Source organism: Gossypium raimondii, chromosome 2, assembly GCF_025698545.1.
Source record: "Gossypium raimondii isolate GPD5lz chromosome 2, ASM2569854v1, whole genome shotgun sequence".
Classification (NCBI taxonomy): Eukaryota; Viridiplantae; Streptophyta; class Magnoliopsida; order Malvales; family Malvaceae; genus Gossypium; species Gossypium raimondii.
The window spans coordinates 6,073,862-6,145,950 of record NC_068566.1 but is presented as its reverse complement, the minus strand read 5'-3'; the positions used below and the strand labels follow the sequence as shown (position 1 = coordinate 6,145,950).

General features: G+C 32.4%; 5 protein-coding genes and 1 non-coding gene across 7 annotated transcripts; 4 read left to right on the top strand and 2 right to left on the bottom strand.

Moving 5' to 3' along the window:
- Positions 1-19,293: 19,293 nt before the first annotated feature.
- On the top strand, positions 19,294-23,129 carry LOC105787872 (uncharacterized). Of its 2 annotated transcripts, none has more exons than XM_012614462.2 (10): positions 19,294-19,626; positions 20,111-20,292; positions 20,385-20,459; positions 20,937-21,005; positions 21,405-21,481; positions 21,567-21,655; positions 21,740-21,869; positions 22,491-22,581; positions 22,674-22,739; positions 22,824-23,129. In XM_012614462.2, exons 2-10 carry the CDS (start codon positions 20,173-20,175, stop codon positions 22,941-22,943), a joined length of 837 nt encoding a protein of 278 aa, XP_012469916.1. In that variant the 5' UTR covers positions 19,294-19,626; positions 20,111-20,172; the 3' UTR covers positions 22,944-23,129. The 2 variants fall into 2 exon arrangements, with proteins under 2 accessions (XP_012469916.1, XP_012469915.1); XM_012614461.2 differs by having other exon boundaries at positions 19,296-19,626; positions 20,111-20,206.
- Positions 23,130-23,499: 370 nt separating this feature from the next.
- On the bottom strand, positions 23,500-34,789 carry LOC105787870 (4-alpha-glucanotransferase DPE1, chloroplastic/amyloplastic). The gene is made up of 16 exons (XM_012614460.2): positions 34,086-34,789; positions 33,925-33,975; positions 33,468-33,556; positions 33,315-33,375; positions 33,162-33,240; positions 32,086-32,222; positions 31,820-31,978; positions 31,652-31,728; positions 31,063-31,202; positions 30,941-30,972; positions 30,785-30,859; positions 25,186-25,258; positions 24,978-25,066; positions 24,376-24,420; positions 24,144-24,296; positions 23,500-23,842 (listed from the first exon to the last, which is right to left on the bottom strand). Exons 1-16 carry the CDS (start codon positions 34,428-34,430, stop codon positions 23,738-23,740), a joined length of 1,710 nt encoding a protein of 569 aa, XP_012469914.1. The 5' UTR covers positions 34,431-34,789; the 3' UTR covers positions 23,500-23,737.
- A 7,831-nt stretch (positions 34,790-42,620) lies between these two features.
- LOC105787869 (stress enhanced protein 2, chloroplastic) lies at positions 42,621-43,803 on the bottom strand. The gene is made up of 2 exons (XM_012614459.2): positions 43,283-43,803; positions 42,621-43,177 (listed from the first exon to the last, which is right to left on the bottom strand). Exons 1-2 carry the CDS (start codon positions 43,589-43,591, stop codon positions 42,905-42,907), a joined length of 582 nt encoding a protein of 193 aa, XP_012469913.1. The 5' UTR covers positions 43,592-43,803; the 3' UTR covers positions 42,621-42,904.
- Positions 43,804-51,090: 7,287 nt separating this feature from the next.
- On the top strand, positions 51,091-52,636 carry LOC105787868 (uncharacterized). The gene is made up of 2 exons (XM_012614457.2): positions 51,091-51,478; positions 52,132-52,636. Exons 1-2 carry the CDS (start codon positions 51,257-51,259, stop codon positions 52,366-52,368), a joined length of 459 nt encoding a protein of 152 aa, XP_012469911.1. The 5' UTR covers positions 51,091-51,256; the 3' UTR covers positions 52,369-52,636.
- A 1,014-nt stretch (positions 52,637-53,650) lies between these two features.
- Positions 53,651-58,895, top strand: LOC105789791 (calcium uptake protein, mitochondrial). The gene is made up of 4 exons (XM_012617146.2): positions 53,651-54,289; positions 54,388-54,455; positions 54,626-54,769; positions 58,794-58,895. The coding sequence occupies exons 1-4, from the start codon at positions 54,073-54,075 to the stop codon at positions 58,893-58,895; spliced, it is 531 nt and encodes a 176-aa protein (XP_012472600.2). The 5' UTR covers positions 53,651-54,072.
- A 4,635-nt stretch (positions 58,896-63,530) lies between these two features.
- Positions 63,531-63,637, top strand: LOC128039450 (small nucleolar RNA R71). Its single transcript, XR_008193954.1, has one exon. It is a non-coding gene; the product is annotated as a small nucleolar RNA R71 (small nucleolar RNA).
- Positions 63,638-72,089: the final 8,452 nt, after the last annotated feature.

Sequence of the window (72,089 nt, the reverse complement as noted above, 5' to 3'; positions counted from 1 at the left end):
GGGGTATTCGGCCAACACAAAGAGAATGGGAGAAAGATGATAGCTATTTCTTTTATTAATTTAACATTTATTTACCCAATTACCAAATTTCCCTTACCTAACTTTAAAATTTTCATAATTACCAAGCCATGCACATCCACTATAACCTTTAATGGTCTAATTACCATATAAGGCTATATTTTTGTTTCTTAATTCTTTAGTCTCTCGTGCCAAAATTTTGATCGGTTCCTCGTTATACAACATGTCGGGTTGAATCTCAACCTCTGTCAGATAAATTATATGCGAAAGTTCTGATCGATACTATCGTAACCTAGATACATGAATCACATTATAAATCTCTTCTAACTCCAACGGTAATTGAAGTTGAGATGCCACTGGCCCTATTCTCTTGATAATCTTGTACGGCCCGATAAATCGTGGACTCAGCTTTCCTTTACGACCAAACCAAAGAATCCTTTTCCAAGGCGATACTTTCAAAAACACTCTATCGCTGATCTAAAATTCAATTTCCCTACGTTTCAAATCCGCATACGATTTCTATCGACCTGAAGTTGCTTTCAAACTATCATGAATCACTTTCACTTTCTCTTCGATCTCTCTGATCAAATCAACCCCGTGAATCTTTTTCTCACTAAGCTCGGTCCAATACAACAGAGTTTGACATTTACGACCATATAAAGCTTCATATGGTGCCATCTTTATGCTCGACTGAAAACTACTGTTATACACGAAATCAGCCAGCGGTAAATATTTTTCGCAGTTGCCTTCAAACTCTACCACACGGCAACGAAGCATATCTTCAAGAATCCAAATCACTCTCTCAGACTGACCATCGGTTTGAGGATGAAAGGCAGTGCTAAAATGCAACCGCGTACCCAAAGCTTCTTGTAACTTTTTCCAAAATCGTGATGTAAACTGTGGATCTCTATCCGTAATAATAGAGACTGGCACTCCATGTAATATGACGATCTCAAAAATATACAACTCAGGTAACCTATCAAGTGAGAATTTTGTACGCACTAAAACGTACAGACTTCGTAAATCTATCCCATTTCTTTTTCGAATATCATCTTTCTTTTTCGAAGATAGGGGTAACCCCGATACGAAATCCATCGTAACTCTATCTCATTTCCACTCTGGTATCATCACTGGTTGTAAGAGTCCTAAAGGTACTTGATGTTCGGCTTTGACCTGTTTACAAATCAAACACCTGGACACAAATTCAGAAATGTCGCATTTCATACGCTACCACCAGTACATCTGTCTCAAATCACTATACATCTTATTACTCCCCGGACGAACAGACAAGCTACCACTGAGAGCTTCGTGCAAAATTTTTTGTATAAGCTCTAGATTCTTCGATACACAAACTCTACCTTGGAACAATAAACAATCATCAAGTCCGACCTGAAATTTAGAATAAAAATTCGACTCACACTGTACTCGTTTAGCTTGCAATTCATTATCACATTTTTGAGCTTCGCAGATTTGCTGTAAAAACATCGATTTAGCTTTTAACTCAGCTAAGACCGAACCATCACCATACAAGGTCAATCGAGTATTCATTGCTTGCAAAGCAAATAAAGATTTTTTACTCAAAGCATCCGCGACTACATTCGCTTTTCCCTTATGGTAATCAATGACTAACTCATAATCTTTTAACAGTTTGAGCCATCTACGCCATCTCAAATTCAGATCTTTCTTTGACATCAGATACTTCAAACTCTTGTGATCGGTAAATATGTGGCATTTTTCACCGAACAAATAGTGTCTCCAAATTTTCAATGCAAACACAATAGCAGCCAATTCCAATTCGTGTGTCGGATAATTCTTCTCGTGCGTTTTTAAATGTTTGGAAGCATAAGCTATCACTTTTCTTTCTTGCATTAAAACACATCCCAAACCGTTCAATGACGCATCACTGAAAATCACAAATTCTTTACCCGACTTAGGCTGAACCAAAACTGGTGCTTCGGATAGCAGTGCTTTCAACTGGTTAAAACTCTATTGGCATTTCTTAGACCACTCAAACTTTACATCTTTCTGTAATAACTGAGTCATCGGTGTAGCTATCATCGAGAACCCCTTTACAAATCGCCGATAATAGCCAGCTAATCCCAGAAAACTTCTGACTTCAGATATGTTTCTTGGTGGTTTCCAATCAACGACTACTGAAATCTTACTCGGATCAAGTCTGATGCCTTCTTCCAATACAATGTGTCCTAAAAATCCAACTTCTTGGAGCCAAAACTTGTACTTGCTAAATTTAGCAAATAGTCGTTTATCTCGTAGAGTCTGTAACACAATTCTCAAATGCTCGCATGCTCAGACTCGTCTCAGGAATATATCAGGATATCATCAATGAACACAACAACGAATCTGTCCAAATATGGTCTAAAGATTTGATTCATCTAATCTATGAATACTGCAGGAGCGTTAGTTAACCCAAATGGCATAACAAAAAATTCATAGTGCCCGTACCTGGTCCTGAATATAGTTTTTGGCACATCCAAATATTTAACCCGCAACTAAGAATAACCAGAACGTAAATAAATCTTTGAAAATATCGTTGCACCTTTCAGTTGATCAAACAAATCATCGATTCGCGGCAATGGATACTTATCCTTGATAGTAACTTTGTTGAGTTATCGATAATCGATACACAATCTCATTGAACCATCTTTCTTCTTAACGAACAAAATTGGTGCACCCTAGGGTGAGAAACTCGGTCGTGCAAAACCTCTATCTGTTAACTCTTGCAACTGAGCTTTCAACTCTTTCAACTCTACAGGAGCCATTTTGTACGGAGTTATCGATATCAGTGATGTTTCCTGTAATGACCCAAAATTCACAAGCACCGAAAAAATGAGTTATAGTACCTCGATTTTAGTAAACCGTATTCGTAAATAATTATTAGGAGTAATCATGAGTCTAGTTGAGTGTTTAATTTGGTTCAAATTGGGTGAATTTAGCTTAATTAATAGATATTAAGAAAAAAGACTGAATTGAATAAGGTGTGAAAGTCTAATTATAGATTAAAAGAAGATAAGGGGGACTAAATAGGCAATTAAGCCTATTCTAATGAATGAGACGCCAAAGCATAAAAATCTTTGATTTTTATGATTGTTTAATCATAAAATATATTATTATTTTTTATATTATAAATTAAACTGATTATATTATTATATTATATTATGAAATAAATTAAGAAAAAACAAGTGTAAGGTAAAAATAAAATACAAGTGTATTAATTTAAATAAGTACATTTGTATTATTTATATATATTTAGTAAAAAGATATTTTATTATTTATTATTAATTAGTAAAAGATTTTTATATGATAAATAAATTGAAATTATGACAAGTGGATGGTGATGATAAACTACAAATGTAAAATATATATGTGTACATTTTTAATATTTATAATTGTTGTTAAATAGCTATTTATCATTATAGTAATTATTATTATTTTTGTTATTATTATTTAATTGATATTATATTATTAGATTAATGAACAAATTAATAAGTTGACAAATGTATGGTGATAGTAAAAGCAGTGTAATAAATCATATGCATACAATTGTAAAATACATATTTATTTACTTAATATTTAAGAAATAATAATTATTATTAAGTTAATATAATAATATAATAAACTAAAGTAAAATGAACACATAAAAAGAAACAAAAGAAATAGAATAGAAGCGAAATAGGGAGAAAAAGAAAGAAAAGAAAAGGGAAAGAAATAATGGAGAAATAGGGTTTTTAAAGCTTGGAGTTTAATTTTGTAAGTCAATTTAGTCCCTTTTCTTATAATTTTGATGTTTTGGAGACCTAGAGTTGAATATTATTGAATTTAAGTTGAAAATTTGAACATTAGTAGATTTTTAGTAGGGTTCATGTTGAATAAATGATTGAATTAGGGTTTATTTGATAGAATTATAGATTATAATTGATTAAAGGATTAAATTGTAAACTAGGCTATAAGTTTTGTGTTGTAGGGACTAAATTGAAATAAATTCAAAATTATGAAATTATGATGAAAGTTTAATAGTTAAATTTAAGTTGATATGAAATTTGGATAGAAATAAGATATAAATTGTAATAGGAAAATAGATTAATTTAGTTAGGACTAAAATTGGAATTTAAGTGAAAGTTAAGTAGAAATTTAGTATTTAATGTAAATTAGTAATATATTAATGATTATAAATTATTTTAATTTTTGTAGCTAACAAAGAACCCGAGCATCGGCACCGAAAGGAAAGGAAAAAGCTATCGAGGAGTAATCGTGAAATTCGGGTTTGTGTTACTATAATTCAAGTTATTCATTATTAAATATTAATTTTAAATTTATTTAATTTATGGTAAGTAAATATTGAGGTAAGTAACTTTATTGAATTGAATTTAGAAAATTGAATTGAATGAGAAATATGTGTTAGTATTGAATTGAATTTTGATTAGTAAATGAAAAAGTGAATTTGATATTGAAAGTAAATTTTGAAATGAAAGTGAGTTTGAATGGAGAATTGGAAACCCTATGAACTAGTCGGGCTGAGTCAGATATAGTTGGCATGCCATAGAATTGGAAGAGTTCAAGGATACTTCGACCTCGAGTCGATGAGACACTGGGTGTCACTATTTTACTTCCGATAAATTCGATGAGATACTGGGTATCACTTTACTTTGGCTAGGTCGATGAGACACTGGGTGTCAACTTTGCTTCAAAATATCCGATGAGGCACTGGGTGCCAATCTGGTGTATCCGCCAAAGTATGAGTCTGTTAATAGGGGTAATTAATTGAAAAGTTAAATCAAACGAAATGAATCAGTTCAGCCATTGAAAAGAAACGTGATTGTGGAATATAATTTGAAAATGTGAATAGAAAGTATGAACTAAATGTTTATGAGATAAATAATGGCTCAATGTGATAGTGTATGATATTAACTATTGAAAGCTAAATTGAATTGTAGATATTAAGAAAAGAAAGTTAAATAAGAATTAGTTTGGTAAATTTTAAAGTTAAATGATTTAATTTACTTTGTTATTATATTATAATTTGAATTATAGAAATACCACTGAGTATGAAATACTCAATGTCTGATTGTTTTTCGTGTGAGTTAGTAGAAATTAAGGTTCACCTTTCAAAGCATCCAGAGCGATCTCGACTCTAGTACAAAATTTGGTGATGTAATCTTTCTTTTGGTAAAGTGGCATGTACTTCGGTGTTATATTGGTTACTTGAAAGTGTCTTATGCTTTTGGTTGAAAATGATACTAAAATGATATTTTGGTACTTAGTGTAATGAAATGGAAATAGAATTATCATAACATATTTGGTATATTTGATAACAAGTTGAAATAGAAAGAATGAAGTTTATTAATTTAAACAATATATGCGAATATTTATTTAGTAAATTACTAAGTTGATGTTTAAGATATGTTTAGGTATTCTTGAATACGAAATTGTATGGATTATGATATTGGTTTTGAATTGGATGCAGGCTGGAATTGCAGGGAAGGTTAAATATTTATAAAGAGGTTATATTGAGTTTTTATTTTATTTTATTTTTTAAAAATTAAAGTCAATTAGTAATAAAAAAATATTTATATGAAATTATGATTATATTATAATATGTTTGTTATTTGTTTAAGATTTTTTTTTGTAGATTGTCTGATATGTCCAGTAATACCTCGTAACCCTGTTTCGGCGACGGTTTAGGTTTAGGGGTGTTACATTTCCGATACTAACTCAATAGAAAACTCAACCTCTCTGATCGGTGGCAACCCATGTAACTTTTCTGAAAACACATTTGAATATTCACAAACCACTTGCACTGATTCAATCTTCGATTCAGACACTTTAGTATCCAGCACATATGTAAGGTAAGCATTGCAACCCTTTCTCACATATTTCTGCGCTAGCATAGCCGATATCACAATAGGCAACCCACTCGAATTATCTGAATCAATACGAAGAGTCTCACTGTTCTGACATTTTTACACAATAATCTTTCATCTACAGTTTACAACAGCATCATGCAGAGTCAGCCAATCCATACCTAAAATCACATCAAATTCATCAAACAGTAAAAGCATCAAATCGGCCAAAAAACTGTAACCCCGAGTCATCAAAGGATAATTCTTGCAAACTTTATCAATTAAAACATACTGACCTAAGGGGTTCGATACCTTAACCACGAATTCAGTGGACTCGATAGGTAAACTCTTACTAGACATTAAATTCATACATACATAAGAATAGATTGATCCGGGATCAATCAAAGCAGTTACATCAGTGTTATAGAGAGAAAAAGTACTGGTGATAATGTCTGGCGCCGATATATCTTCGCCAGTGCGAATAGAGTAAGCTCTGGCTGCTGCCCGTGCCTCGGATCTCACAGCAGAATCCTTTGTTGCACCTCTACTACCACTCATATTTCTAGTATTTCAGGGTGGTTTCTCTCCTGCAGCTGTATTGCTGACCGAGTAGTCAAAAGTTTATCTTTCTCAAGTAACTTCAGACAATCCCGAATGAAATGCTCTTGTGAGCCACATCTGACACAGGCTCTGTCATTCATCCAACATTCTCCAAAATGTCATCTACCACACCGTTTACACTGAGGTCTATTGGTCTTAACACTACCAACGCTCGCTACTAAAGTGGCTTGAGCTATTGAACTTGCGTGTTGCTTTCCACGACCTCTATTAGAATACCTCACTGAAACGGTCGAGCGATTATGGAAATCTTTCGATTTCTTTGACGATGAATGATATGATTTACTCATTGACCTCTTTCTTTAATCTCTAGCCTCAGAATCGGCTCTTTTTTTTCTTTACTAAGCTCCTCAGCTTTGTGTGCTCTATCAACTAATACAACAAATTTTTTCAGTTCAAGTATTCTGACTAAAAGCTTAATGTCTTCATTCAACCCGTCTTCAAACCTTTTACACATAGCCACTTCAGTTGGAATTCACTCTCAGGTATACTTGTTTAATCTGACAAACTCTCTTTCATAATTGGCTATGGTCATATGACCCTATTTCAGCTCTAGAAATTCCTTGCGCTTTACATCAAGAAATCGTTGACTTATATACTTCTTTCTGAACTCTGTCTAAAAGAATTCCCATGTGACCCAGTCTCACAGTACTAAAGAAATTAACATGCTCCACCACTAGTATGCGGCATCTTTCAAAAGGGATACAACACATTTAACACATTCTATTGGCGTACAAAACAATTCATCAAAGTCTTTGATCGTATTCTCTAGCCAAAACTCGGCTCTCTCAGGGTCATCATCAACTGTAGCCCTAAACTCTGCGACTCCATATTTTTGAATTTTATCTACAGGCTATTTGCTCATGCGTATAGGTTCCAACACTTGAGGACCTATGGGAATCGGTTGGGGAAAAGGTAGGGGTGGAGGTTGCTGAGCAGCCAGATTAGTTCGGACAAACTCAGTGAACCGCTCGTTCATTATTTAGAAGAAGGCTTCCTTAGCCTCTCCTACACCACCCTCAGATACGGGTCTCAATCCAGACGACACTGCTCCGCGAATAAAGGCTGGCACATTACTTTTTACATCATTGGAGTCTACTCGATTGGAATCTATTACTATATGAAAACATGAACTAAACTGTCAGGAGACATCACACTATCATAGGTTATAAAATGGCATGTATAGCTAGACTCACAAACGCTACTGTAACAGCCCAATTTTTAGTAGTGTCAGAACAGTGATTTGAGATCACTAAATTCGATGAAAAAGTTAGAAAATTTTATTAATTAATAATTATAAGTTAAGCGTGATTTTAAAAATATTTTTGAATTAGTAAATTTTGTGATTTAAAAGAAATTATTAGGTAAATTGGGTCGAAAACGAGGTATCGAGACCTCGATATTATAAACTAAGTCGCAAATAATTTTATAAATATTTATGGAGTGTCATTAGAATAGTATTAAAGTTTTGTTAAGAAATTTTAGTGTCCCGATGGTTAATTGATTAAAAGGACTAAATTGAAGTAAGGGTGAAAGTTGAATAATAGATTAAAGAAAAGTTAAAGGGACTAAATAGGTAAATATGCCAAGTCCCATAGATGAGGCGACATAAGTATGATAAAATCTTAGATTTTTATGTTTTAAATATATTATATTATATTATATTATATTATATTATATTATATTATATTATATTATATTATATTATATTATATTATATTATATTATATTATATTATATTATTATGTAAAAATAATAATAAACCAAAATTATGACAAGTGTGTGGTAGAAATAAATCCAAGTGTATAAATAAAATACACATATTTGTGATTATTATGTATTTACTTATTATTTAAGTAAAACTATTATATTATTATATTATATTATTAGAAAAAGCAAATGAAATAGAAAGAAACAAAAACAAAAAGAAACAGAGGGCAAAACGAAACAGAGAAGGAAGGAAGGAAAGAAGAAAAGAAAGAAAGAAAAGGGAAAATTGAGGTTTTAAGGTTTTAAAGCTTTAAAGCTAATATCGAGCCTAAAGCATCGGCCCAAAAAGGAAAAGAAAAGATCGTTGAGGATTAAATCCGAAGAGAATTCCGGTTTGTATTACTATAATTCAAATCTACTTATTATTAATTGTTATATTTAAATTATGTGTATGGTAAGTAAATAATAAGGTAAGTGAAATATAAGATAAGTATTATTATTAAGTTGAAAGAAATTCAACTGAATAATGGATATATGAATAGAATTGAAATGATTATTGACTTGAAAATGGAAAAATAAATTTTGAAATGAATTATGATTGGGAATTGAATTTGTAAAATTGAATTGAATGAGTGAAGTATGTGTTGGTATTGAATTGTGTTTTAATTAGTGAATGGAAAAAGTATAATTGATATTGAAAATGAATTTTTGAAATAAAAGTGAAAATTAGATTGAGAAATATATATACCCTATTAACTAGTCGGGCTGAGTCGGATATAATTGGCATGCCATAGGATTTGGAAGAGTGCGGGATTTATCGGCTTTACCGATTAGGCACTTTATGTGTCATACATCAAGCACTTTATGTGTCGTATCAGGCACCTCGTGTGTCGTTTCAGGCACTTATGTGTCGTTTACTGATCAGGTACTATGTACCGTTTTAGGCACAATGTGCCGTACTGGTGTGTTTGGGTTGGAATCCGTGTATCCATCAAAGTTTAGGTTGTTAATAGGGTGAATAATTGAAATGAGAAAATCAAATGAATTTGATCGATTATCGTATTGAATATGAGAAAATTTAAAATTGTGACATGTGATTGAGATTGAAGAATAGCTAAAAATTGTATTGTTATTGTCAAGTAATGAAAATTTATGAATTAATTGATATTTAAGAAATTGGATAGTTACATACTTGGTAACTATAATTCTTTATTTCTATTATAATTTGAATTATGGTAATACCACTGAGTATACACATACTCAGCGTACGGTTCTTTCCGTGTGCAGGTTAGTAAAAAGTTGGTGTCCGATCCAGCATCCAGAGTAATCCCGACCTCAGATAAATTTTAGTGATGTGCCTTTCTTTTGATATTGTGGCATGTATCTAATATCTAGGTAATCTATTGATTAAAGTATGCTAAGTATGTTATTTATTTGTGAATTAGTGATAAGTTATCCGATATATCCGGTAATGCTCCGTAACCTGGTTCCGGCGACGGATACGGGTTGAGGGTGTTACAGCTATGTTATTCCGAGAATTGACTAAATCGTAGCTCTGATGCCAATAAATATAACACTCCTAACCTGTACCCGATGTCAGAACAGGATTACGGAGCATTATCGGACTTATAACTCAATCAGGTAAACATTACATGTACATTTCTCATTCAAATCAAAAATCATTCATAAACAATCATATGGTCCCTAATACGAGCCCTCAAGGCCCCAAAATAAACATTAAAAATGGTTCGAGACTAAACCGAGTACTCAATAAATTTTTAGAAAAACATTAAAAAATTTCAAAGTGCAGGAGACACACGCCCGTGTGGCCAAGCCGGGTGGGCATTCGAAATGGGGACACACGGCCGTGTGCCAGCCCGTGTTCGTACTCGTGTAACTCACTGAATTAGGGCACACGGCCAAACCACACACCTGTGTGCTGGGCCGTGTGCTAGGCCATGTGAAAACTGGAGGATATACTAACTTTTGTCACACGGCCAAGCCACACGCCCGTGTGCTAGGCCGTGTGAAGCTATTGACTTGACTTCTATAGAAATATCAGGGGACACATGGCCGTGTCACCTCGTGTCTCTGCCCGTGTGGACAACAATAGGTCATTTTTCAAGCCATATTTCTCACCCAAATTGGTACCAACTTAAACACAACAATTTACATATAACCATGTCATATTTAGACATTCAAAACCCATCGATATCAAGCTTATAACATGTAATATCCATACGTTCAACATGATGTCCCTAAGCCTCTCAATTGACCACTTTAAAACATGCCAATTATGCCTCCAAAATCTACCTAAATATTCAAACATATATATGCATCATTGTGCCTAAAACTTAACATACGTGCCACTTATCAATCTCAACTATTTGGTACCCAAAATACCAATTCAAAACAAGGCATTCACATGGTAACTATACACTACATACAATAAGGCTATTTACATATTTACATAACAAAATATACCAAATTCAAGCCAAATTAAATGGCTAAATAGATGACCAAAACATATAGGCTACCGTTAGCCAAAATGACCTATACATGCCATTTAACCAAAATATATAGTTAAAAGTACCAAAATAGTGTTTGATAGTGTGATGAGATCTCCGACAACTTCCAATCCGAACGAGTTTCTGAAACACTATAAAACACGGAAAAATAAATAGAGTAAGCAATTAAACTTAGTAAGTTCATATAATTAAAAATTCAACTTACCATTCAACCACAATTTAGGTAAGTAAAATTAAGACAGAAAACAACTGCATTTGGCCCAAAAGCCTAACACATAATCCACAATCATGTTAGCCATGAATTCATATGTCAAATGTATATCACTTCCCGTATTTCACAAATATACTTGTACCAGTTCGTATCAAACTCATATAATCCTCGTAACCATACTGTGCCCATTGAACCACTTGGAATAATATCAGATACGCAGGTATCTCGCACACTAAGTACCAATACGTGGTCAAAAGCACCACTATCTCATATTAATGCTCAAACTCAAGCCATAACTAGGTCTGCTCACACAAGCTGTCAGTCAAGATGTAGCTACACGATACTGCTCACGCAAGCTGTAAAGTAACCGCAACACATGTTGGACACTCAGCCACTGGTAAGGCATACGAGACCAGCACCCAAAACACGATAACCCCTAATGGCATGCCATTTGTATCCTATCTATTCCTAAGGTTCAACAGGGATCGAAAAGTCGCCGAAACTTCGTCAAATATTTCTGTGGAGTTGTATCATTAAGAATGAAATAATAAAGCATTTAAAACATATATAATTTAATGCTTATTAAACATACGAACTTACCTCGAATTCGTATGAAGAATAATAATCGATTACTCCAACACTTTATTTTCTCCCCGATTTAATTTCGTAAGTTGCTTTTCTTGATCTATATAATCAAATTTAACTAATTTAATTCTCATTCTATTAAAATCAATCCAAAAATCCTGTTATGGCTAAATTACTATTTTGCCCCTTTACTTTTGACTCATTTACAATTTAGTCCCTAGGCTCGTAAAATGAAATTAATGTAATTTCACCCCTAAACAAGCCTAGCCAAATTTAATATACGTTCATATCAGCTCATACATTTCACAATTTCACACATTTAACACAATTTTTGCATTTCTCAATTTAACCCCTAATTAACTATTTCAATAAAAAGCACTTAACAAAAGTTGTTTAACTTCAAACAAGGATTCATTTTCTTCCATTAAACCTCAATACCCTATCATATTTGTTAATGGAAAATCTCAATCTATTCAATAGTTTTGCAAATTAGTCCCCTATCTAGCTAGATTATGCTATAACGATCCCGAAAACATAAAAACCATAAAAAAACAGGACAAGATTTCACTTACATGAAAGGGAGAGCTTGAACAAAATTTTTCTCCTCTCCACTGGGGGTATTCGACCAAGACAAAGGGAATGGGAGAAAGATGATAGCTATTTCTTTTATTAATTTAACCTTTATTTACCTAATTACCAAATTACCCTTACCTAACTTTAAAATTTTCATAATTACCAAGCCATGCATATCCACTATCACCTTTAATGGTATAGTTACCATATAACAACCTCCACTTTAAATTTCTATAGCTATTTAATACCTGTAGCTATTAGCACATAACTTTCACACTTACGCGATTTAGTCCTTTTTCACAAATTGAACACATAAACGATAAAATTTCTTAATGAAATTTTTATATTATAATACTATCATGTTGTAGATCACAAAATAATACTAAAATAAATTTTTCTACATCAGATTTGTGGTCCTGATACCACTGCTCTGATTTCACTGAAAACGGGTTGTTACACCTACAATCACTAATCAACTTTCACATTCACATATCAAAATTTTTTCTCATATCACAACCACTTAATTCACATATTTTATTTAACACTTAATTCATATGTTCAATTTTATCTTTATTTTCAAATATTAGTACACATACACTTTTACTTTCACATAGCACTTTTGCAGTCTTTAGTGAGTCTCAGTGGAGTTCAATAATTTTGATACATTGCACAAATCCAAGGCAAACAGGAACTCCTGACCTATAACGGAACTCCGATAACTAGAACTCCAAAAAATATATGGGAACTCATGTAAACACATCACATAACCCAATACTCATCTCCTAATCCCCTTTGAATCCTCGTATCACCAGATCGGCTCCCTTCTGAACCCCTTGTAACACCCCTAACCTGTATCCATCATTGGATTAGGGTTACAAAGTATTAACGATCAACCAAAAACCATGCAACTTTATATCATTCAATAACCTAAATATATCATTAATCATTCAATCACATACATTTTGTCCCTAAATCGAGCCATTGAGGCCCTAAAAATAGCTTGGGAGAAATTCAGGACTAATTTGAAACAAATCAGGAAGTTTAGGAAAAACATACAAAAATTGAAAATAGGGGTCACACAGCCGTGTGGAACCTCCCAGGCCATCTAAATTTCAAATAAGGGACACATGGTCGTGTCCCAGCCCGTGTCCTCACCCGTGTAACTCTCTGAGTAGGGTCACATGATCATGTCACATGCCCGTGTTCCAAGCCATGTGTTAGGCCATGTAACTCACTGACTTACATACAAAAGAACTCTCAGATGACACACGGCCATGTCGCCAGGCCATGTACCTCACACGACTGAGTTACATGCCCGTGTGGACTCAAAATTCACCTAGAATCAAATCATTTCAATACCATATCATGCTTAACTTCTCAAACCATTCATGCACATATTAAAGGGGCCTAAACATCACCTAAACACACATCAAAATGCCATTTCAAGATCCTATTTCAACCAACCAATATGTCATTCAAAGGCACCACAATATACCAAAACATAACATGCCAAAACAAGTCAACTTTATCATATTTCAATCATCATAACCTAGTTCAATGTCTTACCAAAACATACCACATATTGACCATTTCCAAACCAACATCTGATACCCAATATACCATATACTTCAATCATCAAAAAGTGACCAAAAGAACTTACCTAAACAAGCATTATAATTCCTTCAACCATACATTAAAAATGGATACAGTTCATACGAACTTACCTCGACAGTTAGGGGCGTAGGAACAAAGTCGAACTAATCCAAAGCTTTTGCTTTACCTCGATATAGGTCCAAACATGGTTTATCTTGATCCATAGTTCAATAAATAAAGTACCCCTAATATTCAATTTAATCGATAGTTCACATTTATGCAAAATTACCAATTTACCCCTAACATTTTAATTTTTCACAATTTAGTCCTTAAGTTCATATCTTGCAATTTAACCATTTTAACTTAAATCCATGTTAACCATAGATAAAAGGGACCTTGAAATAACCCATATTTACTATCATTTTACAAAAAATCCTAGAATTTACACCTTTAACAATTTAATCCCTAACTATAAAATTCATCAAAAATCAATTAACAAAACTTGTTTATTTTTCAACAAAGATTCATAATCTATCATTTAACATAAAAACCTACTCAAAAACATCAATGGCATAACCCTCAACCTTTAAAAATTTTGCAGATTAACCCCCGGGATAGCTAGATAAAGCAAAAACGATCTCAAAAACATAAAAATCATTAAAAACGAGGCTCGAGATCACTTACATGCACACACCTAAGCTGACCGGGCCTTCAAGCCCTAGAAATGGCTATTCTTCCTTCAAATTTCGGTGGAGAAGATGAATAATGAAGATGAAGCAAATTTTGTTTTGTTTAATTTAGGTTTTATTTGTTCAATTATCATTTTAACCTTTAAAAACTATCATAATTACAATAAAACCTTGCCATATACATCCACTACCTCATTTAAATGGTTTATTTACTATTCAATCCCATTAAATTTCATTTTCAAAGTCATTTAACCCCTTTAGAAAATAGAACTCTACTTTTTTTACTTTTTTATGATTTAGTCCTTTTCACTTAATTAACTATTTAAACATCAAAATTTCTTAACGAAATTTTAATACGACCTTAATAATATCCCGTAAACCTATAATAAATAATAAAATAATAATTTAGTCACCGAAATTGTGGTCCCAAAATCACTGTTTCCTACAACACTGAAAATGGACTATTACACTCTTAGCCCCTCACAACTCCAAAGTCTTTTCATTATCATATATATTTCCTCTAAGTTCATTAAGGCATTTATGCTCATATCACTTTCATATAACATACTTGATATATCACACATATACCACTTTGTATCATATTACTTATTCTCTTTGAATCACATAAACACATTCACTATATTTTTAATTCACATATTCACTTTATTCACAATTCATAAAAATACAAACATAACATATATTCACAACACCTAGCACTTTATATTTCAATTCACTATCATTAAGCACTTTACTTTCTTATAACACTTCACTTAAATATTTTATGCACACATAATAACTTTTGAACATTTTACAATTTAGTCCTTAAATTTATGAAAATCTAATAATTATTATTATATCACTTTACACTTCATTACTATCACATAATACTTCATTTAAGTCTTTAATCACAAAATTGGTTCCACATAACACTTTTTATATACTTTACAATTTAGTCCTCTCTATAGTAATTTCACTATACTACATCTATTCACTTATCAATTTATGATAAATAAATAAATTTTAACTCTTTATAATTTAATCCTTAGTTTCATGAAATTCACTAATCACTAAATTATCACTTTATCATTTCTTACATTACTAACATACATTTATTTATATATTCACTAATATATTCAATATTCATAATCATATCTTTTTCTTCTTTTTTCATATTAAAATTTTAAATACTCAAACATTCAAAATAAAATAAACAAGCTTGAATTTAGTTAAGTACTTACTTTCTTTTTTCCACTTGAACTCAACCTTTTCTTCACTTTTCTATATTTTCTTTTATTTTCTCCTTCAACTAATTGATTTCAATGTTACAAAATGACTTCATAACACTTTAAAATATGAAATTTAAGGAAAAACTCAAGAAAAATGAATGAGAAATTTTTTCTTCCTTTTCTCTCTCTTTTTTCTTCGTTTTCTTTCTTTCTTCTCTTTTCTCATTCTGTCAGTCCCTCTTGTGAAAATCTTTCTTTCATTTTCTAATTTTTATTATATAACTTTTAAGCGCCAATCATGTAATAACATATTTCCACCTTTAATCATTATGCTTCTAGATATTAATTAAAATCATAAAATTATAATTTGGTCCCTCTCCCATAAAATGGAGAAATTGCATTTTAGTCTATGTACTTTTTAATTTATTCAATTTAGTCACTAACTCAATTTTCCATATATGTGAATACATATCCATGCCACATCCTAAAAATCATATTTATTAAAATTTCCGTCCCTTATAACAATGGTAAATTTACACTTTTAGCTCTCTAACTTTTAAAAATATTCAATTTAGTCTTTACTAAATTTCATTGTTCATACTTTCTTCCAAATTCTTAATTTACCTTGAAAATACTTTTCTTAAAACCAAATTTTTAGGTATTACAAATGATATTCTTACAATTCAAAAGTTTCACCAAACTTATGGTTAGATATATTATAGATATATAAATCTATGATTAAAAAATTCATTTTAATCTAAAGGCTGGAATTATTTTGATTCTCCTAATTTTCATTATAAAAAATTCATTTTAGTTGTTAACTGCTTTTATATGTTTTAACTTCTTTTTTTTGTCAAAACCAAAGTATCCACTGCTAGTAAAAATGATTAATTCCCTTGTCGTGAGTACTTTTCAAAGAGGTAAACGGTTGACCATGAAATGTGCTCTATTTTTATGGGTGGGTATAGAACCCCCAACCTCACGGTTAAGGGATGAGGTGATTTTAATAAAAATAGAAATACATTTATGGTATTAACATTTAATCATTTAACCTCCATATCACATATAACTAATCTTTGTGACAGTTGGATATATCACCTTGAATTTATCATTAAAAACAAATATAAGTTTACTAGATTATGGCATACTAACAATGTGGGTAAAAATAGAAGTATGTAATAAATATATTTATAAAAATTGATATAAATAACAAATAAAGCTTGATTGAATGAAAACTTTAAGCGTTTGAATTTAAATTATATTATTTGTATTTATATTTCTATTTTCTATATAAAAGATATAACATGGAATAATATATATTACTTTATAAATAAGGATATTTTTATTATTCAATTGAGTTAATGTTTGATTGAATTATTACATCAAACTCAGATTAATATTGGTAAAATATATAATAAAGAAATTTTGATATAACTAAATTGAACTACTTTGTTAGAAAAGCCATTTTCCATTTGATTGTCAAATCAAAATTTTAATTTTATATAAAATAATATTTGGAATACTTTTATTATTTATACTAATTATAATATATTTGATTCAGTTTAGTGATACAAATTAAGTGAGAATAATTCAATTCATGAAATTACAAATAAAAACAAATAAAATTATAATATTTAAAATGAAATAGAGATACTTGTATATGTTAATTTTTCATTTTCTTTAAAATAACCCACCATCTTTTTAAGTAAAAACTTTTAATTTATTTTTGGTAAATTACATCATTAATCACTAAATTATGAGTAAATTTTTATTTTGGTCATTTAATTAAAAAGTTGTAATTTGGTCACTAATGTTTTCGAAATTATTTTTTTGGTCACCCGATTCTTGCGTGACACTATTTTAGTTGGTATAGTAACAATTTTAGTTCTTAATTTTTATGCTTCCTATTAATTTGACCTCAGTTATATATAAAATGATAAAATAAAATTGAAACTCTTTTAAAATTTTAAAAATTCTAAAATTAAAAATAAAATAAAAGTAGATAAATTTTCAAAAATAGATAAAGTGAGAGAACATGAGGAAAATTATTTCTAGACCCTCCAAAATTTCTCTCCGTTTTGTCTCAGTATAGAAATATTCAATATCCATTCTTTAAAAACATAGAAAATAATGAAAACATTAAGCAAAATTATTCATTCTTTGTTTTTTTATCTCTTATGTTTCTTGACATAGCTTTTTCGTTATAAGAAAAAATATAATTTATTTTTAAATTTAGGTTTTGAAAAATAATTTAAATGAATTGAAATTTTGAATTGAGTAAAAAAGAATTTTTTGATATTTTTGTATTTTTGGAAAATAAATAGCATGAAAGTCGATTGCATACGCCTCTGTAATATCATTTCTAGATATTCTTCAAAGGTATGGAACTCAACTAGAAGATATTCTTGATTTGATTTTGAGAAACATTGAGAAAGCTTGTAATGATCTAACCTTTTTTTTTGTTTTGCTTTGTTTTTAATTTGTTATTGAATTCTATAGAATGATAATGTTCTTTATTTCCCATACATATTAGTTCTTCAACCAAAATATTTTAGATTTTATTTTCTAGAATTTTTATATAGTATTTTTATTTTTAAATAATTTTGATTTTTTATCATTTTATATAGAATTAGGGTCAAATTGAAAGAGAATATAAAAGTTGAGGACTAAAATTGTTATTATACCAACTAAAAAGTGTTACTTTAAGGTTGAGTGAAAACATTAGTAACCAAAATGAAAATTTACCCATAGTAATGGTGTAATTTATCCTTTATTTTCTATAACAAACCAAAATTCATTCATTATTTAAATTGTACTATTTTTACTATTTTTTAAATTAATCTACAAAAGTTATATGTAATGAAAAGACATATTACACTTTTAAGGAAAACTCAAATTTAACCTTTGAAAACGAAATTGTTTGGAGGGATAGCAACGAAAAAAACTTGAATAACTATTTTTCTATAAATAGCTACCACTTTGTTTTTTAAATTTCATTTTTTTGGTAGAATCAATGTATCATTCATGTTTGTTTTACAATTCATGAAAGATTAACCTTTTAGGAGTTTATAGTTGTCCCTCCTAACAATGTCGTATTTTGTGGTGTGTCATGGTTAACTAGTAGGTGGTTAAAAGAAATGTCAGTGGATTTTTTTTCTCTAAGGATTTAGATTGAGTTTGAATCCTTGGATCATCATTATTTTGAAAAGGTTTTACCTAAATATCATTCTGACTCAAACAAAATTAGTTCTAGACCATAAAATAGATCTCAATACCCATAGTTATATAAAAATAGGTAAAAATATGTAGTTAGTACTTCTATAAAATTTGAGATTTAATTTATATACTTTTAAAATTAAAAATCCAATCCTACAACTTAGTCAATTGAAAAGTCTTAGTCCAATCATCATGGTCATTGATATTTTATGTCAAAATTTTCAACTTAACATGTTTATTAAACAAAAGAATGAGCCAAGTAGAAAAATTTTAACAAAAATACTAATATATTTATTTTCTGCCATTCATATGTCTTATGAACTAGATCTCAAATTTGGTCAAACTACGTGATAATGATAATACCATATTTTAACCTAAAAATATTTTATGGCCTTTGATAAAAATGTTGAAACGAATATGAAAAAAAAAAAAAAAAAGGCCATTAAGCTTAGCCAACGTGGTGCAAAAATAACGTTTCCTTGCGCTAAAACCCAGCGAACCTTATCCACTCTTTGTAAGTCACTGCAGCATTTTTTTCTTTTCTGTTTTTTCATTTCTGGAAAAAGGAAGAATATAGAAAAGACAACAACAAAGACAATGTTGAATGTGAATAGCATGGCTTCTCTATCAAACTCAAAGCTTCCATTTCAATATTTCCATTATTATAATAAGCATTCCAGCAAGTGTTTTAAGGTATTAACACCCAGGAAATCAGAGCTGCAACTGCAAATTATAAGGGCTTCTTCTTCAGCTGCTGCTCCTGATGTTGATCTCAACACCCTCGAATCTGCCATTTCCAAGGTTTATTATTCTTTTCTTTTCTTTTTCAATTTCCTTGCCCTGGCTTGAAACTATTTGAAACTGGGTGTTTAACTTCGGGTTTAGTTTTTTTTTTTTCTTTTTAAATGAATTAACCTGCATGTCATGATCATTTGATGGTTGATGAACTATTTGAGATTGCATATCATTTACAAATCATATCTATATATATATATATATATATATATATATATATTCACCATGGAAGAGGATACCCACTAAGCATCTATAGATTGGTTAAAGCGCTCAACTTATAATTGAAATGAATTCGTAGCTTTAATTCCTACTAGATGCACATCAATGGGACCATTCAATAAGTCTATTAGAATTGACTCGAATTTATATATATATGAGATTGGAATTATATACAGTGGTTTTCTCTTTTTTCAAATTAGGATATGTGTATGTTTGAACTTGTAAATCCTTTATAAGGTAGTTTGATATGTATGTATATGTTTTGGTTCAGAAAGACAGTGAAGCAGTGAAAGAAGCACTTAATCAGCTGAGTGAAGTTGGGTGGGCAAAGAAATGGAGTTCACAGCCGTATGTGTCACGTCGTACGGTCAGTCTCCGATATCAAGTCTGAAGTTATGGGAAAAAGTGATCACTCAAATGTTAGCCTGCATGCTCATATGCATACCTGTACATGTATACCATACATCTTATCTGTTCATTGCTATATATATAAATATTTAACCGAGCAAATTAAAGGGGCTTGACTTTGAGATTGTTTGCATCAGACATCTCTTAGGGAGCTGACCAGCCTTGGTATTAAAAATGCAGAAAACCTTGCAATTCCAAGTGTTCGAAATGATGTAAGTATCACAATGCTCATCTTCTAGTTGCGATAATATCATTCTACTCACCTTCCTCATATTTTAGAGTCAATAGGCTGAGAAGCTCTCACAATGCAGCCTTCACCTAATCGAGTTTTATTTTTGAACTTGGAACTCAAGTTGAGATAAAAACAAATTAAGTTCATTTTCTTAGTAAAAACTGAATCTGATTCCAAAACTAAATGTCAACTCGATTATTTGAGTTTGAGAGATTTTTGAATATTAAGTAAAAATGATTTTAAAAGAAAAGCTGCAAGCTACTCAAATCAAGTATTAAGATGCTCAAACTTTTGGAGCAGGAGCTTTTCAAATTGAACCCGAAAGACGTGTGAATACACAATGTCTCATTTACACCTTAGTCTAACCGGAATTTCATCACATAAAGCAATCTTCACATGGTTAAAACATTAATTTCAAATTGCAGTTCATGTATTTGATATGTTTCAGTTGTAACAGGCAGCATTTCTTTTCACAGTTGTTGGGACAACAGGGTTTTTGGGAGTTCTTGCTGGCCAGCTTCCTGGGGTAATTCCAGCTATATATATATATATATATATATATATGTTCTCTATTATCTTTGTTTTTCATTTTCTTTTCTTTTGCCCATATTTTTTTAAATAATGCTTTTAAAATATGACCCCCATTATTATGCCTTGAACACATAATTCTTACACTTAAAAGAAGTGCACTTATGCATGGAATAGCCTTACACTTTTTATCCCAAAAACTTAAACTAGTAAGAAATAATTCAACTATTATATTTAAGTTTTGAATAGCATTATTTACTTATATTTGTATTGGCATTGTTTTCTTTGATGGAGCTGTAAGATTCCAAGGTGGTAATATGTATGAAAAAATAAAAAGTGAGAAAAGTAGAGAAGTTCTTGCTTTTAACTGGTTTTCTGGTTCACACTTTGCCTACAGGATTGGGGTTTCTTTACACCATATTTAATTGGGAGCATTTCTTTGGTAGTTTTGGCAGTGGGGAGCATTTCACCAGGGTAATTAAGTCTAATGCAATTTTTCCTATCCCATGGTTCCAACAATTTTGGTTTACAAGTGACGGTCATTCATTTGCTCCTACAGACTTCTTCAAGCTGCCATTGGAGGCTTTTCATCATTTTTCCCTGATTACCAAGAAAGGATTGCTAGACATGAAGCAGCTCATTTTTTAAGTAATCCCTAATCACGTATAGTATCTAGTCACATGTGCCTGTGCATGTATATATTCATTCATAATCTTTTCTCTTTGTATGTAGTTGGTTATCTGTTGGGCCTTCCTATCCTAGGGTATTCACTGGATATTGGTAAAGAACATGTCAATCTCATTGATGAAAAGCTGGAAAAGCTTATATATAGTGGACAGCTTGATGCTAAAGAGCTTGACAGGTACTAATCTTAATAATCTGAAAGCTTCCATATAATATATTATATGGTGCATGAAGCAGTAAAAGTACCATGGAAACCCTTGTATTAAAAGCTAGATTGCATTTTACCTCTTCTACTCAAAAAATGAGAAAATTTGTCATGTATGTTAAATCAAAGAGCAAATGGGTCCTTCTGTTAAAACTTTCATCTATTTCTATTGTTAAAAATTAGTCCTCGTACATCAACATGAGGTACAGATAGCACGCCATGTGTAACTATTTGGTTAATTAGTCAACCATGCCAGTTTTTATCAGTAGGAATGAAGGGAAAATTTTAACAGAAAAGATCAGTTTGCTCTTTAAACTAACATAGAGAGATTCATTTGCCCATTTTTTGAGTAAAAGAGGCAAAATGTAATCTGACTCTTAATAGAGGGGTTTCCATGGTACTTTTACCTGCATGGGGCCTCAACAATATCATTTGCCCTTCCTGGTTATTAGTTATTATGTTAATGATAAGCATACAAAAACATGGTATCATGTGCTTGGGCCACTTCTCACAAGCAACTAATGGGGGCTATATCAACAACTATAAAAGCTTGAAATTAAAAGGAAACTCACTCAACTGCAATGTGTATCTCAGGTTGGCAGTGGTTGCCATGGCTGGACTTGCAGCAGAGGGTTTGAAATATGACAAAGTGGTGGGTCAATCAGCTGATCTTTTCACACTCCAGGTTTCAAGAAAAACCCTTTTAGCCAAAGTTGAACTAGATTTCATTAGTTGCTTACCTTTTTAGCAACTAACTCTTGTCTGTATTCTCTGCAGAGATTCATAAACAGGAGCCAACCAAAACTAAGCAATGATCAGCAGCAAAATCTAACTAGATGGGCAGTAAGTTACTTAAAGTTGCCTTTCAGCTTCATAATACCATTAAAGGATAAATGAAAGCTAATGTTAAAGGTGAAACTAACACAGGTTCTGTTTGCTGGATCCCTGTTGAAAAACAACAAGGTGATTCATGAAGCCTTGATATCAGCAATGTCAAAGAAGGCAACTGTATTGGAATGCATCCAAGCAATTGAGAACGCTGCATAGGTTTTACCTTGCTGCTCCATTTTATATGCCCAAATTCGGGAAAGAATTCACTACTTGAAATTTTCTTCTGATTTTCTTTTTCTTATTATTAATTTCATTTTCAATACCATTAATCTTGATATTCAATTTATATACCCAAAATGATTGTAAAAGGAAAACAATCAAATTCAAGTTCAATTCTGTTTACTATGCTCTCTACATCATGAGTTAAAGTAAAAGGCAATTTAATCCATTGGAGTAATTTTATCTTTTGTACATTTGAAACAAGAAAAAGTGTATGTTCTTAATAGAAGAAATTGGTTTTGCTGCTTCAATTTTATTTACAGGTCTATATTGTCAAATTTCAAGAACTCAAATCAACATTGAAATGGATTTTCCATTAATACACTATCAATTTTACTTAATATCTAATGTATAGGATTAAACTATTCAGTTTCATGGTACATAGACTAATTTATCTATGATAAAGGGACTGGTTAAATACTTCAACCAACATGATTCTACTCATCACAGCTTGCTAGTGGGTAGATGCTGAAAACTTACCAAAGTAGATAGATAGCGCTCTCAATGAAGCTAGAGACTGATTTCATTACTGTTGAGTAGCAAACATGGCAATAGGCATATGCATATATTTAGAAAGTAAGATATTAACGAGAAAGAAATGAAAGGGTATCAAGCTTTTTAAAAGAACTTATTCAAAGCTAGAGAGATTGTTTTTAGACACATAATGGTGGGGGTGGCACTAAAATCATGTGTAATGACTGAGGAAAAGAAAGATATGAAGCTTTCCTGAACTACTTTCGACCGTACATGGAAAGCATCTCTCTTAATCTTAACGCTTCTTTTTCCAGGCTATCAAAACTCGTGGAATTAGGTATCCTCCAACTCCAGTTTCCATGCTGCACATAGTGGTTACCAAACAAAAAGCCACGGTGAGATGTGTGAAAACCCTAGTTTGAATATGGGACGCTTAAATTACACAAATCACTTTTTCTTTTTTCCCATAATAAAGATAAAAGGAAAAATAATTAAGTTCTAATCAAGTTAAAATAGCAATGAATATTCTGAAATATGGCATCAGAACTTAGACCACAATTAATGCTCTATTCCTTAATCAACAGGTTTCTAGATGCATGAACCTGAACTACCTCCTGCTACAGACCATTGTCATATGCACGCATTTGAAGAAATTATGTTTACCTGTGTTGCAGGAATGTTCATCCTGGCAGAACTGTCCAACCCAAGAACATCCTGCATGGTTATGATAGTAGTTTGAGCTATTGAAGAAACTGCAGCTTGGATCAGTGCCCATGAGATCTCATCTTCTTCAGTGATACGAAGATACTTGAATACCTGGGATGAATTTATTATGTAAGACAAATACAAGATGATAAATCCGGTCAGAAGATTTAGCATAACAAAGAAAACTCACATTGGACCTCTCTTGTTCCATCAAATTGCTCCACCAACCTTGGATCTATGAGACAATCAAAAGAACTATTAGCATGCAATATCTAAGCATTTGGTAAAATAAAAATGTCAAACCAAACCACAATATGCCTTTAGCTCGAATTTATGACTAACGACATCAAATTCCAGACCTCATTGCTCTCTTTCATTCTTCATTCCTACTCTTCTTCCTCCATATTATATATTCAGAGCCAGACAATTTTCTAGATTGGGATGTTTGCTCCAGATATTAGCATTCGGGACAAGGGTGATTACCTTACTGACATTGTTGTTCGTATTTTTTTTTCAATATTTTTTTCTGAAAATTGAAAGAGAGAGGTACTGGCATATCTTTTTGAGTTTTGCCTTCACTGGTTTTGTCTCGATGGTTATTGTGATTTCCATCATTCCATATCCAAAAAATTGTGCTTGTTTTGTTTAAAATTGCATTTGATTAATGAAGTTTGTTCAGATAGAATAAAGTTCCCAAAAGCACCTATCCTTCCTAGCATGTAGCATTCCAACTTTCAAGCAACAATGAAACCAAAAATAAGAGACCAATGAAGAATCTTGAAGGAGATTTACCGTGTCATTGTCATGTGTTCCAGTGTACACAACTTGATTGTGCTCGTGATTGTGAGGTAAATGAGGGTTGCTAGAGTCACTACCAAAACCTAAACCAAGAGAAAATGGGACAAAACTACAATATCACAAAATGCCAAATTAAAGGCCATCAGTCAAAAATGATAGTTCAAAAAGATGATATCACAGCTGATTAGTAGCAATATATTACCAAACTGGAGAACAGCCATTCCAGGTGCTCCAATATATTTCCTGAGCTGAACTACATCCTCAGTTATAACTCCCTGCCACATGACACCCAACGAGATGAGAGTTTGCAAAGAAGAAAATGAACTAAGGAGTCAAACAAAACATTCTTCTGGACCCCCAAAAATCCTCAGCATCCCTGCTAAATAAATTATTTATTTAAGAAAACAAGCAGTACAAGGACACCAACGATTTGTTTAGAGGTGCATGCAATGTAGGAATTAAAAGAAAACAAGTTTAGTTTTATAATTAATTACTTGATCTATAATTGTCATTATGACTATGATTTATCTAGATTGCCATCCTTTTTCACTCATTATATTTTTTATGTAACACCTAAGCATACAGACAGAAAAACAATTAAGCATGAAATAGCAATGACGCATCAAACAATGCCAAACTAGAATTACAAGCAGCAAAATCTGCAACTTGTGTCCCATTCAAAATCAACTAAATTATCAAACCAGCGCTCAGTGTACGCTGAACTAGCTCGTGCATTAGCTCACATAATCTTCCTCCCGTTTGTGGGGGTGAACACATCATAGAAGGGGTTTCAGCAGATATAAGCAAGAACATTGAACTATAAAGACAAGTTATTGTTAGAATCACTATAATTAAGGATAGAAAGCTTACCTTATTACTAGTAGTTCCCTTGTAAATAGAAACTAATCTCAGTTACTGATTCTTAGGAAATTAGGAATTGTTTCCTTTAAAATGATTATTCCTCTTATAACCAGTAAACTAAAGCAGTAGAAATATAACAGAATATTTTTCCTCTGAGTTTTTTCATGGTATCAGAGCTTTAGGATTCATTCGGTCCTTTTTTTTCTCTAATTTCCCTTCCTAAAAATTCTTTCGATTTAGTCCTCCAATGGGTGATATCAATGAAGATTTCTCTGAAACTGAAACATCACAAATAACTCAGAATATCAATCAGGGAATCACTCAAGGTGAAATTAATTCCTCCCTTATAATCACCAATCATCAGCTAGATGGGAAGAACTTCCTGCAATGGTCTCAATCAGTTCTTATGGTGATTCGTGGTCGTGGCAAATTAGGGTACATCAATGGAGAAATTCCACGACCAACCATACCTGATCCTACTTATGCCACTTAGGAACTCAACAATTCAATTGTAATGGCTTGGCTAATCAATTCGATGGAAGGCCATATAAGCCGCACCTATCTTTTTTCAAAGCGCAAAAGACATGTGGGATGCGATCAAAGAAAACTACTCAGATCTTGGAAACGCCTCCCAAGTATTTGAGATCAAACTTAAGTTAAAGGATATCCGACAAGGAACACTCGAGGTAACTCACTACTACAACAATCAAAAAAATTTTGTGGCAAGAACTGGATATGTACTATGAGGCAGATTGGGGTGAAGGCTTAGAACACAACAGTTTATGACCCATCTCAACAATGAACGTCTTTATGAGTTTTTAGCGAGATCGAACCGTGAGTTAGATGAGGTCCGTGGTCGATTCAGGCGATCACCTCTCCCAACGATCGGTGAAGCATTTGCGAAGTTAGAAGAGAAGAAAAGCGTCGTCTTGTCATGATGGGAGATTCAAAGGAACCTACACCTATGACCCCGATTTCTAACCGCCCCATCAATCCTCTCGCTCTCATCTCGAAAGGTCCACAGCAACAAAAACGTCTTTGGAAATGATTCTGGATCAACAAGACCATGGTGTAGTCACTGCAATCGTGTTGGTCATACAAAAGAAAAATGCTTCAAACTCCATGGCTATCCTGAAAAAATACAGAAGGATAATAAGACTCCCATGTTATCCTCCACTTCTGCAGATGATGTTCTTGATGTTCGCTTAACCAAAACACAGCTTGAGACTCTCCATAAGATACTTGGTACTCCCACTACTCATGGATCTCTAGCCGCTCAAGGTACTGCCCTCAACATTGCTTTTGAATCTAATAATCAATCTCCTTGGATACTTGATTCGGGTGCCTCCGATCACATGACAGGTGACTCCACATTGTTTCACACCTACACTCCTTGTCATAACAAATCTCAAATCCGCATAGCTGACGGTTCTTACTCACCGTATGGAATAGGAGAAGTACAAATGATGAGTTTTCTCTCGATAAAGTCCTACATGTCCCAAACTTGTCCTATAATTTACTTTCAATTAGTAAACTTACTAAGGATGAAAAAGTTCTTGCTGAATTTTCTGCAATTGGTTGTGTGATACAAGAACAGAAATCGGGGAGGATGATTGGCACTGCTAAAGTTGATGATGGACTATATATTTGGAATAAAAATAGTACACAAGAGGGATTGACTCTATCCACTTCAAAAGAGGACACTATTATGTTATGGCACCGTAGGTTAAGACATCCAAACTTTGTGTATTTGAAAAAACATCTTCTGTTGTTATTTCGAAATAAAAGTATTAATTCTTTGAAGTGTGAAATTTGTCAATTATCTAAACATACCCGTGTGTCATACCCATTAAAACAACATATTCAGTCCCAACCTTTTTCGTTAATCCACAATGACCTATAGGGAGCCAGCCGAGTGAAAAATATTACAGGGGCTAGATGGTTTATAACATTCATTGATGATCGTACGAGGGTCTGTTGGGTCTATCTACTCAAAGAAAAATCTGAAACACCCAAAGTATTCCAAAATTTTCACTCAATGGTTCTAACCCAATTCAACTCTACCATACATACCCTCCGTGCTGACAATGGGAGAGAATACTTTAACTCTGTCTTAAGTCCATACCTTTCTGACCAAGGTATTATACACCAAAGCTCTTGTCCTGACACTCCTCAACAAAACGGGATCTCTGAGAGAAAAAATCGTCATCTCCTTGATGTGGCTTGAGCCATAATGTTCACCATGAATGTTCCAAAATACTTGTGGGGAGAAGTCGCCTCTCCACTGTTATCTCATAAACCGAATGCCATCAAAATCCTCAATTTCCAAACACCTCTAAATACTCTTTTAAAGGCCTTCCTCTATTTCATGTTCCTAATCTTCCACCAAAATATTCTATTTGTAAAGCTTTTGTCCATAACCATCAACCAAATCAATCCAAACTTGATCCTCGAGCCCACACCTACATCTTCATTGGATATTCCCCTACACAAAAAGGCTATAAGTGTTACTCACCAACATTGCATTTGAATGTTTGTCTCTGGATGTTACCTTCTTTGAAAATGAACCATACTTTGCAAGATCTCATCTTCAGGGGGAGATGTTTAATGAAGATGAGACCCTTAATACTCTCCTCATTATACCTCCCGATCCTACTACTATCACAAACAAACCTATCCCAGATTTAGTTGTTGTTTCCCCTGTGCAGCAAGAATTTAACACCGTCCTTCCCAATAACAATACCTCCACCAAGTACAACGACCACGATCAAGGAAAAAAGAATACTGAGTTTACTCCGACGGAATCGTTCTTCCAAAACTGATACAACAGTGCCAATTACATCTCCAACCGAGGAATGTTTTGAAACAGAAGTCCCACCTCCGTCACCATCCATCTATCTTCCAATTGCGATTCGAAGGGTACAAGGAGTCGCACTCAACATCCTATTTCTCGGTTTGTATCCTATGGAAATTTATCTAAGTCTTACAAAGCTTTTGTGACTAATGTTGATTCTATAAAAACTCCAAAAAATATAGAAGAGGCTCTTGAATCAGCTGAGTGGAGACAAGCCGTGATGGAAGAAATGAAGGCCCTCAAAAACAATGAAACATGGGAAGTCTCGGATCTACCTAAAGGGAAAAAAACCGTAGGGTGCAAATGGATTTTCACTACGAAATTTCAACCCGACGGCCGTATTGACCGATACAAAGCTCGACTTGTGGCTAGGGGATTCACCCAAACTTATGGTCTCGACTACAACGAGACGTTTGCACCGGCTGCCAAGCTAAACACCGTTCGGGTCCTGCTATCTCTTGCTGCCAACCTTGATTGGCACTTGACTCAATTGGATGTAAAAAATGCTTTTCTCAATGGGGAATTAAATGAGGAGGTGTACATGGATTTCCCACCCGGGTTTGAAGAAAATAAGGACCAAGTGTGTAAGTTGAAGAAGTCCTTGTAGGGGTTAAAACAATCTCCACGAGCATGGTTCAGCCGATTTGCAAAAGCTATGACTAGCAGAAATTACATTCAAGGACAGGCAGACCACACCATGTTCTACAAGCACTCGGAAGAGGGTAAATGCTGCATCCTTATCGTTTATGTCGATGATATAATATTAACAGGAAATGACTCGAGCTAAATTTTGAGATTGAAAGAATTTCTTGGTACAGAGTTTGAACTTAAAGACTTGGGGAGTCTTAAATATTTTCTTGGTATGGAGGTAGCAAGGTCGAAAAAAGGTATCTTCATTTCCCAAAGGAAATATGTTCTTGATTTACTGTCGGAAGTTGGTTTGATGGGCAACAAACCAGCCGAAACTCCTATGGAGTTTAATCTTAAATTGGGAACTAATGAGGATGGAAAAGAAATCAATAGGGGGAGATATCAACATCTAGTAGGAAGGCTCATCTACCTATCTCACACCCGTCCAGACATAGCCTTCAGTGTGAGTGTTGTTAGTCAGTTTATGCATGCCTCGAGGGAGAAGCACCGAAGTCGCATATAGAATACTAAGATATCTAAAAGAAACTCCCGGTAAAGGCCACAGACTTCAAGAAGACATCAACAAGCGTGGAAGTCTACACCGATGCTGATCAAGGTGTTCATTAATGATAGACGCCTACAAGTGGCTATTGTAGTTATGTTTGGGGTAATCTCATGACATGGAGGAGCAAAAAACAGTCTGTGGTAGCACGCAGCAGTGCAGAGGCAGAGTATCGAGCACTATCTCATGGAATATGCAAAGGAGTTTGGATACAAAGACTTATGGGAGAACTAAAAGTGTCTTACACCAGACCTATGAAGATGTACTGTGACAACCAGGCTGCTGTCAGCAGAGCACATAATCCTGTGCATCATGATCGGACCAAACATGTGGAAATAGATCGTCACTTTATAAAAGAAAAAATACACTCAGGAGAAGTATGCATCACCTACCTACCTACTAGACAACAAGTTGCAGACATGTTAACTAAAAGTTTGAACAGAAACATGTTTGAAGAACTTATTGGCAAGCTGGGTTTGATTAACATCTACACTCCAGCTTGAGGGTGAGTGTTAGAATCCCTATAATTAAGGATAGAAACCTTACCTTATTACTAGTAGTTCTCTTGTAAATAGAAACTAATCTCAGTTACTGATTCTTAGGAAATTAGGAATTGTTTCCTTTAAAATGATTATTCCTCTCTTTATAATCTATAAACTAAAGCAGTAGAAATATAACTGAATATTTTTCCTCTGAGTTTTTTCAGTTATATTTTACTCAATATCTACAAAGTAGCTGAAATGCCCCCAGAAGAACTTTGATCATAGGCAGGTTAAGCTTATTGAAAAATCAAGTATTTATACTTACTTTCCCTTGAAGAAGAGATAAGCAAATAAAGCTACAGAAAGAAAAATGATAAAATAAGTTCTTCATATTCTATCAAGCAGAACGCACCAGATCTTCAGCTATGATATTAATCTTTCCAACTGCTTTGGAGATGGCGTCGAACAAAGATTTTTGAGGACCAACCTACTATCATGGATATAACATCAGTAGTGGAAAATGGGACAGTTAAAGAAAATTTTAACATGGTCAGATTAGAAACCTGACCTTCCATCGTCCAACCATTGCAACTTTCGCTTCTGCATAGATTAATTGTGTCAATAACATGGTTTCAGTGTTTCACATTTCTAGCAAGCGCCAAAAGCTCAGTATAGTTTACAACATCTCACCAGAAGGGACAGCCCAAAAGCCAGCAAATCCTCTAAAGTGATCTATCCTGAATTCATCATATAGAGTCTGTGCACGTCTAATGCGACTTATCCACCATAAAAATCCATCTTTCTCCATGGCTTTCCAATCATATAGAGGACTGAAATAAAGCATACATTAATTAAAGATGATTAGTGCAGCATGAAACTAGCATAAAAATTTTAAACTGCAAAGATACCCTACAAGAAAATGAGAGCAGAATATCTGTATAAGCAAAACATCATATATAGGTTAACAGGCTATGACTAAAATAATGTGAGTTTAGCCAACTGTCAAAAAGTATTAAATAAAAGGCCCCTAAGTCCCTATCCTTGTTAGAAGATTGAAAAGACATCCATGGCATAAAAAAAAACAGCAGAGGAAATGTGAAAAAAGAAGATACAAAACAATCGTCTAGTTCAAAACTGCATACAATTGGATTTATGATGCATCTCCAAAATTAATGAACATGAAACAATACCTTGCTTTTACTAGCACAGATAACATTATTTATGAAAATTAGATTGTTTATATAACATGCATGTAAACTTGTTTCCGGTCAGTACAAACCTCCCCCAGAGCTGACCAGTATCACTGAAGGCATCAGGAGGAACACCACTGACTAGCATAGGATAACCATGCCTATTCTGCCAAAGAGAACAGGAAACAACAACAATTGAATGATTCAGAGCATAGTTAAACTATTACCAAGTTCTCATTCATGAATAAACTCCTCACCAGCAAAAAATGTTTCTTATTTGCCCAAACATCAGCACTGTGATAACCTACATAAATAGGCATGTCTCCCATTATGCTGACTCCCTTTGTCTGTGCATAGTCGCGAATTTTCTTCCACTGCCTTTGGAACAGGAATTGTTTAGCAATGAACAAGTCTATCTGCCAAGTGAAAGCAACAGCAGGTAGCAATATTAGCATCTAAATTAGGTAGATAATGTATGATACCACGGAGCCAATATTTTTAACAAGAGAGGTTCAGATCATACGAAATCCTTGTTTTCCTCGAATATTTTTTCTAAGGCTGAAAGATGGCGATTTTTCAAAGGTTCAGGCCAATCATACCAACTGAATGCTTTTAAACCGTCATTAATAGCAGCAAAATAAGCTGCATCTTCAAGCCAGCCTAAAAAAATTAAAATAAAAAACATGAAGAAAGGCCTCCAATGGCACAAAATTAAATTCAAAGGTAATGCAAAGGAACATGATAAATCAGTACATCTACCTTTACTTCCTCAGTGTGTTTTTTAAGGAAAAATTCTCCTGAGCATTACTTAATTAATTAGGATAAAGTAAAACTTCTTATAAGGCCACACATGCACGCAAGTGAAATTTCTCTGAAAATTATTTACTGCTGTAGACAACTCCCTATGAGATTTCTTTAACTGTCAGGCTACATAAATAAATGAATGGCTCTATACATATAGAGATGCAGTCATATTATTTGCCAGAAATATTTCAGTATACACTGCATCATCAACGAAGCTTGCAGTTGATTTTGTGTATTATATACAGAGATAGACACACAAAGGGGCACGGAAGGATCAGGACACCAAAGTAGAACTTTCATAAAAAGAATGGCAAGGATTTTGCAAAGCAAATTCAGAGAAATTTGGGTGAAAGAAGGTATTGAATTTAATTTGTTAGCTAACTGCAAATGATACCAGCAACAGATTTGTATAAAATTCATCTGGTTACAGTAATTTCATACCAGTAATGGAGAGAACATAGGAAAACAATTTGATTTTTATTAAAAAAAAAACCATAAGCAGCTGCACCAAATGAATGGCTAGTACATGATTTAAGAATGAGAAAGTAAATATGCTAAAAACTTGTAAGTCCAAAACCTTTGTCAACCCTTAATGATCTTTAAAACAGAGTCAAACCCTTTCAATCGCAGCAAAAAACAATGTTCTTTTTCCACCAAAAACCTTTCTTTCTCAAACTCCACATATTCATCAAATTCATTTAGTAATGAAGATTGAAGCTCGGTGGATATTTAAACTAGAAGTACACAGGAAAGTGATAGTAGTTGGTGCAATTATATGGAAAATAAATAGCTCACACGATATGGTAGGATCTCTACGGAAAGTCTCAAGCTGAGTTATAAGTTCTCCATCAGTCGAAAGTAGCCTTTCTGCAGCCTAAGAAATAATGCTGTGAGTTGAACTGGGCACCGCTAACCAAATAAAGAAGTGATGTTCAGTAGATGCTTTACCTTAGTTATAAGTGGATCCTTTAGCTTAGCGACGATAGAATAGTTCACACGGTCACAATCACTGAACAAATGATATGGTAGGATTGTAAGTGTCAACATTATTGTCATACTACAATTTTAGCTGAATATAATGGTATATATAACACTCCTCACATTGGTTGTGGAAGCTCTTTCTTTGTTAGCAAACCATCTTTAACAAGCTCTTCAAGTGAAATCAAGAAAGTATTACCGCAATTTGCATCCTGAATGGTAAACATCAAGGAAAATTATACAATGCCGTATAGCAACTAAGAGTGTATATATATATATATATAATACATATATAAGAGAGGGATTTACTTACCTTGTGTAAAACTCAAGTAGTTTCATAACTTTAGTCAACGGTTGTATTGTTAAAATATTAATAGTACAAAAAATTACGAAAATGTTTAAAATTGCTTAGTTTTACCCTGAATCTCTCCCATATACATTCAACAAGTAATTAAAAGAAAACCTACTAAATTGACCAAAAACTTTCAGGATTTTTCGTTCTTAAATCCGCAGAATCGATTAATATTACTTATTGAAACAGGAAAACAAATAATTTAAGAGTATATTACTGAAGAAACACCTGTCCTGCATATGGTGATCCCTCATCATCAGGAGGAACAAGGGGAAGAACCTACATTCACAATCAATTATTTTCCAAAATTAGGATTAGGATACTAAATATCGTTATCATTACAAGATGCAATGCGTTAAACCAACTACATTAACTGAAACAATATATACCTGCCAAACGGAGCAGCCAGCTAAATGAAGCCAGTCAATGAATCGAAAAGCCTCTTCACCAAAATCACCAATACCATAAGCTCCCTTAAACGAGGTCGGGTGGAGCAAAATGCCAGCTCTTCGGCGCTGGTCTGGATCGGGTTTGGGAAGCCAATCACCATAATCAAGCGGTAAATCTTCACCGACTTCCATAGCAGTCAAAATGGAAGAGGAGGCAACATTAGCATGAAAGTGAAGATTGAAGGATTTGGAGGTGTTAATTTTGGGTTTGAAGAATAAAGGTAAGGATTTGGGAGAGGAAAGGAAAGAGGGAGAAGAGAACAAGAGAGGGATAGGAATCGCCATGAAAATTTGCAAACATTGGCGAATTGGGGAAAGGGATAAATGAGAGAGGAATCATACAGTGATTTTTTAAAACCAACGATCTATATTTAGCCAGAAAAGCAAAATAATTGTAACAATTATTAGTGGGAAGCAGCAGCCAGATGGGGGTGGCACTTGGTAGCTTCAGCAAGGTTTAGGCCAAAATCAAAGCTAAAAGCATGGGATGCACGTGAAGCTGTCACGCCGAGCGCCATAAGTGCACGAAAACACACATCTTGTAAAAACTAAAATTATCACATGATAAATGACATTCAAATTGTCTGATTTTAGGTTGAACATTTCCCTACACGCCCATCTCCTCTCTCTCTCTCAAAGCTGATTAAAGAAATATCATTTTTTTACGCCCAATGAATCGGGATTGGGATTGGGATTGGGATTGGGAAATTAGAGTTCACTTCTAAATCTTTTATTATAATTGGTCAAAATTTTCTATTAGTCCCTACACTATGTGCACATTCTCTAATTTGGTCATTCTAAATTAGTCATTTTTAGTCCATGTACTTTTTAAAGTTTGAAATTTCAATCCTGACATAAACGATAGTAGTTAAATCCGTTAAGTCAAATTTTACTATTGGTTCCGAAAGTTGTGGATTAATCTTTGTTCTCCGATTTGATCATTTTTAGTTCCTATGCTTTTGAAATTTTGAATTTTAGTCTTAACTCAAATGACAACCATTAAAACCATTAAATAAAGGTTTTTTTGTGAACATTACATGAAAATAACAAATTGGCATGGCATTGCATATGTGATAATTTGTTTGTCACTTCAAACTTTAGAAATAGCAAAATTTAACTTAACGAATTTAACAATTATTGTATGGTCAAGAATGAAGTTTTAAGATGCGAAAAGTAAGGGACTAAATCCACAGCCTACGCATAGCATAGGCACTAATAGCATAATCTGAACATTATAATTTATAATAATCAAATCTAATGCTACACAACATTTTATTAAGGGTTAAACACAAAATTGACCCTCAAATTATACCATTTTTTTCACTTGATACTTAAAATTGTTTTATCAAAAGTCATACCTAAACTATCAATTTCATCTCATTTTATCCTAGAATATAATACAAACCAATAAGAATGTTGCACATAATCATAGACTTTTCGAATTAAATGAGACAAAATTTGTAGTATAAGGAAAACTTTTAATAAAAGGAAAGGTGTAGGTATATTTTCTATAAACAAAAAACGTGTAGATTAAATTTTGTTTGAGCATCATATTGATAACATAAAGATATTGTTATCTTCGAATATTGTTGAAGAATGAGGCATCCTCAAAGTTTTGTCCCCTGCTATAAAGAAAGCTAAGAGGCGCTTACTATAGTGCAAGTGACATATACACACTTATTAAGGATATAAAATGAACCTTCAAGAATCTTATTTCATATAAATTTTACTCTTTCAACTCGTTAGATCATATCATTGTCATCAAATTAAATATTAGATAAAAAAATGTTTAATAACCTTTCCCTCAATCAAGAGACGCAATTCTTATATGGAACTTTCTCACCTAAATTAAATGCATCGATTAAGGGAAAGAGGAAGAAGGAATTCACCGAAAGAGACCTCTCACCCAAACAATGAGAATAAATCCCTTGCCTAGACAAAGATAAACAAAGACTGGTCTAAATATCAATAAGAAAGCGACTTCAAGAAATAACTCGCCTAAAGAATAAGCCTCATCAAACAATACATGATCTTCATATATTAAATATAAGTTGTTCCCCTGATTGACACCAATCTCCCTCATGTATAACACATAGACAAGCACCAAGTCACATTGACTCCACCTGAGGACTCCTCAACATGATAACAAACCTCTCAATCACATCTTAGTGCAAGAGTTAAAGGCTCACTACCGTCCAGCTGGTTGCTTCCCGTAACAAGACATGTGTACTAAGAAAACTCTACTTGGAGGAATAAAAGCCCTCTCCAACAATTAGACCCAATCAAGACTAATCCTCTATATTAAAACCTGACAAATCAAGCCCATAGCCTTCTACCTAGAGGTGACTAATCCTCTATATTAAAACCCGACAAATCAAGCCCATAGCCTTCTAACTAGAGGTGTTCATTGATTGAGTTGGGCCTAGGCCCATTTCCAAAAAAAAGTTCAAGTTTGAGCTAGAGCTCAATTCGCCCAAATGGCTCATTTTGTTATTTAAAAAATATTTTTATTTAAATTTAATTATAAAAACACATTATCATTTTTCATGCATTTTTACTTTTAAACAGTCAAATGGGTCTGTCTGACTCAATCAGAGGTTGATAAATACTAAATTATCTTGTCCAAAACTGGTTAAGTATTTGGCTCATGAACACATCTAATCCTTACCTGAATGCTTGAAACCATCGATATCAGCTCTTAGCAACATTGTACAAACTATCATCTTTCACCTTACCCCTAATACTGTGTCAACAAATTTTGTTGAGTTTAAGTAGTTAAAAAGTTCAAGCACAAATTGGAATTTACAATTGAAAATTTTGGACTTTGATTTGAGAAAATAAAGTGCCCAAACTCGCTTGCTAAGATGTATATGAATTTTGATTTTGTGCAATTTTATACATGAAATTTTGATTTATTCTAATCCTCATGAACTATTAATACAATTATTGGTATAACATCATTTTATATTTATATCTTGTATACAAAAATAATTATATTTATCCAATGTAAAAATGATTAGAAAGATCCTTTTCAAATTTGAATTTGTTCATTTGTTCATTTGGATTCTTTTAACTTCATTCTTATTTGCTTATTTATTATTTTCCTCTTTTATTTCTTTTATTTATTCTTTTTGGACGTAGATGATGATATGTATACAAATAGATATATATCATATAATTCATATATATATATATATATATATATATATATATATTGTACAATGAAGACTACATCATTTTAAGATATTCTACATCTTAGTTCTTTCCGTTCTGTCATCTGGCTTATGTTTTTTATGTAGCATTTAGACCGAATGACCCTATGGGATTACGCCAATACTTCTACATATTACGGGTAACGTAAAAGACATCTCTGTTTTTCACTAATGTATTTATTTCTTCAAATGTGTATTGTAGGGCCCAATTTTTGAACCGGGGCCCAATTACAAACCCAATACCCAAAACCCAAACAACCCAACCTAATTACAAAACAACCCAACAGGCCTAAACCCGGAGCCCAAAACGAGGCCCAACTAGCCTAACCCAAACCAAGGCCCAATCGCAAACCAAGTCAAACTAGGGTTTCAACTTTTCTGAAACCCTAGCGCCGCAGCCTTCTGCCCCTTAGCCCTAGCGCCGCATCTGAAGACTTTTGGTCTTCTGCCACACCTGCCTTTGCCTTTGTCATATCGGCCACTTGCATCGTCACCTGCAAAGAAGAAAACAAGCAAGCAAAGGACACAAACAGTAGCAAAATCGGCTATAAAAGCCAACGAACTTGGTTCTCTTCTTCCGATTTTTGTAACAAAAAACAGATATCAACAGAAAGAAATAAAAACAAAAAAAAAACAGATTCAAGGTGATTTTTTTCTTCTTTTCTTTTCGGTTTTGTAGATCCGTTTTTCTGTTTTCTTTTCTTTTCGTTTACACATGTAAATAAAGGAAGTAAATAAAGGGAAAGAAAGAAGATTCACCCGTTTCGTCTTTCGGTTGCGCCGCCGTCGGGATCTACCCATCGTTGAAATCGGGCCCGAAAGGTTGAGTTAGGGGGCCCTTCCTTTTGATCTCCGGGCTAAACGAGTCTTGCCTTCGATCGGGTTTTAGATCGGGGACTAGAACGCCCCTTTGTTGCGCAACGTAGGCCACCGTCCACGGTGGCGCAACAGCGGTGCTAGGAAGACCCAAAGGCCGGACGTTTAGAGGGGAGGAGGAAGGGTTTTTGTTTGTTTTTTTTTAAATAGTGGCTAAAATGTTTTTTTTGAAGAAAATTGGGTTTAAATACCCTAAACGAAACGACGCCGTTTTGCCATTAGGGGTCAGGTGTCAAAACGACGTCATTTTGGCCCTGACCCGCGTAGTGACCCGACCCTGAGGAGAGGATCCACGTGTTTTCTCCACATGGGATATTTGCGTGTGCAGTCCCTCCAACTTTGCAACACATTGCAATTTGGCCCTTTTTTTGTTATTTTCTTTCGTTTTAAATTAGCTGCATAATTTTACTTTTGTTTCATTTTAGTCCATTGCAGCACCGCATTTTGGGTACTTGGTTTATTTACTGTTTTGGTCCCTCTCTCTTGGCGCGTGTTGCAATTTAATCCTTTTCTTTTTTTTATTCCGAATTTGCCCAGTAATTTCGTTTTTATTTCGATTCAGCCTGTGTTTTTTAGCAATTTTATTATTTAGTTAATTACTTTATTATTATTTTCATTATTATTATTATTACTATTATTATTGATCATTATTAGTTTTATTTTTCTTTTATTTATTCATTATTATTGTGATAATATATTAATTAGTTTTTTATTATTTTAGTTTTATTTTTATTTCATATATATATATATATATATATATATATATTCATATATGCATTATGCCCGTACATATATTTATTTTTATTTTATAATATTTACACATACCTACATACATGTTTATATATATATTTCATTTTCATAAATATACATATATATATATACTACATATTCTTTATACTTTCAAAATATATATTTTGTTTATATTCTTTATATTTTATAAGTCATATATTTACCTACATATATTTTTTTTATATTTGATGATTGCTATATATGTATATATGCATGAACATACATACTTACATATATTTTCATGTATAATAGTTTTAAATAAGTGTACATGCATATGTTTTTCATTTTCATAATTTTATACATATATATATATATACATTTTTATATTGTTATAATTTTGTTCATTTATTTATTTACATGTCTATTATTGTTATTTTTCTTGCTTTAGTTTTTATCTGCTTATTATTTGTTATTGTGCTGCATGGTTGTTTTTTTATTTGTTTATTTTATTGGTCTTATTATTTATTTATATTTTGTTTTGCTCGTGTTATTTTACTTACATTATCATCATTATCATTATGTTACATCCATTTTTACTCGGGTTTGTCAAAAAAGGAAAAATTTCAAATTAAAACCAATACTCAGTATTTGGGATCTTCGAGAGAATTGAACCCTAACATATTGAGTTCCAATTTTCTTCGTTGGATCTAAATAATCGAGGGTGCTTTTTAAAACAAAAACATAAATAAAAAGTTCATTATCGATAATTCAATACGTTGTGTCCTAATGCATTGGATATGACATGTTGTTTTCTCGAGATGAGGATTTTTCAAAATAAATGTAATATTCAATGTTTAATATTTTGAAAAATTGTGCCCTAACGTATTGGGTTGCAATTTTTCGCATGACTTAAACAATTGAATACCCTTTAAAATTTTATTGTGCAAGTTTTTAGACAAGCTCATTTCTGAAGAGGTAAAATATCGTGCCCTAACGCATTGGGTGTGACGTTTTCTCTTTCTGAAATGAGAGGGTCTTAACGAGTAACTTGATTTATATAAGTCTTCTTTTTTTAAAAATTTAGGATCGTATTTTAAATCTCTTTAAAGTTTTCAGTTTTTCGACACTAAGACATTAAGTAATCAACTAGGTACCAATTTTGGGCGTATCGAGGGTGCTAATCCTTCCTCGTGCTTAACCGACTCCCGAACCTGTTTTTCTGAATTTCGTGGACCAAAACTGTTGTTTTAATAAAATCAAATCGTTTATTATAAACAACCACTTTTCAAGGTGACCCGATCACACCTTATCAAAAAGGATTTGTGGCGACTCCCATTTTCGTTTTCATTTTCAAAACCCAAGTCGACCCCGTTTTCACAAAAAAAAATGGTGTCAACATGTATGATTAAATCAAAATTAAAGTTTTCATTTAAACTACAATCAAAGTTTCATGCGTATAATTGCACCAAATTAAAATTGATGTATCAAATTGCACATTAAATCAAAGTTTATGTATAATTTTAAAATTTATTCCTTTAATATATAAAAAAACTTAGTTTTCATATTCATTTTAAACATGATTATCTAGATATTGAATTTTTCAATAATAATTAAAAATATAAAGTTTTATGTTTTAAAATAAAATTTCAATTTCACCACAACGCTCATGCTGTGTTTGAAGTATTTTGGATGAATGAGAACCTTTTTAGTAAGTGCGGCTGATGGAATTGCATTTGGATCCAACTTGTCCAGCCTGTGGTGGACGAGGCAGAAATGATATTGCACGTTTTATGTGACTGTGAGTTTACAAAGGCTATTTGGTTTCGAGTCTTACCTGCTCATTGTGTGGCCAGCTTTTTTGCATCGGGATGCACTGATTGGATAGTTGGCAACATTCGAAATTGTCTTAACATTGTAACGCGATTGAGCTTATTCTGTGGTATCTTGGTTTGGCGTCTGTGGCATGCCGGTAACAAATTGATTTTTACTGAAGAGTGTGCCACCGGAGGAAATTATTTCTTATTGTCGTGGTCTGTCTACACATGTTTTGAATGCAGACCAATATACGTATGTTTGTGCTGACAGTTTGGGTTTAACTGCTCACTAGCAAGCACCGGATATTGGATGGGTTAAGCTTAACTACGACAGGGCTGTACACCCAATTTCGAATGGCTGTTGAGGTCTTATATGGGATGACCATGGTAACGAGCTCACAGGATTCAGCGGGTATCTGGGGATGAGCTCGGAGCTGCAAGCAGAACTACATGCTATTAGAGAGGGGCTGCTGGTTGCCTGGTTTACTGGTTTTCGAAAAGTCATTGTTGAGATTGATTGTGCCCATGCTGTCACATGTATCAATTCTTCTCTGAAAGCTTCAAGTGCGTTGAGGGTGATTAATAAGTAATAACATAAGGGAGCTGTGCAATCAACAGTGGAAAGTACAATTTAGACAGGTGCAACGGGTTACGGGAGGCAAACTGTGCCACTGATAATATGGCAAAATTGGTTGTTGCGAGCTGGTATGTTGATGTTGTTCGGTTTGATTTGCCGCCACGATCGATTATTTTTGTTGTTAGAGATGATCCAATTTCATCTTCATTGTAGGCTTGCGTTGTGTTTCTAATTTTTCTTAGGGTATAACCCTATTTTTATTACAAAAAAATAAAAAACTCAATTAGATAAGCGAATTATTTGAGAAATTATTAAAAGATTTAACTTACAATTTAGCTCCTAATGTTACATATTTTACCATTTTGGTGCCTAAGTTTTTTTTTTTTCAATTTGATACTTAGACGATTATTTTGACTCAATTCACTCAAAAAATTCCCTCAATATTAACGAATAAAAATGTGGCATATGGAAGATGATGCTGTCCACTCTAGTAGTTTTAGGGGTAAACTAGGGTAAAATGATTGTTCAAGTACTAAAGTAGGTTCAAACAAAAGTTTAGATATCAATATAATAAAACATATATAATTAGGAGTTAAATCATAAATAAAGTCTATAATAAAATACTCGAACTAGATTCGTTCAATAGTTTAAGCTACTTAACTAAATATATGGATCACTTCTCAAATAAACATATAAGTAAATTTTGCTATTAGTTTCTCGACTATGTGTCGTGGATTTAATCTCTAAACTTTAATTTAATTCATTTTAATCCTCATATTTTTAAAAATTTTAAATTTTAGTCTTGACCCAAATGAATTTAATTGCAATTATAGCCTCTTGTAATAGTTAATTAGTTAATTAAGCTTTTGACCCTTTGATTAATGAAAAAATACATTTTCGTCTCTCCACAAAATTAGTAATTCAGTTTAAGTTCTTTTAACAATTTTTAAACTTTAACCCCTTAAAATGTTAAAATTTTATCTAAACCCCTAAACAAACTTGTAGCTTTGTCCTGCTTGTATGGATGGAAGTTTTAATATGTTTTGATCCCACTTATATTCAAACAGATCTATCTTATGTCGGCAACATTTGTAATACTTTATATTATTGATGAAAACTAAAGTCAGACAGTTAGCTCCATGAATATATCAGATGAAATTGTTGTCATAAAGAAATGTGCACAATAAGTTCCACCTCGATGATGTTGCTATGAGTGACAGAAGGATCAATAGGAGAGTTTTTCATATGCAATTAGAGAGTTATCAGATGATTATATAAGCATACAGAGTTTATTACTATATAGAAGTCGTAATTTTTCTACAAGTTAACATCTATAATCTCACATGAGATAGGCAGACGCTATCAACTCCATTCCCCTTTCGTATACATATATGCCTTCTGATTCAATAAAATTTGCTGCAACAAAACCTAATCACTCCATCTGTAACTTTCCTTGTCATGTAGCTCCACTTATTATCATTTCTCTCAAAGGGAGATCATCCTATCTATATATAAAGTATAAACATCAACATAATTTATCATTCCCTACTTTCAAATATCATCAGACCAGTCACTAGTACCATCAGTTTCATAGAACAATCCATCCACGATTTGGTCGATCACCGAATCAATAAACGAGTTGCAACCGACGGTGAAGATCCGACCCACTTTGTTCCGAGCACTCGATAACCAAGCAAAAGCCGCAGCACAAGTCATTGCGCCTAAGCACGCACCCACAGCTTCAGCAATCCCTTGCAAATCCATCTTCCTAAATATGGAGGTTCCCGTCACGAACTCTGTTGTCACTGTCGCTGCAAACACAATCTACAAAAAGAAAAAGAAAGTAAATCCCCATCAGATTCATGTTCCAAATTTAGTTAAAAGAAAACAGGGGCCAACAGTGAACGAAGCTTTTTAAAGTTTAATTACCATGGCGAGACGGCCGGAGATGATCTCGAAATCTTGACTTTTCTTGGTACTTTCAATATACTCCGATAAAGTCTCGAAAAAGGGTGAAACGTCATCGTTTTCTTCCCTTCTGGTCTTCATCACCCCGACTCGATCCGAACCGTACGACCTTAACGTACATAACCTCGGCTGCAACACTATCTTTCCATTCTCGGGTTCACCCACTTTCACTCTCTGAACCTGAACCTGACCACCCTGTTCCCTCCTAGTGTTCGCTCCAGGCTTAGTGGACAGTAGTTCACAGCGAATTACACGCGCCACCGTGGCCATAAGTATAACAGAATGGGAAAGAAGGGAAACGGTGTTTTGTGTTATGGTGTGGGGGAGGTTTGGTTTTGATGATTCCTAGAATGTTGGCGGATGATATGAGGAGCGTATGATTTGGAAGCTTCGTGGTGGTTTATGAATCCACGTCGAAAGTCATTTTATCTGACGTTTTAATGGGCCTGGTGGTGAGTAACGTAACGGAAGGAGAGGATTTTGGTTCGGTAACGTGGCTTTCACAGAGATGGAATTATAACATTGTTGGTAGGTTTTATTGCCTTCAACGACCCATCGTTTTATCATAAAAGTGATGTCTTTACTTTTCCAGCCTGCTCCACAATCATTGCGTTACCTTTCTTTGCCCTTTTCTATTGCTTCACTGCTCATACTGCAAAATTCCAACTCAACCCATTCATATTAAAATTTTTATATTAATTTTTATATAAAAATAAATTTAAAAAATATAATACATCAGGTATGTTAAAAACATTAAAATAAATGTTTATTAATAAATTAAAAATATATTAAAAAAATTTTTATAATTAAATAACACTAAGATAATTCCAGCTTAGCAAGCAAATGTCTTTAAATTAGTAGCAAAATTAATAACAAAACAAGAGTTATACAATATCTAAATAATAACAACAAAATAATAGTAATATAATAACAAAATGGTAGCAAAACAACAATGAAAAAAATATAGGCAAATTCAGGCCGGGCTTGAGCCGTTTTGTTCAAGCTCATTTTTTAAGTCTATATTTTTATTCAAACCCTCTCACTTTTTAAACAAATCTTCAGATTTAGACGAATGATCCAACCTATGATAGGGTATAATGGTACACAAGTTATAATTATATTCATTAAAAATGTTAAATATAATAGTACAAGATATTTTTTATTTAAGTTTTGTCTTTCAATAGCCTATAGCCTTAGAGCCGTAGATTAAGTGAGAAAAAAACAAAAGAAAATACTTGACAAATAATGAAAAGGTATGCAATGCTGCCTATAACACCTTTAATTATTGAGAGGGAGTGAACAAAAAAAATAATTAGAAAATATCCAGCTAACCGGAGGTGGAGGATATATCACATAACCCTTTGGTGTCTGCCCCATTTACCTCTTTATTATCAGCTTTATGATGTCACATGTTTTAGGTTTGATTAATTTTTTTTCATCAAAGGCGTAAATTTTTGAAGAGTGAAATGTTTAGGTATTTTTAAAATTTTATTTTTTTATTTATATATTTAAAAGTTAATATTATTATTGATACTATTAATATTTTTTATTAAATCTGTTGATAAAACATTATAAATTTTCTTAAAAATACTCACTCGGTAACCATATGATAAAAAATAACATTATAATGGACTTAATTTTAACGGTATTAATAATTCTTAAAAGTTCACGTCAATGATTTAATTAAAATAGAATATTTAGGCTAATCAATGACATTATAAAAGCTAAGGTATTAAATTATGTCAAAATTAAAATATAAAAATAAAAGTCAAAATTGAATAATTTTTAAAATTTGTACCAATTTCCTAAAAATAATATTTTAATCAAAATAAAGTATTTAAGCTAATTAATGAGATTACAAAATTTAAGATTTTAAATTAAGTATAAAAATTAAGACTCAAAACTGAATAATTAACTAAAAAAACTCACTCATTTTATACTTAGCGAGACTCAAACTTGACGCCTCAAACATCTCAAAACCTCAAGTTAACCATTAAACCAATGCCTCATAAAATCTTTAAAAAAATAAAAATAAAAAACATTTCTTTTTTATAATAGTGATGGACTCCGCCCACTTGAGGAATCAGGCCCTAATGTAAGCCAACTCCCCATGTAGGCCCTTAATCTCAGTATTCCCCCGCAGCAGCAGCATCACGCTCAAACCCTCCTCTGCGACGACTGTTAATTAAATTCTTCCATGCCCCCAGTTGTGTTTTTCTTTTTCTTTTTCTTTTTCATTGAAATAAGTTGTCAGCGAAAGGTCATCCATCGTATCTTTTCCACATTCGAGGGCGAATTTTGTTACCACATTCGTTTGTATAATTATCTCAATTAAGTCTTTAAGGAGGTAGTTGAGGCTCCATCATGATACAGCTGATATCCCATGCCCACCAGATGTTCCATAAAATGTGTGAATAAGTTAGGAAAGAAAACTTTCCAGTAAAGAAGAGAGAGAGAAAGACATTAGCAAATGAAACTTCCTTACGTGACATCCGCAACATTTCCCTATATTCTCTCGGTCACACTTTTTCCTCTGTAACAAACTAACTGCATTTTCCAACAATAAGCCTAAATAAAGAAGTAAAATTATTAAAAGACTCACTAGAATCTGGACTTGCTAGCTACAGGCTTAAACTAAATATTCAGTAAAAATTTGGCTCATTGATTTTCCCATCCAGCAATACTTGCCTGCAGAAGTGAATCCTTGTCCTCAAGGATTAAAATTTGGATACTTCTGCTGCAACTTATATAAGAACTCCCAAGTAGCATTTTCAGGGAAAGTGTTTGTCCATTGCACCAACACTTCGGTCACACTGCCCGGTTACCACATTTGGTCGTTATTCAAACTAAGATTTTCTCTGGTTCCTTAGCTAAGCTCCCATCTGCAGCTAAAATAGAAAGTTGCGGTTGAGTAAGAGTCGCTCCAATATGTTTCTTTAGTTGAGAAACATGAAACGTAAGGTGGACTCTCGACCCTTCTAGTAATTGCAGTGTATGGGCCAAAATATTTTGGCGAAAGCTTCGTACAAGGTCTATCAACCGTTGTTTGTTGACTATAAGCGCCGAGACAATTATACGACCAGTGCCACATGCAGTGTACATTGCATTTAGCATTGTGCAAGTTACATAACTTGTCTTATTTAGTATTGATAATTTTAAACAAAATCTTTGTTGATATTTTTGAACAAGTAGTAGCTCTTTTTGAAGCAACACATCTTAAATATGGAATGAATCGGATCCCCTAAAATAAGGAGATTGGATCATATCTAAAGACCTTGTTTTTGTTATCTCCACAGTATTTTGGATTTTGTTAACCCTGTTTTAATTGCTATTTTAGTAGGGTGATTGATTGTAACCGATCTAGTATGTTAACAAGTCGAAATTAATATATATGCTTGAGGCTTGTATAGGTTATAACACTCATCTATTAATTAAGAAACTTGTATGGGTGATGCATTATGAGTTCTAATAATTATTTATTAATTAAGGAACTTGTTGTCGTGAGTGCATCAAAGTGCGAACAAGCGTATTACTTAGTTTACAATCAAAGTTTTTAGGAAAAAAAAAGAGAGAAGAGTAACAATAAATCTTTAAGTGCAAATGTGAAATTGATAAATTAATATGTATTAAAACTTGAATCACTTTATATAAGAGATTGAAAGATGGTGGATTGTCGATGGATTTTTATTAATAGTCGAAAGAAAAGGGAATGGTGTCAAAAACTACCATTTGAGGAAGTATTCAAACCCGGAGGTTTGTTAAAAAAAATGTTCCCTTATCCTCTTGAATTTGATGGAAAATGGACCAACTCAGAATAAACCTATGTAGGACTTACTAAACATGAAAAAATTTGTCATTTTCGGTCCTTTATTTTTAGAATTTTAAAATTTTAATCTTCATCAACTAATACTTAATAAACTCATTAAGTTTTGTTATTTTCAAAATTTAATGTGCCAAATCTGTTATAGTATATGTAATACTATGTTAGTTTGTTATCTTCACATATTACTAAAAACCAGTTAATAGAATAAATGATTTTGTTTACATTAAAACTAAAATTCTGAAATTAAAAAGATATAACGACTAAATATTATCCGGTAGAGAACATGGACTAAATCTCTAACTTTACACGTAAATATAGGACTAATAGTAGAACTTAACTAAACAAATTTAATTGCTACCATTTGGTCAGCATTAAAATTTACAAATTTGAAAAGTATAAGGCCTAAAATTGACCAATTCGAAAAGTATAAGAATTAAAGTTAATCAAATTAAAGTGCGTGTTTATATCTATAACTTACATAAAATAGAAGATCTAATAGTAGAATTGGACCAAAATACTACTTATCTAAAACACAACCCAACCGGTAAGACCTTTGAAATTTGTTTAATATGACACAAATTATTTATTAATTATAAAATATTTTATAAGTTTTGTGTAATATTTTATTTTACTCGATATATAGATATATTATTCTTTGCTTTCAACCTTACTTGACCTGTTGAATATTAAAATGTTAAAACTCCAAAACCTAGAATCAAGTTGACATGTGAATACAAAATCAAGAATGCAAATAGCAATACATCAAGTATTGACTACTTAAATTAATTAAGGTTAAACTATGCTATTAGTCCTTGTATTTTATGAAAGCTATGGATTTAGTCCTTATACTTTAAATTGGTCATTTTAGTCATTGTACTTTTCAAATTTTAAAACTTCAGTCCTTAACAAACGATAAATGTTAAGTCATTAAGTTAAGTTCTATTATTTCCAAAATTTGACAAAGCAAACATGTTATTTTAAATTAATCAAATTAAATATAGAAATTAAATCCATTACTTTTACAAAATAAAAGACTAATAATAAAATTTAACCAATAATTAAATATTGTGTAAACGTCTTGGTCCCTTGCCCATCCTTTTCTTATATATATATACATATATATTAAATATTTTATTAAGATGGAACCGTCCATCAATTGAACATAATTGTAAAATTATAAAATAATCTTTAATATACAAATAAAATTGTATTTTATAATTTTTATCATTTCATATAATAAATCAATAAGAATTTAATTATAATAACATTTAAATACAAAACATGATACAAAATCTTAATCATTATAATCAAATCATAAATTAATTTTTAATTTTTACAATTTTTTTAACTTACATTAGGGTGTCTCGTAAATCTAATTGTTATTATGTTATTATTACCAAAAAGGGCACGTTGTTTGCACGTGAGTCAAGGAGGCACGTTACTGCACAGTACTCTCACCTTGTTAGCGCGTGGCATAGTCTCGGTGCCTTTTACTGTTCCGTTAGCCTTTTTCAGTCATTACGCTTTTCTTGTTCTTCTGCAGTCGCTTACTCCAAGGACGGTGTCGTGCATGGTTGACATGTAACACCATTGAGGTAGGCGCCACGCGTCTCCAAGGATCGTGATTTAAACACGCTTCTTGTCTCTACGATATTATACTTAAACCACCGGAAAAGTTTTAATCGTTAATTAAATTAAAAAAATTTCAAAATATTTTAACTGATTGAAAAAAGTTCCATTAATAGAAATTTTTACATGTTTTTTTTAAATAAGTTTAAAATATGAAAAAAATATCATTACAATATTATTTTTTCTTTTAATTAAAAAAGTAAAAACAATAAATAACACAATAATAACACCAATTTAAAATCATCATAATAAACACTACATCAAAAATAAAAATAAAAATAAAAAAAGAAAAATTGAGACTTGAGTGATAAAAAAATTTTAAAATGAAAAAAACCAACAAAAGAATCAAGAAGAATAGAAGATGATTTGATGTCAAATAACGGCCGCCCAAACTTGAGTTTGACATGGAAACAAAAAAAGGCTTTTTCTTCAACCTTTTTTTCTTATTTATTTATACTTTAATTTAAAAATATATAAATCTATTATGATTTTAAGCTCAGGGTATAAAGCCAATTGATTTAAATCTAATATTTATTTTTATATTTTGACCTTATATAATATATTAGACCTATCTAGTCTATAATATTTTGTTATGAATAATTTTAAACTGAATTAGTCGTTAATCAAAATTTTAAAATCTTTAATTAATCAAAAATTAATTCGATTAAAATTGAATTATATATTGATTCGTGAATTTTGATCATTTGAAATCATTTGTTTGCTTAAAAATAATTTCCTTTTTTAGTTTTACTGTGATTTTTTCGTTAGAAAAATTCACATTGCTATCAAAATAACTTTTTCAGGAGATAACATAGAAAACGCTTCCACATCAAAGCTTTTTTTATTGTGTCAGGCAAAAGCACGTTGACGTAGATGCGCTTTACTAAAAAGCACCGACGTGGATGCACTTTTGGCCCTATTTTCCCACATTAATGGTCAAGAAAAAAAAAGAGAGTATAAAAGTCCGACCCATTTTTTCACACCAAATTTTATTATTCTTCCAAATTTCTCTCTAAATTTCTCAAAAAAAAAAAAACTCTCGAAGCTCTCTAAAATTTTTTTATTTTTTTTGAATTATTATTATTTATAATTTCTAAGAAATTTCTCTCTAAACCCTAAATCACAAACAATTAAAAACCTACTACCCTAATTTAAATTTCCCTAAACCTAGGCCCTAATTAGCAAATAACCCACTAAAAATTACACAACCAACAGCGCGTCCATGTCAGCCCGCTTTTGCCTAACACAAGAAAGAAAACGCTGATATAGAAGCATTTTTCTGTATTATCCTCTGAAAATACATCCACGTTAGCATAGTTTTTAATTTTTGATCTATCCCATTATTATTTTTAAAAACGGTTCATTTCCATAAATAATTTCGAAAAGAGTCCTTTATCAGTACTAAACCCGCTACCATTACCAGAAACAACAATAAGTAGCACATATATTGAGCTCATCTCCTTTTCATCTTAATTTATTTTGCCGCAATTTTCGATTGTAGAAGTTTAAAGAAGGAAAAAGAAAAGGCCACAACATTTTTTTATTTTTCTGATCAGGATTCAGCCCTACTGGAAATGTGTATTTGGTTAGGTATATCAAAGAATTAATCATTTTAGTCAACTAGATTAATGATAAGATTTTATTTTTTTAAAATAATTATTTTATTAAATTAAATGATGTTCTTATTTATTATATTTAAACCTCATTATAAATTAAAATTTAAACAAAATTTTAGTTAATGAAAAAATTCAAGTTTGAGATATTAATTTCCAGCTATGTAAATGAATTTTGTGTAATTATTATTAGGTTAAATTTAAATACTTGATATTTAATCTGTTTATAACTATATTATAACTCTATAGGGGTGAGATCAATTCGATTCGATTATAGTTTTTTATTTATTTTCGAACCATCTATTATAATTTGATTTGGTTCTCGATTTTTATTTTAAAATTTTGAGTTCATTTTGATAAAATAAACTTTTATTTTATGAATTTTGAAATTATTTAGTAAAGTAAAAAATTATAAATATTTTAAAAATTTCAAGTAAATGATTTGTGTGATTTTTTTAAAAAAATTGATATAGAAACTTTGAGTTATTTTAAGAATATAATAAAAAATTAAAATGAATTATAAAATAAAAAAAATAGAATTCCATTTAGTTAGGATAAGCACAATTTTTAACTTGTATTATATAAATAATTTAAACACTTGATTTTCGGTTTCTGGATTTTCTTGCTCAGCCTTAAGGTTACCAGTAGGCGCGTGGACTTTTGCACCAGAAATATACATAAATATGTGTTTTAGGATACTTACACCAGAAATATTTTTTATTTATTTTATTTTCCAAATTGGAATACTTCAATTTTCGACCCACCCCAGATTCCCTTCTACCTTCAAATTCTTCCTTTTCTTCGCCTCTCCCTCTCTTCCTTTTCTTCCCTCAAATTTTTTTTTTGTATTTTATTCGACCACAACAAAAAATGTATGATTTTGGGGATGAAGTAACGATTGAAAGCTACAGAATCCCTTGGCTGATATGGATCCAAATAATCGTCCTTCTACTTCTCATGCTTCTTCTTTATGGCTTCACTCTCTTCGCTTTCGATCTCCCCGAAACCTCTTCTTCTTCTTCTTCATCTTCCCCTGACTCCCAGTTGGGCAAGCTACCTGGTTTCAAGCAAACTACAACCTTTTCTTCCCAGGTATCCACTTCTTCCTTTGTTCTTCATCCAGCCCCCCTTCTTCGTTTTTATTCAATTGGGTCTTACACATGGCTTATTTTGAGTTAATATTTTCTTCGCCAAGAAGAAAGAAACGTGAGACATTAAGAAATATATATTTTTTGAAGAAATGAAAAATGGGTAGCAGGGAGCTACCTGATGGTTGAAATTGACGCATAAACTGGAATTTCTTGCTATTTTCTTCAATTGTTTTGGATGAACTTTTATTATTTCCATTTCTAACTTCTTTATATTATAGACATATAGAAATGTATTATATAGTGGGTTTTGGGAAAACAATGTGAAGATTATTGGGGCCCTTTTTTTTTTTTATTTGATAGTATATGGGGACCCTTTCTGGTTAGGTAAAACAATGAAAAAAAAAAACAAAAGTAAACCATTTCTAAGAAGCAATGTCTGTTCTTAGTATGATTAGAATTCCAAACGCAAACTTGAAATGCTGTCATTCATTTTGTGTGTGAATCTTGAGACTTAACCTCCAAGTTTTGTTTACATAAAGCACATTGAGGTTCTTGTTCCCGTTACTTGAAGTTCTGCTTTCGCTCTTTGGGGAATGATAATAATTGAAGCATGATTATAGTAACAGTTGTGGTTAAGGGATAATGTTTTTTCAGGTCAGAGAAAGGCAGAGCATAAGTGGAGAGATAGGCATAGCAAAAGCAACATGTAGGAGGATGGTAAGAGGAGAAGAGATGGAGGGAAGTTCAAGAAAGGAACCAAATCAGCAGGAATTGGACCTTCATCCCTGCCACTATTTCAGGCTTGCTAAGCTAGCATTTCTCAAGTGTTTGGGTCTTGATTCTGATCATAACAATAATACTTCAATTACTGAACAAAGAAACCAAAGATAAGTGCATACTTCTTGTTATTTATTAAAGTCGGTGGTGTACAGGGAAAATTTGTCTTCTTTTCTTGGGCCAAGAGGTAAAATTCAGGGGTGGAATATTTGCTTTGGTTATTTTAAGTTTTTCAGTTTCTTTTTTCTTTCTGAAAAAGGAAGTATTTAGTTTTGATAGTTAATATGCTTTATTAATTAAAATTCAAGTCCGTAAAGGAATTTTAGAGATAATTGTAATAGACATCTCAAATTATGATATTTATTTTAAATTGGTTCTCAAATTTTAAATATTTTAATTACATTCGTAAATTATTAATGTCATATTAACTAATTAAATGACATTTCACATCTTATGCAATTAAAATTAAAGTGAAACTAAAAAAAAAACAAAATGTTGCAATAAGAGTAGTAAAATTGAAAAAGAAAGAAAGAGTGAACAATACAAAATTAAAATATCTATTTTTCAGTAGAATTTTCATTTTAAATTATATCACGTAAGATTTTGCGTGTCATTTAATAGTCAAATTAATAATTTTAATAACGAAGGACTTAATTGATATAATCTCAATAATTTAAAATTTTATTTAAAATTATTTGAAATTTAAGAATTAATTTAGAAAGGTTATAGTTTAAGGATATTTAGTACAATTAACTCAAAATTTTATTTTGACTCAACAATAAGAATTGTTCCATGTGAGATATTGTGATTACATTGAGAAATTACTTTATGGACCCTTCTCACAACATCATTCATGGTCTTTTTCAATTATTTAATGACATTTTAGTAATTTTTATGTCATTGATACATAATTTTAGTATTTTTAACCTTGAAACTCGAACTCGAACTCGGATCTTGGGGATCAAGGTAAAAAATTATTTAATAGCATTCAGTAATTCTTTTCATGTCATTAATACATAATTTTGTAATTTTTATGGGTTCAAGGTTCAAAGTAAAAGATTACCAAAATTATGTATAAATGACATGAAAAAAAATTAAAATAATAAATAATTAAAAAGTGACTATAAATAATGTGATGAGAAAAGTTCATAAAATAATTTCTCCTTACTTTAATTTCAAGTAAACATCATGTTTTAAATTGAAATGTGTTTATTAATGCTAACTTTTTTAATTAAAAATTGGAATAATTTGGAAAATTAAGATTAAGCTAAAATCAGTAATTATATATTTAAAATATTTTATTTTTAACGAGTAAGTGTGTTTTTTCCTAAAGAAGATAATACTTCATTTAGAATCCAATAAAAATAGGGTAAACTATTAAAATAGTCATTTTTGTTTGTTTAAGGTTACATTTTAGTCATTTATGTTTGAAATGTTATGTTTTAGTCACTAAACTGTTAATTGTCGTTAATGGTGTAACGGTAAGATGACGTGGCATGTTAAATAATCATTTCAAACGAAAATTCCAGGTTAAATTATACAATTGGTCCCTATATTTTTTCGTTTTTAGCAATTTAATTTTTTTTCTTTTATTTCTTTTTAGCTTTCCTTTTTCCTTTTTTTCCTTTTTCATTCTTTTTTGCTTCTCCCTCTGTTTTCCTCCTTTTTCCCTCTAAGACGATCCTCGCCATCGATGCTCCATCTCTCCCTTATCCAACAACGACTCCTAACCTGCCAATTCTTGTCATTGCCTCTTACCGACGCTTCAAACATCGACCCCAACAATAAAAAGGGTTCATTTTCCAGCACTTTCGTAAAATGGGTCTCTGGAATCGCTGTTGGTTCGAGCATAGGTGCAATCTGCTGGTGGTACTCAACTTCAACTTCGGATTGGGGTTCTGCTTTTTTTCAATAAACACTTTTTTGTCTTTCTCCAAATGGTCAATGGAAAGTGATGAATCTACCACCGATGGTTCGAAAACCATGTTTCATAAAGTAGCTCTTCCTGACTATAACTCTAAGTTCATCTTGGGAGGTTATTGTTCTTCTTTCAAGTTTCTCTCAATCCTTTTTTGCTTTTAATTAGTAGTAAAATGAAAAAAAAATGATGGTACATTTTATTTTCCATTGTAGAGGTGTATAGAAGGAAAGTTTTCTTTAACTATGAGAAGCGATTAAGATTGCGGAGTCCACCGGAAAAGGTAAATGGTTGAATACTTTGTTGATTATATTTGGTTTACTTGCCTTTAGATTGTAAAGATACTGACTTTTGCATTGAGTTAGTAATTTGTATTTGGTTTTTGTAAGTTATCTTATGGATATTGTTGTTATTTACTCTTTGTTGGGTCTTCATGTTTCTTCATGCTTGTAGGTTTTTGAGTATTTTGCCTATTTTCAAATATCGAAAGGGGAATTGTTCATGAGACCAGTTGATATAATGCAAGCTGTGGTTCTTGTTTTTCCTTCATTTGAATCCCACATTGTTAGAGATGGTTATTTGACAAAGGAAAGGAAAGTTAAAAACAACATAAAAGAAAAAAATTAAATTACTCAAAACGAAAAAATTGAGGACCAATTATATAGTTTAGCCTAAATTTTTGTTTGAAATGTGTCATGCCAACTTACTATTACACCATTAACTGTAATTAACGACTAAAAGGTTACAACATGATAACGTAAGCTACTAAAACGTAACACATTTCAAACATAAGTGACTAAAATGTAATTTGAGGTAAACAAAAGTGACTATTTTGGTAGTTTACCCTAAGAAATATAAATTAAGAAAATCATATGAGTGCTTGATTGATAGTCAAACCATATGAAAGAAAGGAACTGTGTTCGTTTGAATCAAGTCTTCACCACCAAAAAAGTGAAGTAAGGAGGACTTGCATCGGGGCTCAGGCAGACATAAGCACATTGGAATATAGGCAAACCATCGAAGCAAAAAGAATCCTTTGATGAGTTTCTTTCCAAGCTTTTGCTTCACCGGTGATAGAAATGTTTCTACTGATTTAAATTAATATTTATTTTCACTATATTCATTTTAGAAATAAAAAGTTAAACAACTCAGGTTAAGTTTAAATGATTAGATTTAATTGCATTAGATATCTCCAAACTATCACCCTCGTTGTAAATTAGTCCTTAAACTTCAAAGCATTCTAATTATATCTCTAAACAATTGATGTTATATCAATTAAGTCTTTCCATTATTAAGACTATTAATTTAACATTAAATGAAACATCAAATTTTATGCGGTATAATTTAAAATGAAAATTTTAAAGAAAAGTAAAACATAGGCACATAACTTTCAATAGTAAAAAGTAAAAAGTAAAAATAAAGTAAATCGAAAAAAGGAGAAAGTGAATGGTAACGCTTTTGCAAAAGCTTTGGAAACATAAAAATCAAAATTTTTACAACATCTATTTCGACAATATTCATTTCTTTTCTTTAAAATTTCATTTTAAATTATGCATTGAAATCGATGCCTAATTTAACAGTTAAATTTACGATTTTAGTAGTGGAATAACCTTATGGATATAACAATTATAGTTTGGGGATGTAATTAGAATGTTTTAAAGTTTGGGGCTAATTTATAATAAGGGTCATTATTTGGGGATGTATGACATAATTAACTTAAAGTATTATTTAGAAATTAATGTTTTATTTATTTTCCCCAAAAGTATATAAAAATTATAAAATTATTTTAAAATATATAAGTTGTAATTTAATATTTATAAATTATCTAACAATCTCTTGGTCAAATTGAAGTTATTATATGAAAAATATTTAGCAATTTAATATATAAAATTTAAATCAATATGCTAAAGGCTTATGATAGGATAAACTAAAGTTTATTTCTCCGAGTAATGGAACATAACAATTAATTGACTAGTGTATTAGCACAGTATTGTATCAAGTCCTTATCAATGGTAGCTTGCCAACACAATTCAAATCTCACTAAAGGCTACGACAAGGTGACTCGTTATCTCCATATCTCTCTGTTGTGCCAAAATGTTTTGCCACTAATGGTATTACAAGTAGAACAAAATACCGAGATAAAAGGAATTCATATTAGTCGGTATGCACCACCGGTGTCTCATTTGTTGTTTATTGATGACTCGTACATTTTCTTTAATGCATACTTAAGCAATTGTAAAAGAATAAAAACAACTATTGACCACTTATTGTCGAATTTTTGGACTGACAATAAACCATGCCAATTTTGAGTTGTACTTAAGTAAATCTAGAGGTGCCAAAAAAAGATGTTGGCTTCACAACATTTTAGGAGTTCACATTGTGGAAAAATCAAGCAAATATTTGGGAGTTAACTTAAGCCTTATGAACAAGAAAAATAATTTTTCCAACCGATCTTGAATCGCATGTATTATAAATTAGCAAGGTGGAAAACTAAACTGCTCTTTCCAAGAGGTTTGTTGGCATTTATCAAATCTACATTGGCATCTCTACCTCTTTATACCTTATCTTGTGTATAGTCCCCAAAATTAATACTGAACTCTATTAACAAAATAGTACGTTTGGTGGGATCATGATCCCCACAAACAAGGATTACACCTATGTCAATGGGATGATGTCTGCAGCCTAGTGTATTACAGAAGTCTAGGCATCTGTTGCTCCTAAATGATAAATTATGCTTTTTTAGCCAACCAAGAATGGAAAATACTTTCTAATCCACAAGGCCTTATGCAGATTGCTTTATTGGCCAAATATTGCATGAAACAAAATTTTTTACAAGTACAAACAAAACGAACAAATACCTAGACTTGAAAAAGCTTTCTGCGTAGTCATGAACTTTGCTATAAATGATTAAATATTCAAATCTAGGATGGTAACAATGTTTCAGTGGTCAATCATGGACTCATCTTAAAGCAATCTCCCAGTCAAAGCTTACTAGGTTTACCTATTAGTCATTTACAACCTGCAAATCTCGTAATATGGAACTACAATATAATTCGATTGAAATTGCACAAATCTTGGGCCTTTGAACTTTTCTCTTGGGCATTTTCCCTAATGAAAATAGAGGATTGTTATGTATGGAAACACAACTACTCCGAGAATTTCAATGTCAAGGAAGTTTATAGGTTCTTACAACAACAACATCTCGCGACAAAACCAAGAACATATGTGCCTATCAATTGGCAAACGTTGTGGAAGCTTAAATTACTAGTTTTTTTTTCTAGACACTCTGCAACAACTGCCTACTAGTTAGATCAAAACTACATTACAAAATCACTAGGATTGAAATCATATGTCCGTTTTGTTGTGCTGAATCAAAAGTACTAGATCATTTATTTTGTACATACCCATTTACCCATTTAGCTTGGTTTGATTCAAGCTTAGGAGTTCGAGTCGATTGCATTGAAAACCCATACATAACTAAATAGGTAGCACAATGGTTGAATGACTCAGTGCCAACCACATGGGCATGATTTATTCTTTACTAGAAATATAAAAGAAGAAGGATAATTCCATACATTTCTATCTTGAGATTACAGTTTTTATGTATATATATACAATGAATTTTCAACAGAAGGGATAACTACTCATAACTAATCACCAGAATTTGGTTGAGCTTAACAACTTTTCTCAACTTACAACAGTTACTTCCTTTGATATTCTCTTTGCATTTACTCGTTGGAAAACTTCAAATGCAACCACATTCAACCTGTCACAAAACTAAGCAAAAGCTCCTATGGTTAATTGTAACACCCTTCACCTGGTTTGGTTGTTGGACCTGAGTTATAGGATGCTACAACAATTAACAAGCATATCACGTACAATTTCAAATTTAAACATTCAAATAAGAAATAAAATATTCTATTATCTGAGCATAAAATGATTTATAAAATAAATTGAGTTTCAAACAAGCTTACGAAAGCTCTTAAACCAACCCGAAATAGAGACTTAATTGATAACTTAACAAAAAGTAGGGAAATTTCAGCAAAAAAGGGTCACAGATTCATGTGCCTAGGCCGCGTGAAGAACTAAAACCGTGTGGAAGGGAGTCGCATGGTTGTGTTGCCAAGTTGTGTAACTAACTGAAGTCGTGTAGACCTAGATGCAATAATTTAAGCTTAAAGTCACACAACCGTGTACTTAGGCTGTGTAAAAAATTGAAATTGTGTGCAAAATTTAATGACCATATAAACAGTACCACACGGGTGTCACGTGTGAAATGGTATGCAAAATATGCAAGTATACATGTTGAATCAAGTAATAAAATGATATGTGAGTCTCCACAAGAATCGGATTAGGTATAAAAGTGGTTAAGTTATTATAACGAATTATGATTAATGTTATGACACCAAGTTAAGTAGGCAGTGGTAAATTAAAGTAGTAATATGCAAAATGTATATTGACTAATACTGAAAAATGCTAAGGCAAAGCAAGAGTAAAAATGCAATGGCAATTACCAGAATAATTACATAAATAATCTGCGAGCGAATAAATAAATAACTAAGAATGCTATGGCAAAGATACTACGACAAATGATTAAGGGTCTACGTTGTTGATTTGGAAGGTTGGGATTACTAAGAATCTGCCCTTACTTTCAGTAATGCCTCAGCAAAATCGTACTCAATCTACTGCTCAGAAGAGACCTAAAGTGACTTACTTCTTTTGAGAGCTAGATCTCAAGTTATCTGGCCTGTGTCTATAGGTCTTAGCACGGTACCCTGCACTACTTTGTCTTCATTCTATACAAACGCCACTTTATGTTTAGAGTCTGCTGCAAGTATTCAGTCGAATACCCGATTGTATCATTCAATTCCAGTCTAACTAATCTAACCTTTTCAGAATTAGATTTAGTTTATGGGCATACTGCACACTCATCTATGTGTAGAGAATGTACGCAAAAATTGGGAAATAAAATAATTGAATGAAACAGTAGATTAAATCAAATATATGCTTCAACCATTAAAGAAAATAAAAGTTTTATCATGTAATCCCAACCCTATGACATTTAGCTCATGGGTTGGCAATTAAAATTCAAGTTCAAAATCACACCCAACATCGTTTCGATCAAATCAATTCACGAGAGAACATCTTAAGAAATAATGGAAAAACTTAGAAAGATGGTTGTCGCCAAGTCAATCCACAATCCAGCATCACAGTATCCTATTTTGGTTGAGAGGGACTACCTTCGATTTCCTCCTTTCGTCTCTACTCAGCCACTACCCTTTATTGTTACCTTTAGATCTCCACACCCTTTAGGGTTTCCTCTTTTGGCTTTTTATAAGCTTTTTCCCTAGGGTAAATTTAACAGTCACTGATATTTTCTTATATTTTTAAGCAGATTTTTCTAGTACAAGTAGAGTTAGGCTAAAACTATTATGCGTTGAGTGTTGACTCGGTCTTCCTGGAATTGCCACGGCATCTGTGTTGGCAAATTGTCCAACCTTTTGCCACGACAAACATTTATTCCTTTATTTCTTTCTCTACATCCTGCACCTACCAATTATTATCAAACAAATCCTTCTCGCAAACAAGTAAAAGTAACATATAATAACTTTTAAGCACAATCTAATCTTCTTAATATAATGCAATGAAAATTACGAATGGAATGTCCTAAAAATGCAACTAAATTTACTTAAGTACAGATAATTGACCCAGTCTAAAGGCATGAATTATAACTCTTTTCAAGAGTTATCACACCCTAAAACCTGAGTTGTTGCTTGTCCTCAAGCAAGATATGCATGAATGCATGAACGTAAGAATTGTCATAAGAACATAATCACCTTTGTATTATTAGACCATTAAGAGAGCCTTTTGTATTTAGTTCTCAGCAATCTTCTATGTCTAAAAATTTGATCAAGTTTCATAAGCTTATTTAGCAAAGACAGTGCAAAAAATATTGTTCTAAAAGAAAGAAAAATCCTAAGTATTCATGTAATTTTCACTATAGCAAGTATCTCCTAATTTAAATAACTTTGTTTTCATCTTTTCTTTTCTTTTTTCCTTTTTCATCTGGCCTTATACATACTCAATTACATAAATATCCATTTATTATGCCTGTTTTTTTCTACTAGGGGATTCAACTCGTCACATGATTCTTTGACTCGACAATGACAATAGAGCATATACTAAATTGTCGAATACTCAATCATGTCATGATTTGAATACTTACTCATGAAGCTTAGGCTTTTGACTAAAAAGATGGATGGAGCAAACAACTACCTCCTAAGCTACTTAGCCTATTACTACAGTGGAGTGCCCCTAATTTTCTTTTCTTTATTACATACACTTACTTGAACTCACATTTCTAGTCAACAACACGATGGAGCAAATAAAGTGGTGCTGACTTACTTGGCAATTCTAAGCATTGGAGTATTTGATAGCATTTTTTTCCTTGAATTTTCTTAAACATTGCCACTTTATTCATGATTGAGTATTGCCATTGTACTAAATTTAGCTTCAAGAATCTATAAGTTTATTAAAAGAAACTTACTATAGATCATTTGTAATTGCAATTAGGACATTTTAATTTTAGGGATCAATTTACAAGTAAACTATCTTAAGCTAAAATTACCTAATCCACTGTCACAACTTTCTAAGTTTATTAAAAAATTAAGCTACTCATTGCACATTACAGACAAAAACACACTCATCACAGTGTAAACAATTCCTGGCAATCTTGTGTACCATGGCAAAATGAATGACAAATGAACAGAAAAATACTAAAACAACATGTTCAACTAAATATCTAATGCAGTCTAGATGCGCAATACACCCCTAAACCTAAGGGATGCATTATCCTCAATACATGTATAGATATGAATCATGAATGAAAGAACATATATATGTACACAATGAGATGTAATAAAGGGAGAAAAACTTCCCGAGCTTAGAACTGAATGGTGGTACTTTAATTATGGTGAATGGTCTTTCGTGCACTCATATTATAACGCATCGGCCTTTTAAGTAAATTAAGTGGTACATCCTCCTCTTCATTATCAATCTGGTGAGTTCATCAATAATCTGATCGATCTCATGATCATGTTTAGTCATCGGTTAAGTAGAAAGAGGTGGAATAGCCACAATGCTGTCCATTGGTGGTGCAACTGGGGGATTTGCTTTCTTTTCGTCCTCATGGTTAGTTTCAATCTTGACAGGCTTTGTTTTCTTTGGTTCTTCCTCTGGTGCTTTGGGTGCATTCTCTTTATTGGCAGGATTCGTCTTAATGGGCTCTGCATCACCAACCCATTCCCTTCCTGCAGTTTATTAAACAAATGAAATGAAATAATTAAGAGAAATTTAAATTGAGAAAATGAAATAAAAATAAAAAGAATTTTCAAGATGTTGAAGTTAAACATCTCAAAAATCAATGGACTATTTGTCTCGCTCTACATGAGCACTCAGTAGTGCTTCAAGCATTGTCTATTAACTTTAAATATGTCATCCGTTTTCATGTCCTTGACATCAATAGCTCCATGCAAATATACTTGAGCTACCAAAGATTTTTCATCAAAATTGAAAGGTCTATTTTGCTCTAGCAAAGGGCATAAGGGTCTCCGCTTAAATGAATATTCATCACTATTAGAATTGTTGTGGAAAAATCTCATGAACTTTTCCTCCACTACTGCTCCTATCAAGTCAATGGCATGACATTCTTCATTCTCAGCAGCACATTTCAGCCCATTAAATACATCAAAAGTAACTTGTTGATCATTTACCCTTATGGTTAACTCGTCTTTTTGTACATCAATTAAAATCCTTCCAGTAATCAGAAAAGGTTTCCAAGAATAATTGACACATCTTGGTCAGCTTCACATTCTAAAATAAGGAAATTCATAGGAAAGATAAATTTATCTACTCTTACTAGCACATCTTCAATTTTACCTTTCAGATGCGCATAGAATCGGTCAGCCAGTTGCAACGTAATCGTAATAGGTCTTGTTTTTCCAATTCCTAGCTTATTGAAAATAGATAGATGCATTAGATTTATACTTGCTCCTAAATCACATAACGTCTTACTAACATAATGATTTCCAATTAAACATGGAATAGTGAAACTCTCTGTGTCCTTCAACTTTGGAGGTAATTTATTCATCAATATTGTTGTGCACCCTTTAGTGAGAGCAATAATTTCAAATTCTCCCTATTTGTGCTTCTTTGGCAATATATCTTTCATAAATTTCACATAATTGGACATCTGCTCCAAAGCTTGTACTACTGATATGTTGATATGGAGTTGCTTCAAGACCTCCAAATATCTTTTGAACTGAATATCTTAATTAGAATTTTGTAATCACTGAGAAAAATGTGGAGGTGGTCGTCCTTTAGATTGCTGATATTATTTTGTCGTGGCATTTTCGTTGACAACATGATCTGATTTTGCCACAGTATTTTGCTGCTTACCCTTTTTAGGTTCAGTATGTTTTCAGATGACTCTGGGATCTTTACATGGTTGTTATTCGAATTATCCTCTCCTGCCGTGGCATCTTAAGCAACGTCATCAAGCTGAGTTCCAATTCTAAGAGTGATGGCCTTGTACTGTTCCTTCCCTTATGATATTAAATTCTCAGTATCACTTGGAAAAACTCTTTGTGGCCTCGAATTCAAAGCATTTGCTATCTACCTCACTTGATTCTCAAAAGCTCAGAGGGAAGCAGTTTGACTCTGAATTACAACATCATTCTTGGCCATATATTCCTTCAGCAAGGTTTTAATAGATGATGATGATGAAGTCGATGATTGACCTTATTGGACATTTTGCCTTGGCATAGGTTAAGTATAACCAGGGGGTGCACTGTTGGCATTCTATCTCACAACATTGTTTAGATTCCCCCCACCTTGATTATTTAACTAAAATTCTTATGCTACTGCCACCCTAGATTGTAAGTATTGGAATAAGGGTTATTATCCTAGTTAAAATTACCCATGTAGTACACAAATGCTAGATTTACTAAGCATTTGTCAAAAAACATGGTCTTTACAACAAAAAACACTTGATAGTTCAACTGATTTCATCTCTTAGAATACAGTAGTCCTTTTCATTATTTTGATCATATTAGCTAAAGAAGATACTTGAGCTGTAAACGAAGTGATTACATCAAGTTCCATAGTACCAACAGCTCTCTTGCCCATCCCAACTCTTGTGGTCGGATATTGATAATCATTGTTGGCAATCTTTTCCAAAATCTCATATGCTTTATTATAGGATTTATCCAACAACGTACCATTGGTAGAAGCATCAACTACTATCCTCGTATGTGCATTTAGCCCATTATAGAATATCTCCATTTGAGTTTAATGTTGAAATTCATGCATCAGACATTTTTGAAGTAATTCTTTAAATCGTTCCCAAGCTTCATATAGCGTTTCATCCTCTAATTATCGCAAGGATGTGATGTCATTTCTAAGCTTGACATTCATATTTAGTGGATTACACCGTAGCAAAAACCTCTGGCAAAGATCATTCCATGATACCACTGTTCCTAACGACAAAACATTTAGCCATGCTCTCGTACAATCTCTTAATGTATATGGAAAAATTTTAAGTTACAGAGCGTTTTCGGGAACACTTTATTGTCTTAATGAGTCACATACCTCTAGAAAAAGTCTTAAATGTAGTCTTGGATCTTCAGTGGGTAATCCACCAAACTGTCCTACTCTTTCCAACATTTGAAACATTACCAATTTCAACTCAAACTATTGAGTCTGTATTTATGGTGTGATTATCCCTGGATTCAAGTCATCCAAAATTGGCACAACATGCTCTTGAATTGGTCTATCTCAGTTATTTATCACGCTACGAACATGAAGATTAGTGCCCTGACCATTCAAATTATCATTCATACCTGGTATCACCTTATGAATAGGAGGGTTAGTATATTGACCATTCAGATTATCATTAAGACCGGGATTATTCTCGTTCCTAGCCATTTTTCGCAGTTCTTTCTACTTTCTTCGTAAAATTCTTTTGATCTCTAGGTCAAAAGGATACTCTTTATTAGCAGGAATGCCTCTTCTCATGCACTGATAGCAAACCTGTAGAAATTAAATTAAACTAAGTTAAATAAAACTAATGGAATTAAGTAAAATAACAAAACCAAATTTCACCAAATTGCCGATCCCTGACAACGGTGCTAAAAACTTGTTGCGTGTGAAATGGTATGCAAATTGAGCAAGTATACACGTCAAATCAAGTAATAAAATGATAAGTGAGATCGTCTCCACAAGAATCGAATTAGGTATAAAAGTTGTAACACCCCCAACCCGTATTCATTGTCGGAACCGAGTTACAAAGCATTACCGGACATATCGGATAACTTATCACTAATTCACAAATAAATAACATACATAGCATACTTTAATCGATATATCACCTAGATACATGTCACAATATCAAAAGAAAAGTACATCACTAAAATTTCTCTGAGGTCGGGATTGCTCTGGATGCTGGACTGGACACTGGTTTTCTACTAACCTAATAGATATATTTCTGTATCAAATCTTCTAGAAATTGAATTCCTCATTCTGACTGTTCGTCTATTTACCCATGAATGCACAAAATTTATTCCCGGTCCTGAGAATAGACTCAAATGCATAACAACCAGTTGCCTACGGATTATCCTTCATCCTTTATTGCAGCAGAGCCATCTCCTGCAATCTATAAACCTGAACCTGAACCATCTTATCTAATACCTTCGAACGAAGACCTTGAAAACCTATCCAGCCAGAAGAAATTAGATAATTTAAACCCATTGTGGAGACCCAAAATGTATTGATTCCATCATTGATTATAACTCAATTAACTTTTCAATAAATAACCCACTCTGATTACTAAAATCATTAATAATCTTATATTATCCCAATCACTAAAGAAATCAATTCAGAAGAAATTACGATTAACCTGCTCTTTATATTTTATACCCGAATAACTCGATTACTCGTGAATAACTTCTTCCTTAATAGCGACATTGCGATCCCAAATAATCTTCAAAAAAATTGATATCTTTTCTAAAACTCTCTCTTTACTTGCTATCCCATCCTCAGCTCTGACCTTATTATTATTCATTCTATTATTGAACTCTTCAATTTCACACTTGTAAACTTAATGAATATAATTCTTGTAAATTCCATTGTACAGGCGAATGGGTGAAGGTCGTAAAGCCTCAAAATTTAACTCTCATATATACACAAGTATAACATAACATTTATCATTATCATAATCATTATAATCATTCGACATTTTCAACTATAAAACAAAAACAAATATATCAGCATCCAAATCCCGACTCAACTCGACTCAATTAAGGCATGTACCTCTAGACTCAATTCCGAGCTCGATTTAGTCCGAGAATTGGCTAAACCTGTAAAGCTCTAATACTAACAATTGTAACACCCCCTAACCCCAAACCGTCGCTAGAATAGGGTTACAAGGTATTACCGGACATATCAAACAATTTACAAATAATTCTTAATTAAATAACGAACATATATAAAAGAATTATAAATTCATATAAATTTATGCTAATTGGTTTCATTTTTTTTAAAAAAAATTTCGACAGCATTTCTGCTTATTTTTACATAAAACCCCCTACAATTAAAAGAGTTGAAGGTGCAGTTACAGGACTTACTAGATCGTGGATTCATTAGACCGAGTATTTCACCTTGGGGAGCTCCAATGTTATTTGTTAAGAAGAAAGATGGATCAATGCGGCTTTGTATTGATTATCGGCAGTTAAATAAAGTGACGATCAAGAACCGGTATCCATTACCCCGTATAGATGATTTATTTGATCAGCTAAAAGGTGCTTCGGTATTTTTGAAGATTGACTTGAGATCTGGGTATTATCAGCTGAAAGTAAAAGAAAGTGATGTTCCAAAAACTGCATTTCGTACTCGATATGGTCATTACAAAAGTGGTCAAGTTATTATAACAAATTATAATTAATGTTATGACACCAACTTAAGTATGCAGCGGTAAATTAAAGCAGTAATGTGCAAAATGTATATTGACTAATACTGAAAAATGCTAAGGCAAAGCAAGAGGAAAAATGTAATGGAAATTACGAGAATAATTACGTAAATAATTTGCGAGTGAATAAATAAATAACTAATAATACTATGAAAAAGATACTACGGCAAAGGATTAAGGGTCTACGATGTTGATTTGGAAGGATGGAATTACTAAGAATCTGCCCTTACTTTCAGTAATGCCTCAGTAAAATCATACTCAATCTACTGCTCAGAAGAGACCTAAATTGACCTTCTTTCGAGAGTTAGATCTCAAGTTACTTAACATGTGTCTATAGGCCTTATCATGGTACACTGCCCTGCTTTGTCTTCATTCTATACAAACGTTGCTCTGTGTCTAGAGTTTGCTGCAAGTATCCGGTCGAATACCCACTTGTATCTTTTGATTCTAGTCCAACTAATCTAACTGTTTTAGAAGCAGATTTAGTTTATGGGCATACTGTACACTCATTTATGTCTAGAGAATGTACACACAATTGAGAAATAAAAATAATTAAATGAAACTATAGATTAAATCAAATATATGCTATAACCATTAACGAAAAAAAAATCATCATGTAATCCCAACCCTATGAGATTTAGCTCATGGGTTGACAATTAAAATTCAAGTTCAAAATAACACCCAACATCATTTCAATCAAATCAATTCATGGGAGAACAAAAGAAGAATTAATGGATAAACTTAGAAAGATGGCTGTCGCCAAGTCAATCCACAATCTAGTAGCACAGTATCATGTGGTGGCTGAGAGGAACTACCTTCGATTTTCTCCGTTCGTCTCTACTCAGTTGCTACCCTCTATTGTTGCCTCTAGATCTCCACACTCTTTACGGTTACCTTCTTTGGCTTTTTATAAGTTTTTTTCCCTAGGGTAAATCCAACAACCCCTGATATCTTATCCTATTTTTAGGTAGATTTTTCTAGTACAAGTAGTGTTGGGCTAAAACTGTTATGCGTTGAGTGTTGAGTCGGTCTTCCTGGAATTACCACGCATTTGTGTTGGCAAACTGTCCAACCTTTTGCCATGACAAACCTTCATTCCTTTATTCACATCTTGGAATTGACTCGGTCTTTCTCCGCATCCTGCACCTGTCAATTACTACCAAACAAATCCTTCCCGCAAACAAGTAAAAGCAACATATAATAACTTTTAAGCACAATCAAATCTTCTTAATATAGAGCAACGAAAATTATGAATAGAGTGTCCTAAAAATGCAACTAAACTTACTTAAGTATACGCAATTGACCCAGTTTAAAGACATAAATTGTAACTGTAACACCCCTAACCCGAATCCGTTGCCGAAACAGGGTTACGGAGCATTACCGGATATTACAAATCAAACAGACATAAATTTCATATCATAACAATATTCATATCAAAACCAATTCAAAACATACACATTGTCCATTATACGAGCCCTTGAGGCCTTAAATACGAGTTAGAAACAAGTCGGGACTAAATTAGAAACTCAAAAAAATTTTCGAAAACATTTAAAATTTTCAACACTGTAGGGGTTATACGGCCGTGTGGCCAGGCCATGTGACTCACACGGTCAAGTGACACCTTGGTGCGGCATTCAAAATAAGGACACACGACCGTGTCCTAGCCCGTGTAACTCACTGACTTGTGCCACACGGCCAAGCCACACGTTCGTGTGCCAGGCCGTATGAGCATACTGACTTGTACCCTTAAGAAGCTACAGGGGACACACGGTTGTGTGTCACACACGGCTGAGACACACTCCCGTGTCTCTGTCCATATGGACGAAAATATGCCATTTTCCAAGCCATATTTCTCACCCAACTTGGCACCAACCTAAACTCAATATTATGCACATCAACAAGCCATAACAAGGCATCCAAAACAAGCCAAAATCAAGTTTTAAACATGTAATATTTCACATACAACCAATATGCCCTTAGGCATCTCAAATGACAATATTCAAACATGTATTTTCAAATATATAACTTAACCAAATAAACCATCAATTTACCAAGCTAATTTACATCATTTCAAACCAAATCATTTATTTACAAAAATATACCATTTGGTGTAAAAATGCATTTCAAATACTAACATATTTAGACATATATATACCTTACATACCAAGGTACCAATTCATCACCAATTCTTCACATCACAAACACATGTACAAAATGCACATTTAGCTAACATTTTATCTTTCACCATACAATCATAAACCAACCACACATCAACCATATAAGACAAATATGCAGAAACTAAAATGTACCAAAACACAAGACAAACAAGTGGCTAATCTCAGCAAAATACATATAGGCCAATTTTAGCCAAAACAACCTATACATGCCATTATAACTGAAAATAGCCAACCAAAAGTACTGAATGAGCCAATGGATAGTGTGATATAGCTCTGACAAGCTTCCAACCCAAACTAACTTCTGAATCACTATAAAACACGAAAAATAACACAGAGTAAGCATTTAAGCTTAGTAAGTTCGTATAACACAGAATTTAACTTACCATTTAACCACAATTTAGGTAAGTAAACATAATATATCCCAACCAATTTGACCAAAAGCCTAAACACATGTTCACCAACATATTAGCCATGTAAATCCCATATAAAATCCAATACACATGGATAAATTCAACAAGTACTCACATTTCATATACATGTATTATTCATTTCATATATCAATGTATCATGTAACATCACTTTCATGTATTTCATGTAAATACCTGTAATAGATCATATTGGAATCATATAATCTCGTAACAAAACTGTGTCCGTTGAACCATTTAGAATATTGTTGGATATGTGGGTAGTACACACGAGGTGTATTGAACTGTAATTCGTCAATTCATGTACATGTATGCTCATACGAACTCTGAATAGGTATACTTTTTCGAGCTATAAACGGTAAGCTCCTCCGAGCTGAATAACGGCAAGCTCATGCGAGCTGAGTATCGGTAAGCTTATATGAGCTAAAATCGGTAACCCTAATGACATGTCATTTGTATCTTCTGAATTCCTAAGGTTCAAACGGGGCTCGATAGTCATCGTACGTCGTCAGATATACAATCGATATTCATTCATGGCAATTATTCAATCCATAAACATATAATTCAATTTAAAACATATAAATGTACAATTTAATTACACGAACTTACCTCGATGAGTGTACGTAGATACGGAGGCGATTAATCCAAAATTTTTTCTTTTCCCTAATCTAACTCCGTACGAGGTCTAACTTGATCTATACGGATAAATTTAACTCAATTTAATATTTTTCACATTCAATTTAGTCCAACATGTAATTTTGACAAAATTACCATTTTTCCCTTATACTCTTAATTCTTTGACAATTTAGTCCCTAGGCTCGAAAAATGAAATTCATACCATTTTTCCCTTACACAAGCCTAGTCTATTTCTATACATACTAATAGCAGCCCATATTTTTCAAAAATTCACAAATTTACCACATAATATTTTTCTATTTTTCAACTTAGTCCCTTTGACAAATTCACTAAAAATTCTTTTACAAAAGTTGTTTATCTAACAACAACCATTAATTTTCTATCCTCAAACTTCAAAACTCACATGTATTCATCAATGGTAAAACCATAATAGTTTAAAATTTTCACAAATTAGTCCCTAGGCTAGCTAGATTAAGCTACAACGATCCCGAAAACATAAAAAATAGGACAAAAATCACTTACTAATTGAACATACAAGCTTGGACGAATGCTAGGGATGAAAAATGACTTCTTTTTTCTTAAAAATCGGTTGCGAAAGATGATACTAAACGATATTTTAATTTGTTTTTAATTATTATAATCTTAATTACTTAATTACCTATTTAACCTTTTAAAACATTAATAATTACAAAATTGCCAAGTCATTATCATCCACTAACATACTAATGGTCTAATTACCACCAAAGGACCTCCACTTTTAAGTTCCATAGCTATTTAATACCTTGAGCTATTAGAACTCAACTTTTGTACTTTACGCGATTTAGTCCTTTTTAACAAATTGAACATATAAACGGTAAAATTTCTTAACGAAATTTTTATACAGTATTTGTATCATGCTGCGGGTAATAAAATAATAATAAAATAATTTTTTTAACCTCAAATTTGTGGTCTCGAAAGTACTATTCTGATTTCACTGAAAACAGGTTGTTACAGTAACTCCTTTCAAGAGTTATCAACGAGCGTGTGGCCAACCCATGTAACTTTTTGTAACTGTGTGGTGTACATGTTAATTAAATTCTAATGACCACACGACTGTGTCACTAGAACGTGTGTGGCACACGACCGTGTGTCAAACTGTGTAGAGCGTAAATAAGTCTTTAAATGCATAATTCAAACCAACCATTAACAGACCTATAATGCACATATAAATAATGTAGTACCTCTTCAAAACATCTACATTTCATACCATAAACACAACTTATAACATCACCCTAAATGCCTAACCAGTATGCCACAATTGGCACCGCAATACAACAACTCACAACCAAACCATTCAGTATCAAACATACCATAATATCCATACTTAAACTTTTATCACATAATCATCATTTCTAACTGCCAAAATTCATCAAGCAAGGTTTACCATATTAACTAAAGCATGTATACCATTTCATGCCACAACCAACCAAAACAACATTAAGGCTTAGAAACATTACATATATATCACATTAAAATGATCCAAAACATAAATTTTCAACTTCAAATTATATAACCATTTACACTTATTTACATGCCACTTATTATCGGGCCAAAATGTCTAAAAGTCTACCAAAGGGATTTGTGGATAGTGTGAGCTCCGAAAATGATCCAATAGACAACACGATTTTCAACAATCTACAAGGAAGAAAAATGAAACATAGGTAAACTTACTTAAAGTTTAGTAAGTTCGTATGAAAATAAACACAACATACTTGACATGTCATATCTTAACAACTGAAATAACATATAAACATAGTATTCCTTGTCACCTTACACAATTAATGCCATAACCACATTGGTTAGTACATTATCACATAATGATCATCACATACATCTGAGTAACATAGTAACCATAATAACTATAACACCCCTAACCCATATCAGTCGCCGGAATAGGGTTTTGAAGCATTATCAAAGTTTATTGATCAAACAGGCATAATTCTCAAACATTTCATATCATCAAAACAAGTCATCCAAGCACCATTTTAATCTAAATTATAAACATACCAAATCCAAATCAATTTGCCTAGTTCATGAGCACTTAAACGTAGAATTAAATTCACATGCACCGATCTAGAATTAGTTCAATTTACCATGCCATAATATGGCTTCAAAAACAAATACTTATTTATATGTATAAAACTAACCAATATTAAACTTATAACATCATTTACATTCAATCCACAAAATAACTATTATTTAGACACCTTAGGTACATGCCGACACAAAGAGTAATCATTACCATGTTTGAGTTCGGGAGCGTTGTCGGATGCTGAATTGGCTATCAAAATTGAAGTACCTAATCTGCGTACGAAAAAAAAAGCCGTACGCTGAGTAAAACTCAGTGGTATTTCTATAATCCGAATATTTAAAGACAAGATAATATAATATACATATTTAATTATAAGCACATTTGAATATGTAAGACCACAATTATTCATACAATGGCAATAGTCATTCAATATTCAATTCATAAATACATCATTTCATACCATTCTCAAATCTCATCACTTGCTATATAATAGCTTTTCACATTTTAATATATATATCATTTAAACAATAATATTATTCAATCCATATCCAATTCATGAATACGTAATTCATGTGTCTCATTTTCA

What these genes read in the sequence shown, in the direction of transcription:
- LOC105787872 (XM_012614461.2), top strand. Translation starts at nt 19,423, where the DNA reads ATGTTGAATGTGAATAGCATGGCTTCTCTATCAAACTCAAAGCTTCCA. An exon ending in TCGAATCTGCCATTTCCAAG is followed by an intron (nt 19,627 to 20,110) that starts GTTTATTATTCT and finishes GTTTTGGTTCAG; the next exon opens with AAAGACAGTGAAGCAGTGAA. An exon ending in TTGCTGGCCAGCTTCCTGGG is followed by an intron (nt 21,006 to 21,404) that starts GTAATTCCAGCT and finishes CTTTGCCTACAG; the next exon opens with GATTGGGGTTTCTTTACACC.
- LOC105787870 (XM_012614460.2), bottom strand. Translation starts at nt 34,430, where the DNA reads ATGGCGATTCCTATCCCTCTCTTGTTCTCTTCTCCCTCTTTCCTTTCC. An exon ending in ATAAGAAACATTTTTTGCTG is followed by an intron (nt 31,729 to 31,819) that starts GTGAGGAGTTTA and finishes TCTCTTTGGCAG; the next exon opens with AATAGGCATGGTTATCCTAT. An exon ending in AATGGCTGTTCTCCAGTTTG is followed by an intron (nt 25,067 to 25,185) that starts GTAATATATTGC and finishes CTCTTGGTTTAG; the next exon opens with GTTTTGGTAGTGACTCTAGC.
- LOC105787869 (XM_012614459.2), bottom strand. Translation starts at nt 43,591, where the DNA reads ATGGCCACGGTGGCGCGTGTAATTCGCTGTGAACTACTGTCCACTAAG. An exon ending in TCTCCGGCCGTCTCGCCATG is followed by an intron (nt 43,178 to 43,282) that starts GTAATTAAACTT and finishes TTCTTTTTGTAG; the next exon opens with ATTGTGTTTGCAGCGACAGT.
- LOC105787868 (XM_012614457.2), top strand. Translation starts at nt 51,257, where the DNA reads ATGTATGATTTTGGGGATGAAGTAACGATTGAAAGCTACAGAATCCCT. An exon ending in CTACAACCTTTTCTTCCCAG is followed by an intron (nt 51,479 to 52,131) that starts GTATCCACTTCT and finishes ATGTTTTTTCAG; the next exon opens with GTCAGAGAAAGGCAGAGCAT.
- LOC105789791 (XM_012617146.2), top strand. Translation starts at nt 54,073, where the DNA reads ATGGGTCTCTGGAATCGCTGTTGGTTCGAGCATAGGTGCAATCTGCTG. An exon ending in CTCTAAGTTCATCTTGGGAG is followed by an intron (nt 54,290 to 54,387) that starts GTTATTGTTCTT and finishes TTTCCATTGTAG; the next exon opens with AGGTGTATAGAAGGAAAGTT. An exon ending in TGCGGAGTCCACCGGAAAAG is followed by an intron (nt 54,456 to 54,625) that starts GTAAATGGTTGA and finishes TCATGCTTGTAG; the next exon opens with GTTTTTGAGTATTTTGCCTA.